We start from the raw sequence: 72,089 nt of genomic DNA on the forward strand, positions 1-72,089 counted from the left end.
TATGGAGATAAATCCTTGAAGGGTTTCAGAAGCATATGAAGGCACGCGGCCGAGAGGCAGTAAATTGGAGCACCAGTGGGGCTATGTGGTAGGGGCACGCAGAAGCAAACGAATGTGTATGGGTACGCACGCACGAAATATCCATTTCGATTCACGCGGCAGAATTGCGTGGGCGCACGAGGCTAGTATGGTATGTATCGTGTTTGAATTCGACCATATTCAAGGGCTGACTTGTTTGAACACAATGTATTTTCCCGCTATTGAATATGGTGTATAGCTGAGAATCCCGCGCAATTCCGTCCCTTGCATGACTTATGGAATCACGCTCTCTGGGCATATAATAATGCTTGTATGAATGTATGCTCCGAAGACTGAATACAATTGTACATTCATCCTACTTCGTGTTCTTCCTTTCTACACTTATTCCCTTTACTTTAGTTATTATATGTCAGTCAACTGAATGATAATTTGGGTCAGTCTTTCTTGGTCGTTGATTTTTGTTGTGCTAGGCGAGTGTAGCATCTCATTGCCCAGGCTCATCTGCACCCGGTTAGAAAAAAATCAAAATAAATATTGGAGAATTGAAAAAAAATTGTGTGGTAGATAATTTGATGTGTGAGGTCCACCCCAATTTTCAGATAATCTGAACATCTGAGTACCTCTCAACCAAAAGACAAATCGGTTTAGAATAGTGTGTGAACAGTAAACTTCAAAAAATCGGGTCAAAACGGTGCCGAGAGCTGCTCAGATGTTCAAATGATTTGAAAATTGGAGCGAACTTCACGCAACAAATTATCTATCACACCAAAAATGGATTATTTTTTTTGAATTTTTCGAGTATTTGTTTTGATGTTTTTCGTCAGCACGGGAGCAGCTGAGCCTGGGCTCAGAAGTGGATTATCGGTGCTATGCTTGCTTTTTTCGACGCCCTATATTTGAGGGTCAATTAATTTGCTACTGGGCCGAAGTCCATTAACTATGCAATCCAGCCCTCCTCTCTATCCCTTTATTTCTTCTATATTTTTTCTGTTTTTATGTCTTTTTGCTTCTTCTTTTCCTTTTGTTTTGTTATTTGGTTTTTATTTTTGTTCTATGGGTATTTTTGGATGTTGGGTGAGTATAAATGTATACACATAAACACTATGCAATCAGTGCAAAAATTGCACTATATATGATTATTGTTTGCATACTACAAAAGTACATTTTTAGAGCAAAGTTATGTGCACGTTTTAAAAACAAACTTTTGTGTTATCTTTGTTCTTTAAAGGGTAATACTAATGCTACAAATTCTTTGTGCCTTGTTTTGAAGAAAAAAATAGTTATTATTTCATTTTCTTTCTTCTTCAAGGGATAAAACCAATGCCACTACTTCACGCCAGCTTAGGGTTTTTTTTTGGCGAAAATTCCACTATTATATGTTTATTCTTCAATATTTTTGAAAAAGCATTTTGTGAATATTGTGTGCAATTTTTGCCGTTGGTTGTTTAAAATTTTTATTTTATTTCTTTTAAAGGTAATATCAATGCCTCTAATTTATTCTTCCTTAGCAAATCTTTTATTATTATTTTTTAGTTATTAATTTAATTTATTTCTTCTAAAAGATTAATACCAATATCGCTAATTCATTCTTCCTTATAAAACCTCATTATTTTTATTTTTTATGTATTATTTCATCTTTATTTTTCTTAAAGACTAATACCAAAGCCACTAATTCATCCTTTCAAGAAAAAATTGGACTTTTGATTGTTTTTATTTTATTTTATTTCTTTCTTCTTTAGTGATAATACCAATGCCACAATTCATTTCTTCTTAGGAAAATTCTTTTTGTGCAAATTCAACTATTATATTTTTATTCTTGCATATTATAAAAACATGCAATTTTAGTGTGAATTGTTTGCAAATTAGCTCCTTATTTGTTTTATTATTTTTCATTTTCTTCCTTCTTAAAGGGTAAACCAATGACACTAATACATTTTTCTTAGAAAACTTCATTATTTGGATTTTGTTTAAGTTTTTATTTCATCTTAGGGAAATTCAATTTTCTTTCTTCTTTAAGGGTACTATCAATGCCACTAATTCATTCCTTCTTAGGAAATTACTTTTTTTGTGAAACTTCACTATTATATGCTTACTCTTACATATTATAAAAATAGCGCAACTTCTTTGCAAACCATGTGCAAGTTGTGTCTTTTTTTTTTGCTATTCTTTTTCCTTAAAGGGTATTACCGATGCCACTTATTCATTCTTCCTTAGAGAAATTCATTATTTTGATTTTATTTTAGTTTTTTCATTTCTTTCTTAAAAGGTAATACTAATGGTACAAATTCATTCCTTCTTAGGAAGCTTATTTTTTGAGAAAATGCCACAATTATATGTGTATTCTTTCATATTATAAAAAATCGCAGTTTCTGCGTAATTGTGTGTAAATCTTATTATTATCTTCTTTCTTCTTAAAGGGTAATTCCATTTCTAGTAATTTACTATTTCTTAAAAAACTTTATTATTTTGATTTGGAGAAGTAGAGACGCCAAGACTTATGGAATCACGCTCTTCAAGGATATATAATGCTTGTATAAATGTATGCTCCAAAGACTCGATACAATTTTACATTCATCCCAGTTCATGTTCTTCCTTTCTACACTGTTCCCTTAGAGAATTACCGATAGGTGCATAGGGCACCTAGAGGTCGTCAAAGTTAATTTTACAACACCCAAAACTGTTCCAAAGAACTCCAACTTCAATAGATGCCCTAAAAACAAATTATTTTTGGAAAGCATATTGCATAGATCAATTCAAACAAACATCCGAACATTACATAGATTTAAACCTTAAACACAAATTTTCATCATACTACTTGATCAAACATAAAAGATCACTACTACTCTATACTTGTCTTAGGGCATCTCCAAGGCGGACCTGCAAAACGCTCGCACCTGTCCGGACTGGCGAAGCCATCCAACGCGGGCCTGTATAGGTCCGCGAGACGGTTCGGACGCGTTTTCTTCCGCAAACTGGAGACAAAAGTGGGGGGTGCGGGAGTCCGGATAGCAGACACGTAGGACTCCAACAACCCCGGCCCACCCAAAACCCTTCTCGGTCCTCGCGCCTCCATCCTTCCCATTTTCTCTTCTTCCTTCTTTCTCTCTTGCCTTAGCCGCCGCTCCACCACCCCGACCGCCACGCCGCACCCCTGCGGGAACTCTACGTGTCCGTCACCTCCAGCGCTCCAGAAGGACTCCACCCTGCTTCTCCTCCATTGCCGCTCAAACCCTGTCCTCCGACCGCCCCGCCAGGTACCGTCCGCTGTTGATATACTCACCATGGCTGACAACGGTTCGATGGATTGTCGGAGCTAAAAAAGTCTTCCCTTCTTCTCTCTAGCAATGGATTCTGATTTGGAGTAAATATACGGGCAGTATGTTGAGTCGTCTGACGGCTCGTCGTACGAGGAGGAGTACTACAATGAGACGGCGATGATGTATGCAGTCCTTGAAGATGCGGAGCGTGCGGAGTAATGTGTTCTCAATTTCAAGGGCTCGATCAAGGGTCATCGAGTGCTCAACCCGCAACAGGGCAGATGGCATTTGACACTGATGGTTGAATACTTTGCCCCCGATGCACTCTTCGCTGGCCATCTACGCTAGCGTTTTCGGATGCGCAAGACTGTCTTCGATCGTTTGTTCCATGGCGTCCTATCCTATGATGACTACTTCATCCTGAAGAAAGACGTTGTGGGGACGATTGGGTTCTCTGGTTACCATAAGTGCACGGCCACACTCCGGATGCTTGCACATGGCATGGCCGCTGATTCATGGGACGAGTACCTACGTATGTCTGAGAGAACATTCGGAGATGCCATGGTCAGTTTTGCAACTGTAGTGGTCGGGGTGTTTAGACCACGGTACCTGAGAGAACCAACTGTGGCAGACACGGAGAGGCTGTTGGCAATCTCAGAAGCAAGAGGGTGGCCAGGTTTGCTTGGGTCTCTTGACTGCATGCATTGGAAATGGGAGAACTGCCCGAAGGCTTTACAAGGGCAATATCGGGGTCATGTTAAGAAGCCCACCATAATTCTTGAAGCAGTTGCACCACAAGATCTTTGGATTTGGCACGCTTTCTTTGGCATGCCCGGGTCTCACAGCGGCATCAATGTGCTGCAGCGATCACCATTGTTTGCAAGGCTGACTAAAGGAAAAGCTCATCCTTACCAAACTGTCAATGGACATGAGTACAACATGAGCTACTATCTGGTTGACGGTATCTATCCTCCGTGGGCTACCTTTGTCAGCACCATCCCTAACCCAGTTGGCTAGAAAAAGGCTCACTTTGCCAAAAAAACAAGAAGTAGCTAAAAAGGATGTCTAAGGGGCATTTGGAGTTTTGTGGGCCCGTTTTGTAGTTGTTCGTGGACCTGCTAAACAATGGCATCTGGATACTTTGTGGGAGGTGATGAAATGTTGTGTGATCATGCACCACATAATCGTCGAGGATGAGGGTGACGATGCTGCCGCAGCTCTAGAATTTGAGAACATGGGTGATCCTATCCAACTTCTAGACCAGAATCGGGCCACATTTGAAGAGTTTATTCGAATGCATCAACAAATTCAGCATCGACCAACTCACAAGCGACTGAAGGAAGATCTGATTGAGCATCAGTGAGCGGTGAACAGGGAAAATAATGTTGGGATGTAATATTTGAATATTTTTAAATTTGAACTACTGCTGCATGTGGCTATTTGAACGTCCGTACACTTTGTATGCGGCTATTTGTTCATGCGGACTTAAAAATATAATGAGAAATGCCGGATGTATGCGGCCATGGTTGGATGGCGGCCTCCCGCATCCATGTCCATGGACTGGCCCCCTGTTCGCAGACGGGTGCGTGAGGAAATTTACGGGTTGCCGTTGGAGATGCCCTTACACATAGTTGATGTTGACTGAGTTCCAATACACAAGGGTCTCCTCTTGATCGAAGGTGAACCCCTCCGACGACGACAACTAGAACGTCAATGAAAGGTTAATCACCCTCGATGTCCATCGACCGGCCAAACCGCCATGATGTCCGCCATCTTGAACGTGAAAAGCCACCCTCCGTCTAGGTGAATAAGTCATCTTAGGTTGTGCACCGTGACCAAGGAGGAGGAGAAAACGAGAGAACTTAATGTTTATTTGCTAATTAATAGTATTGCATGCAATGAACTAACCACTGCATGTCGTGTTTGGTAATCTCAAGTCATTAAAGGTATGCACACCCCACATCTCTTATTGGTTGATATGTCAAGAAACAAGAAACGAGGTAGAAGTTAATGCACCACACCTAAGTGTTTTGGGATTATTTGATTTTCGTAAGATGACTTACAACCTAGACGGAGGGAGTAGCACGGTTTTCGCACTGGAAATAGGCGCTGAAGTGGTCGTAGGCACACGCATGCACCCCTTGAATGCGGCGGCGGCGTGCTGATTCAGCTGATTTGGTGGCAAGGACGGCGTGGCAGTGGTGCGGCTGACGCACAGAGGTGGGATGCGGCTGCAACTTTGTTTTACTCCAGCCACACAGGTGTTGCATATTAGCAACACTTGGTGCCCCATTTTGATGGTGTTGCAAATTTGATGTTTTTTTACATATAGGACACCTATTGGAGCACTATTTTGACCCAAAAAGTGGTCATGCCTTATTATGCAAAATCTATTGGATATGCCCTTAAGTTGGCCATAAGAATTTCTTACCTCGTATGCTAAAGTAAACTAAAAATGCTACTATCTATAAGAACTTGTTTACTTTTGGTTATAAGATGGTGCCTGCATATTAAAAATTATTTTCCACTCCCCACTAATCTAGTCTACCTCACACAAATTCACTTATAGAAAAAATTCCCCATATTAGAAGGGCGAAGGCTTCCCCAAATCTGTCTTTGATTCAAAGATTTTCTTATGGGTTTCGAAGGATAAAAAATCTTAAGGAAACTCTCAAGTTGGGATATTTGATTTGTGGGATTCAACACTATAAGAATTTTGGGGGAATAGTTAATCTTGTCGGGGTCATATCAAGTCTTAGCCATCATCTACATGGCAAATTGTTAAAGCCAAACCATTTCAACAAAGTCCAAGAAACTAAGTCAAGTCAACAAGGAAAAGATATACGAGAGATGAAAAAACAAAGTCAGGGAAGATATACTTTGAAAACTAATCAAATAGTTTGGTCTCACAGAAAGATGTGGTTTACTAAAATACCATTGCAAAGAAAAGATTATATAAGGCGTTTTGGCACATGGGAGCACGCGCTACTTTTTAAAATGTGTTTTAAACATATTTTGAAATGTCAAAAAATTCGAAACAAAAACTTGGCGCGTACATCTCGATATTGTACATGCTCACAAAGTCGTTTAGCAAAAACCGACAACTTATGTGTCGCGTGTGAAAAAGACAAAATTCGGTGTTAAAAATGTTTTTCACAAGACAACGTTTCGTCTTTTTTGCACAAACCATAAAAAATGTCGGTTTTCTCCGAAACTTGACGTTCACACATATAATGTTGAGATGTATGCGACAAATTTTTGTTTGAAATTTTTTCACACTTTAAAATATTTTTTCGCGTGCAGGAGCGTGCGCTCCCGGGAGCACCAACGGATTTCCGATATATGGTTAGTTTTTCAAAATAGTGTTTTAACAGAGATAATCTCTTCAAAAGAAACTGGAAAGGCGAAGATACAAAATGCAATTTTTTTGAATAGGAAGAAACGGTGGAGCATCTTCTATGAAGTTTTTAGTAGCAAAATTTCTTTGGGACGTTGCGAAAAGCGTGACTAATATTTGTAACATTCTCAGCAAAGTGTGACTGATGGCAACGTGAATACAGGCGGAGAAGACGCTACGTACGAGTGTGTGACTCTGTGTGGGGGATAAAAAATGAACTTGTACGCAAACGTTTTCTCTAGTTTTCGCTCGACAGGAACGAGCTTTTTTGTTTTTTTTTTCTGCGATCGGGGGCCTGTGCGGTTGCATCGTTCGCACATGCTTCTCGACGGGCCTGGATGCATAGATGACAGACGCTTGACTGGTGGGTTTGCAATATTCTTTGGATCCAACTTAATATCATGTTGTGAAAAGAAGCAGGGTGCCATATCCAGGTCAAGTACAGAAGCTGAGTACAAGGCACTTGCAAATGCTACGGCACAAATTGTTTGGGTGCAATCAATGTTGAGGGAACTTGGTGTGAAGAGCACCAAAGCTCCATGCATATGGTGTGATAACCATGGTGCTACCTATCTATCTGCTAATCCTATATATGTTTCATGCAAGAACAAAGCATATTAAAATAGATTTCCACTTTGTCAGAGAAAGAGTTGCAAATCGGCAGTTGGAAATTCGTTTTGTGCATTCAAGAGATCAGGTTGCAAATGGCTTCACAAAATCATTAACTACAAGAACTTTTGAAGAAATCAAGCGTAATCTCAACTTGACAAAGTTGTGATTAAGGGAGGGTGTTAAGCAACACACCCACACATGGTCGTGACAGGTTGATTACTTGGACTCCAAGGGCAGCCGAACATAGGCCCTGTTTGGTTCAGCTTTTATCGACAGATTCCGCTACCGCGCAGCAGAATCTGAACCAAAGGGAGAACCCAGCAGAATCCGATTCTACAAATCCGCTGCCAAAATCTGAACCAAAAGCGGAAGCAGCCCAGGACGTGTTTTTCAAAATCTGATTCCGCTGCGGGCCAAAATCTGAAAAAGTTGTATCAGCTGGTTTGCCAAATGACCTACATCTTTTTTACATCAGATTTTCCACAGTTGTTTTTCCACAGCAGATTTTTCACAGCCGCTTTTAGAAATCCACAGCCGAACCAAACAGGGCACTAGATAGTTTAGGTTGTTAGTATATGATCTCTCTCTCGTTATCCCTTGGTACACAAGTTGTAATCCTAACTATGTACGCGATTTGTGGAGTTGCGCCTCAGTATATTAACACGAAGCCGTCTACCAGAACAGGTACGACGTTCATGCTGGTTTTCACAGTGTTTGCCCTGTCGTTATCTGCACAGACTAGTGTTTCTTTCAACTTGTTACATAAAGAATGCTCCAGCTTGTTTATCTATTTCAGAGATTAGCGAACTGGTTTGGATCCAAATAGGTCATGAGCATGAGATTAATCTTGTTTGCGTAGACTAATGATTATGAAGTCGAGTACTCCACACTTACATGTAATATCAGTACATAATTTTGAGAATCATGTAATATTCATATTCTTGAGTGCTGGTATGGCAGTGACCTAGATGTGGATATGAATTCAGAATGACACTGATCTTACTTTAGAGTTGGGACTTGGGGTCATAGTATTGGCCAAAAGGGTTTGCAACCCTCATTTGCGGCACGAATAAGAATGTCCTAAACTAACTTGTGTTTGATGTTGTTTGATGCTATTTTTGTCGAGTAAGTCTCGCTCCGGAGTTCATTGCATTGTTTGGAACCTTACTTTTTCTTCTTCATTATGTAAGCATGCTTTGAGATTTGAGACATGCCTAGTAATGAAGAAAACTTTAGGAACAATCTGTACTCAAATTTGAGATTGCAGTTTGACAGAAAAAAATATGTATTTTTCATTTGACCACACATGCATAAATTAGTTGAAGACTTGCTGGAAATAAGATGTCTCAATCGTGTCTCTATATTCTCTCAAGAAATAATAATCATAAAAAGAAGTAAATATCTGCTTAACTCAACAAGTTTCGAAGTGCGCAAGATTCATCTACTGGAAATCCATGATGAAAAAGTAAATATCTGCTTAACTCAACAAGTTTCTGGGCCCTCCAATTTATTAGGAGGGGCTTATAACCTTCTGTGGTGTTAATTCATCCACTGGAAATCCATGATGAAAAAGTAAACATCTGCTTACCTCAACCAAGTTTCTCCCTTCCAATTGTGGAGGGGCTTATGACCTTTTGTGGTGTTAACCATCTCCTACAGTTGTATCTGTTTTTCATCTTGAAACACTAGTACAATTATGTTGCAAGGAACTCATAGACACGAAAAAATCTCCAAATTATCCCCCTCCCCCTCCACAGTTTGAGATTGATAAAACAACCATTACGTAAGACCTTTGGTTGTCTGTTCGGTCGCTAAACTAGAAATCCAATTGATTTTTATCTGATGTTAAACGGTTCTGGAGGCAGAATTGTGCGCATGCATGGAAGGGCTATCCTCAGCAATTCAGAGATCAGACCTGCCTATATCCATTGAGATGGATTCTACCACGGCAGTGTCTTTAATTTCAAGTGGAGAGCTTGATAGCTAAGTGTATGCATCGGTGGTGAAGGTATTTGCATTACTCATGTCTCTCGCACACAACATAAGGCTAGTGATAGCTTAGCTTCTTTTGGTAGGGTTCATGGTAGGATCATGACTTGGATTGCCTCAGGTCCGAACGAGGTTTTGGAGGTAGTGCGTGATGATTGTAAAGATTTCTCCCGCAGAAAAAAAAAACAGAATGTTAACGGCTCTGAAGAACGTCCTTGTTATTATCTTTAGAAGTTTAATTAATCTTGAGTAATCCACACTGGAATGTAATATTAACATCCATTTTTGAGAATCATGTAATGTAAGTATTCTTGGGTGTGGGCATAGCAGTGATCTGGATGTGGATGTGATGCGGAAGTGTTACTTAAGAGTCTGCCTCGATCTCTTTTGTTTTCTGCTATCTTTTGTCTATAAGACTCTGCTCTGGAAAGAGTTCATTGCATTGCTTGGTGGCTTATATTTTCTTCTGAATTGTGTATGTAAGAAGCTCTGAGATTGGAGCAATATATGCATGCCTCGTAATAATGAAGAAAACTTTGCATAGGAACAATCTTTACTCAAACTTGAGATTGCAGTTTGACAGAGAAAATATGTGTTTCGCATTTGGCCACACATCACATGCATACATTAGTTGCAGAGTTGCAGTAACTAAGGTGTCTCAGTCTCTCAAATCATGTTTCTATTTTCTCTCAAGATATTACATACACCCACACACATGTATGATAATCATAAAAAGAATTCGAAGTTCAGAAGTGTAGTTTTCGCAGAATGTCCCCCGCCCAGCACAACCTTATCACGGCCAGTCACGAGCTACCTTCTCACGCGCCGCTAAATCTCCAGCCCCTGCGCCGCACTGTTGACCATGTCTATGCCAGCCTCGAGGCGGGCATGCACGCGCTCATCCTCGCGCAGCTCCGGCGTAAAGGCGCGCCCCCACCCGTTGCACCACTCGACGGCCTCTCTGGTGGCGGGTTTCGCGGCCAGCAGCCAGTGACGGAGCGCGTGCCGCCACCTGCCGAAGAACTCGGCCTCCAGGAGCCGCGCCATGTCCTCCGCCCGCACGAGCGGCGCCCACTTCATGATCACCTCCAAGAACGCGTCGTCATTCTGCTTCGGCGGCGTGATCCGGAGGCTCCGCAGGCGCTGTTCCAGGTGCCGCACGACGCCGATCCCGTCGACGAACTCCTCCCAGCTCGCCCGGCCGAACAGGGCCTTCCAGGGCGCCACCAGGTTAAGGTTGGACTTGGAGAGCAAGGCGTGGCCGGCGTCGTCCCATTCCCGCAGCGCCCTCTCAAGCTTGTGTCTCACGGTGACGCATAGGCTCTCCAGCAGTGGACCGGCGAGCGGCATCCACTGGCGAAGCAGGAGGTGACAGCAGTCGGCCCGCCAGGCATCCCGCGGGTCCCATGACTCCACTTCGGCGGTCAGCTCCGGCATGACGACCTCTACGAGGATGCGCTGCACGGCGGAAGGAGGCAGTGTGTCCTTCCACTGCGCCAGGAAGCGGCGCACCCGCTCGGAGTCCGTGGTCTTCCACTCCAAGGCCTGGACAGCCGGAACCACCGTGTCTTTGACGAGCTCCACGTACGGCGACATGGCCGACCCGTCGTCCAGTGTGTTCCTTAGGACGACGAACACGTCCAGCCACATGGCTGGGTCCCAAAGAGGCTGCCACCTTTGGAGCACCGGGCCAATGAGCCGCGCCACGAGCACGCCCGCCGTGTTCGCGAGGCAGTACGTCTGCAGCGATCACCGTTGTTTGCAAGGCTGACTGAAGGAAAAGCTCATCCTTACCAAACTGTCAATGGACATGAGTACAACATGAGCTACTATCTGGTTTACGGTATCTATCCTCCGTGGGATACCTTTGTCAGCACCATCCCTAACCCAGTTGGCTAGAAAAAGGCTCACTTTGCCGAAAAACAAGAAGTATCTAAAAAGGATGTCTAAGGGGCATTTGGAGTTTTGCGGGCCCGTTTTGTAGTTGTTCGTGGACCTGCTAAACAATGGGATCTGGATACTTTGTGGGAGGTGATGAAATGTTGTGTGATCATGCACAACATAATCGTCGAGGATGAGGGTGACGATGCTGCCGCAACTCTAGAATTTGAGAACATGGGTGATCCTATCCAACTTCCAGACCAGAATCGGGCCACATTTGAAGAGTTTATTCAAATTCATCAACAAATTCAGCATCGACCAACTCACAAGCGGCTGAGGGAAGATCTGATTGAGCGTCAGTGAGCGGTGAACAGGGAAAATAATGTTGGGATGTAATATTTGAATATTTTAAATTTGAACTACTGCTGCATGTGGCTATTTGAACATCCGTACACTTTGTATGCGGCTATTTGTTCATGCGGACTTAAAAATATAATGAGAAATGCCGGATGTATGCGGCCATGGTTGGATGGCGGCCTCCCGCATCCATGTCCATGGACTGGCCCCCTGTTCGCAGACGGGTGCGTGAGGAAATTTACGAGTTGCCGTTGGAGATGCCCTTACACATATATAGTTGATGTTGACTGAGTTCCAATACACGAGGGTCTCCTCTTGATCGAAGGTGAACTCCTCCGACGACGACAACTAGAACGTCAATGAAAGGTTAATCACCCTCGATGTCCATCGACCGGCCAAACCGCCATGATGTCCGTCATCTTGAACATGAAGAGCCACCTTCCGTCTAGGTGAATAAGTCATCTTAGGTTGTGCACCGTGACCAAGGAGGAGGAGAAAACGAGAGAACTTAATGTTTATTTGCTAATTAATAGTATTGCATGCAATGAACTAACCACTGCATGACGTCGTGTTTGGTAGTCTCAAGTCATTAAAGGTATGCACACCCCACATCTCTTATTGGTTGATATGTCAAGAAACAAGAAACGAGGTAGAAGTTAATGCACCGCACCTAAGTGTTTTGGGATTATTTGATTTTCATAAGATGACTTACAACCTAGACGGAGGGAGTAGCATGGTTTTCGCACTGGAAATAGGCACTGAAGTGGTTGTAGGCACACGCATGCACCCCTTGAATGCGGCGGCGGCGTGCTGATTCAGCTGATTTGGTGGCAAGGACGGCATGGCAGTGGTGCGGCTGACGCACAGAGGTGGGATGCGGCTGCAAATTTGTTTTACTCCAGCCACACAGGTATTGCATATTAGCAACACTTGGTGCCCCATTTTGATGGTGTTGCAAATTTGAAGTTTTTTTTACATATAGGACACCTATTGGAGCACTATTTTGACCCAAAAAGTGGTCATGCCTTATTATGCAAAATCTATTGGATATGCCCTTAAGTTGGCCATAAGAATATCTTACCTCGTATGCTAAAGTAAACTAAAAATGCTACTATCTATAAGAACTTGTTTACTTTTGGTTATAAGATGGTGCCCGCATATTAAAAATTATTTTCCACTCCCCACTAATCTAGTCTACCTCACACAAATTCACTTATAGAAAAAATTCCCCATATTAGAAGGGCGAAGGCTTCCCCAAATCTGTCTTTGATTCAAAGATTTCTTATGGGTTTCGAAGGATAAAAAATCTTAAGGAAACTCTCAAGTTGGGATAGTTGGTTTGTGGGATTCAACACTATAAGAATTTTGGGGGAATAGTTAATCTTGTCGGGGTCATATCAAGTCTTAGCCATCATCTACATGGCAAATTGCTAAAGCCAAACCATTTCAACAAAGTCCAAGAAACTAAGTCAAGTCAACAAGGAAAAGATATACGAGAGATGAAAAAACAAAGTCAGGGAAGATATACTTTGAAAACTAATCAAATAGTTTGGTCTCACAGAAAGATGTGGTTTACTAAAATACCATTGCAAAGAAAAGATTATATATGGCGTTTTGGCACATGGGAGCACGCGCTACTTTTTAAAATGTGTTTTAAACATATTTTGAAATGTCAAAAAATTCAAAACAAAAACTTGGCGCGTACATCTCGATATTGTACATGCTCACAAAGTCGTTTAGCAAAAACCGACAACTTATGTGTCGCGTGTGAAAAAGACAAAATTCGGTGTTAAAAAATGTTTTTCACAAGACAACGTTTCGTCTTTTTTGCACAAACCATAAAAAATGTCGGTTTTCTCCGAAACTTGACGTTCACACATATAATGTTGAGATGTATGCGACAAATTTTTGTTTGAAATTTTTTCACACTTTAAAATATTTTTTCGCGTGCAGGAGCGTGCGCTCCCGGGAGCACCAACGGATTTCCGATATATGGTTAGTTTTTCAGAATAGTGTTTTAACAGAGATAATCTCTTCAAAAGAAACTGGAAAGGCGAAGATACAAAATGCAATTTTTCTGAATAGGAAGAAACGGTGGAGCATCTTCTATGAAGTTTTTAGTAGCAAAATTTCTTTGGGACGTTACGAAAAGCGTGACTGATATTTGTAACATTCTCAGCAAAGTAGAGGACTTCAGTGGGTGGGTAGAGAGTTTTCCAAAGAATCAGAGACAAATGGTATATGGGTGTGGCGGCAGTTATCTAGTCTTGGTGGAAAGCCACGAATGATGCTACTTTTAATCATGTTTATAGGCATGATCCTAGTACTCTTTTTTTTCGAATAGCTTATTGGATATCCAATTGGTCCAAGGTGCAGAAAAACGAAGAATAGTTGATACTTCGAGCCGTAGCGGTGCTGCTAATTAAAATTACCACATGTTTCTGTTATAAAAAGAAGAGGATGGGATCACGCGAAGGATAGGAATTGGCTAGAATCTTCGATGGGGTATCTTTGGAGTAGAAGCTATGTTATTGACGTTGTCCATGTAAGTTGTCTTCAGGAACTTAGCGGCTGGGAGATGTGATCATCTGTTGAAAGTTGCCCAGGATGGAGCATGTTTGCATTTCATTTGTAGAAAAAGTTATGATCTTTGTTTTCTCTTGCTTTACTTACTACTAGGGACTCATGCTTGATGACCCGGGGTATAGAGTTTGGCACATGCATCGCCGTAGGTGATATGTCTCCAACATATTTATACTTTTTATTGTTCCATGCTATTATAGTATCAATCTTGGATATTTTATATGCAATTTTATATCATTTTTGGGACTAACTTATTAACCCAATGCCAAGTGTCAGTTGTTGTTTTCTGCCTGTTAATGGTTTTCCAGGAAATCGGTACCAAACGAAGTCCAAATGTCATGAAATGTTTTGACTTTTTTTCCTAGACAAGAGAGACACTGGAAGCTTCGGAAGGAGCCCAGAAGGCAAACGAGTAGACGGCAAGGCACTAGGGCCCGCCCAGGGGGCGCGCCCTAGTACCTTGTGGGCCCCTCGTGGCTCCGTCTGACCTAATTCCACCTCTATAAATTCTCTAAAATCGGGAAACCAACAGAGAGCCACCTAAAATACTTTTTCCGCCGCAAGTTTATGTTCTTCCGCGATCCCATCTGAGGCCTTTTTGGCACTCTGCCAGAGGGGAATCGATCACGGAGTGCTTCTACATCAACCTTGTTGTCCTTCCGATGTTGTGTGAGTAGTTTACCATAGACCTACAGGTTCATAGGTAGTAACTAGATGGCTTCTTCTCTCTCTTTGATCTTCAATACAATGTTTTCCTCGATGTTCTTGGAGTTCTATCTGATGTAATCTTCTTTTTCGGTGTGTTTGTTGGGATCCGATGAATTGTGGGTTTATGATCAAATTATTCATGATAAATATTTGAGTCTTTTCTGAATTCTTATAAACATGGTTATTATAAATTTGTATTTCTCTCTGATCTATCCGTTTGGTTTGGCCGACTATATTGATTTATCTTGCAATGGGAGAGGTGCTTTGTAATGGGCCAATCTTGCGGTGATCTATATCCCAGTGATAGAAGGGGACAAGACACGTATTTTTATTGCCATTAAGGGGAAAACGACGGGGTTCATTCATATTGGTTGGCTTTACTTTGTCTGCATCATGTCATCTTGCTTAAGGCGTTACTCCGTTCTTTATGAACTTAATACTCTAGATGCATGCTGGATAGCGGTTGATGTGTCGAGTAATAGTAGTAGATGCAGGCAGGAGTCGGTCTACTTGTATCAGACGTGATGCGTATATACATGATCATTGCCTTGAATATCGTCATAACTATGCGCTTTTCTATCAATTGCCCAACGGTATTTGTTTACCCACCATATGCTTTTTGTTCGAGAGAGAAATCTGTAGTGAAAACTATGGCCCCCGAGTCTACCTTTATCATATATAAAATCCAAAAAATACCTTGTTGCAATTGATTTACCGTTCTTTTATTTTGTGTTTTATTTTATCTATCTATCACTACGAGATTTGATCCTTGCAATTAACCGCCAAGGGATTGACAACCCTTGTTTGCATTGGGTGCAAGTATTTACTTTTGTGTGTGTAGGTGCTGCTAACGAGGTTTTGCATGGTTCTCCTACTAGATTGATAACCTTGGTTCTTAACTAAGGAAAATACTTATCTCTATTGTACTGCATCATCCTCTCCTCTTCGGGGAAATCCAAACATAGCTCACAAGTAGCAGGAAGAATTTTTGGTGTCGTTGCCGGGGAGACATCACCAAAACCTATCAAGTACGTGCATGCAAACTATCGTCTACTTGGTTTAAAATTTCTTTGCCATTTGCCTCTCATTTTCATCTCCCCCGCTTCTGAAACATTTTTTACAAAAAAACACAAAAATATTTTCCGTTTGCCTTTTTGTTCGTTTGCTTGTTTGTTTGCTTGACTTACCGTTATGGTTGGTTCTTCTCCTGATATGCCTTCCCCTCCTTACCTAGGAAAAGGTTCCGGAATTATAAATATTAAGCAATTAAGCGATGAATCTTTAAAAGAAGCTTGGGATAGATTGTTAGAAATACAAATGAGAGCTAAGCCCAAAAGTCACATCCCATTACTCCTTAGGAGCTTTTATGTTGGTCTATCTCTTGCTCATATACGTGTCTTAGATTCTATGTTTGAAAATGATTTCCTTGGGAATAATGCTTTCGACACCTATGAAAAGATGAAAAGCATATTTGGACAACCAAAGGTAGAAACTATTGAACCCACCATTCTAGTAAGCTATCGTAAAACCGTGTTAATAAAATAAACTAAAACTAGTATGGAATACAATTTTGGTGGGATATTTAATCTTGCTTCTAAAATAAATGGCAATGTGGTGTCGCAAAATAGGAGATTTGATGCCTTGGAACAAAGGGTTGATGCCCTTTGTGTTTTGAAAGAAATAAGAACTCTTAGCACCAAGCTTGTTCAATTAGTTCATATTATTGATAATGGCAAAGAGGGTGAAATAGAGAATTCTACGTCTCTTAAAACTAAAGATGACAACACTTGAAACTATGCATTACGCCTAGCTAGGGGCGTAAAACAATAGCGCTTGTTGGGAGGAAACCCAATAGTTATCTTTATGTTTCTTGTTTCTTTTCTGTTTTTGAGTGTGCACACAATTATGCTACTTTTATGGTTGTGTTTTTGTGTTTTAATTAGTGTTTGTGCCAAGTAAAGCCTTTGGGATGATTTGGTTGATAGTTGACACGATTCTGTGAAAAAACAGAAACTTTTGCACCTAATTCCACCTCTCTAAATTCTCTAAAATCGGGAAACCAATAGAGAGTGACCCAAAATACTTTTTCTACCACCGCAAGTTTCTGTTCTTCTGCGATCGCATCTGGAGGCCTTTTCTGGCACTCCGCCGGAGGGGGAATCGGTCACGGAGGGCTTCTACATCAACCTTGCTACCCTTACGATGATGTGTGAGTAGTTTACCACAGACCTACGGGTCCATAGCTAGTAGATGGCTTCTTCTCTCTCTTTGATCTTCAATACAATGTTCTCCTCGATGTTCTTGGAGTTCTATCTGATGTAATATTCTTTTGTGATGTGTTTGTTAGATCTGATGAATTGTGGGTTTATGATCAAATTATTCATGATAAATATTTGATCTTTTCTGAATTCTTATATGCATGATTATTATAGCTTTGTATTTCTCTCCGATCTATCCGTTTGGTTTGGCCAACTAGATTGATTTATCTTGTAATGGGAGAGGTGTGTTGTAATGGGTTCAATCTTGCGGTGATCTATATCCCAGTGACAGAAGGGGACAAGCCATGTATTAGTATTGTTGACATTAAGGGGAAATGATGGGGTCTATTCATATTGGTTGGATTTACTTTGTCTACATCATGTCATCTTGCTTAAGGTGTTACTCCGTTATTTATGAACTTAATACTCTAGATGCATGCTGGATAGTGGTCGATGTGTGGAGTAATAGTAGTAGATGCAGGCAGGAGTCGGTCTACTTGTCTCGGACGTGATGCCTATGTACATGATCATTGCCTTGAATATCGTCATAACTATGCACTTTTCTATCAATTGCCCAACAGTAATTTATTAACCCACTGTATGTTTTTTGTTAGAGAGAGAGGCCTCTAGTGAAACCTATGGCCCCCAGGTCTACCTTTATAATATATAAAATCCAAAATACCTTTCTGCAATTTATTTACCGTTCTTTTATTTTGTGTTTTATTTTATCTATCTATCACTACGAGATTTGGTCCTTGCAATTAACCGCCAAGGGATTGACAACCCCTTGTTTGCGTTGGGTGCAAGTATTTGCTTTTGTGTGTGTAGGTGCTGCTAACGAGGTTTTGCACGGTTCTCCTACTGAATTGATAATCTTGGTTCTTAACTAAGGGAAATACTTATATGTACTATAGTGCATCATCCCGATCTCCTCTTCGGGGAAATCCCAATGCAGCTCACAAGTAGTAGTAGGGTGTCAGTGTTTTGTTCTTGTGCAAATTTGGAACCCTTTTTATATGGGTCATGACTAGTTGTCTTACCGATTTCTTTCTTATGAATCAAATCGGGGGCGACACACCCGTTAATTCAGAAAAAAGGAATAAACCCAACAAGAATAAACCAAACTAGGTGGAGGGATGATTGGCCTAGTCTATGATAGACTGCTAATTATGATGGTCTTATATAACACAAATTACCTAACGGACCGCTCCTACATACCACATCAAGAGTAGTTCTGGTCATTTGCGTAGGCAGATTTAACGTATCTGCACCCTGGGCACGTACAGCTTGGTGTCAGCGTGTTCCTAAACTCCAGTAACGTGAGCTCCTTTTTTTAGCGTAATCATGGTCTTTATTCAAGGAACATTCATGGGTATAATGGAAGGGTTTCAGGGCTCAAGGAGCCAAATAAAATGACCACTCTGAAGTGACATAGAGCTTGCAACTAATTATAGATGTCGGAATTAGAAGCATTCTTCTTTCTTGGATCTCCCTAAGCATGGGGCTATAGATACGACGAGTGCCCTAATTGATTCCATTGATAACCATTGATGTGTCGCATGTGATACCACATATAAAACTTATGGGCTTGCAAATCCTTCGCCAATGTTAGCGCCTCTTTAGGATCACATGTAGGTCTAGAAGGGGGTGGTCAGACTACTTGACCAAATAAAGACTTAGCCTTTTCCAATTTTAGTTCTTGGCAAGTTTTAACAATTCTAGCAAGTCTAAGATAGTAGGCAGCGGAAAGTAAATACTTTTCATATGAAGGCAAGGAGGGGTTGGAGAAAGCAAACGCAATGAAGACATGGTGAATTTCTTGTGGTTCCGGTAGGTGGTGCTATCGTACATCCACGTTGATGGAAACTTCAACCCACGGAGGGTAATGGCTCCGCGAGTCCATGAAGGGCTCCACCCACAAATGTTCCACGAAGAATCAACCTTGTTTATGCCATCATGGTATACACCAGAAGGACTAGTCTCACTCAGGGTAGATCTTCACGAAGTAGGCGGTCTCCTTGTCCTTACAAACTCCTTGGTTCAACTCCACATCTTGGAGGCCCCTGCGTGACATCTAACCAATCTAGGAGACACCACTCTTCCAAAGGTAATAGATGTTGTTGATGATGATGAACTCCTTGCTCTTGTGCTTCAAAAGATAGTGTCTGATAAGTCTCCAACATATCTATAATTTTAGATTTTTTCATGCCAATATTCTACAACCTCCATATACTTTTGGCAACATTTTATATTATTTTTGGGACTAACATATTGATCCAGTGCCCAGTGCCAGTTCTTGTTTTTTGCATGTTTTTTGTTTCGCAGAAAATCCATATCAAACAAAGTCCAGACGCGATAAAATTTTATGGAGAATTATTTTGGAATATATGTGATTTTTAGGAAGAAGAATCAATGCAAGACGGTCCCTGATGTAGCCACAAGGCAACAGGGCGCGGCTAGGGGGGGTTGCCGCGCCATGTTGCCTTGTGAATCCATTGTAAGGTGGTTGCAGCCCTTCTTTCGCCGCAAGAAATATAATTTCCAAATAAAAATCCCCTCAAAATTTAAGCCCAATTACGAATCTCCGGGAATATAAAAAACGGTGAAGGGGTCCGAAATAGAAGGGAAACAAAAGAGAAACAGAGAGAGATCCAATCTCAGAGGGGCTCCTGCCCTCCAGGAGCCATGGCGGCCATGGACCAGAGGGGAAACTCTCCCATCTAGGAGGGGAGGCCAAGGAAGAAGAAGAAGGAGGGGGCTCTCCGCCTCTCTCCCGATGGCACCGGAGCACCTCCAGGGGAACCATCGTGACGACGATCTACACCAACAACTTCGCCACCGTCAACACCAACTCTCTCCCCTCTATGCAGTGGCGTAACACCTCTTCTCCCTGTTGTAATCTCTAGTTAAACATGGTGCTTAATGCTACATATTATTATCCAATGATGTGTTTCCATCCTATGATGTTTGAGTAGATTCATTTTGTCCTATGGGTTGATTGATGATCGTGATTGGTTTGAGTTGTATGTTTTATTTTGGTGTTGTTCTATGGTGCCCTCCATGTCGCGCAAGCATGTGGGATTACCACTGTAGGGTATTGTAATAAGTTCATAATCCGCTTATAGTGAGTGGCGAGAGTGACAGAAGCTTATACCCGAGTAAGGGGGTTGTTGCATATGGGAGTAAAGAGGACTTGCTACTTAATGCTATGGCCAAAAAGAGCCTAAAAACATAAAAATGGGAGAAAAGAGAGAAGGGGCAAGTTACTGTCCTTTTACCACACTTTTGCTTCAGAGTAGCACCATGTTTTCCATATAGAGAGTCTCCTGTGTTGTCACTTCCATATAATAGTGGGAATTTCTGATTGTAGAACTTGGCTTGTGTATTCCAATGATGGGCTTCCTCAAAAGCCCGAGGTCTTCTTTAGCAAGCAAGTTGGATGCACGCCCACTTAGTTTTCATGTTGAGCTTTCATACACTTATAACTCTTGGTGCATCCGTTGCATGGCAATCCCTACTCCTCGCATTGACATCAATTGATGGGTCTCTCCATAGCCCATTAATTAGCCGCGTCGATGTGAGACTATCTTCCTATTTTGACTTCCTCTTATTAATCTCTATCACCGCATTCCATTCCACCCAAAGTGCTATGTCCATGGCTTACGCTCATGTATTGCGTGGCATTGAAAAAGCTGAAGCGTGTTAAGAAGATGAAGCATGACAAGTTTATATGATTTCGTATGGATAGCGTTCTTTAGCCTTTTTATTCTGAAAGAGATGGTTGTTTGTTGGTATGCCTGAGTATTGATGTATGTATATCAAATGATAGACTATTGCTTTGAATCACTCGTATATTAATATTCATGCCATGATTAGATTATATGATCAAGATTATGTTAGGTAACATTCTACATCAAAAATTATCTTTTTTATCATTTACCTACTCGAGGACGAGCAGGAATTAAACTTGGGGATGCTAGTACGTCTCCGTCGTATCTATAATTTATGATTGTTTCATGCCAATATTCTACAACTTTCATATACTTATGGCAACATTTTATATTATTTTTGGGACTAACATATTGATCCAGTGCCCAGTGCTAGTTCCTCTTTTTTGCATGTTTTTTGTTTTGCATATAATCCGTATCAAACGAAGTCCAAACGCTATGAAATTTTACGGAGAATTATTTTGGAATATATGTGATTTTTGGGAAGAAGAATTAACGCAAGACGGTGCCCGAGGTGGCCACAAGGCAACAGGGCGCGGCTAGGGGGTGGATGCACCGTGTTGCCTTGTGACTCCCTCGTAAGGTGGTTGGAGCCCTTCTTTCGCAGCAAGGAAGATAATTTTCGGATAAAAATCCACTCAAACTTTCAGCCCAATCGGAGTTACGGATCTTTGGGAATATAAAAAATGGTGAAGGGGTCCGAAACAGAAGCGAAACAGAAGAGAAACGGAGAGAGAGATCCAATATCGGAGGGGCTCCTTCCCTTCGGGAGCCATAGCGGCCATGGACCAAAGGGGAAACTCTCCTCCCATCTAGGGGTCAAGGAAGAAGAAGTAGGGTGGCTCTCTCCCCCTCTCTCCGCCGCCGGGGGAACCATCCTGACGGCGATCTACACCAACACTTCACAGCCGTCAACACCTACTCTCTCTGCCTCTATGCAGCGGTGTAACACCTCTTCTCCCCACTGTAATCTCTACTTAAATAAGGTGCTTAATGCTACATATTATTATCCAATTATGTGTTGCCATCCTATGATGTTTGAGTAGATTCGTTTTGTCCTATAGGTTGATTGATGACCGTGATTGTTTTGAGTTGTATGTTTTATTTTGGTGTTGTCCTATGGTGCCCTCCATGTCACGCAAGCGTGTGGGATTACCGCTGTAGTGTATGCAATATGTTCATAATTCTCTTATAGTGGGTGGCGAGAGTGACAGAAGCTTATACCCGAGTAAGGGGGTTGATGCATATGGGAGTAAAGAGGGCTTGTTACTTAATGCTATGGTTGGGTTTTACCTTAATGATCTTTAGTAGTTGCGGATGCTTGCTAGAGTTCCAATCATAAGTGCATATGATCCAAGTACGACAAGTATGTTAGCTCATGCATCTCCCTCATATAAAATTGCAATAGTGATTACCGGTCTAGTTATCAATTGCCTAGGGACAAATCCTTCTCTTGTGTTACAAAAAGATTTCTACTAAACCGCTAACTTTTATTATCTTGCAAATTACTCGCAGTTTTATTCTCGCTAAGTACTTCTAGTTTTATTCTTACAACCCTATCCCTTTACACCTACAAAGTACTTTTATTCTTTTTCAAGGTAAAGCGAACTTTAAGTGTGCGTAGAGTTGTATCGGCGATCGATAGAACTTGACGGGAATATTAAGTATACCTTTAGCTTCTCGTTGGTTTCGAAACTCTTACTTATCAAGAAAAGGCTACAATTGAGCCCTATACCTGTGGATTATCAGTGTCCTCAACACTCAATCACTCTCACACAGATTTGGCTATGTGCTAGGAGAAGGATTGGAGTGGAAAGCAACTTGGGGAGGCTAGAAATGAAGGATCAAAGGTTGGAGTGGAATCCCCTTGATTTCAACACAAGTGTAGGTGGTTCTCTCTCAGAAATTGGATATAGGAAGTGGTAGTTTTGTCCTGGTTGCTCTATGATAGTTGGTGGAATGGGTGGGGGTATATATAGGCAGCACCAAAACTCTAAGTGTTACACAATTTTATGAACAACTTGGTGGTGCCGGGTGAGAACACTCGGTGAGACCAACTAGTTCAAAACGTGTGAACTTTAAGTTTTTTAGTGAGACTAGCTGGAACAGCTCGGTGAGACCGATGGGTGATGACCTAATCACTTTCCACACTTTGGTGGACCAATCAAAACCACTCAGAATTTTTGAGATGAAACCGGTAGGCAACAGAAGGTTGGTAAGTGCTCTTCGGTGAGACCGAGTTGTTATGGTTTAGGCAGTGGCATGCGCGGGCCAAGTGCGTGAACATGTGGCGCATGGTGCGTATGACCCGTCATGGCACACGGCAAGGCACATGTGGTAGACTAGACGCGCATACGTGTGCCAGTAGGGAATGTTCTTGTTGGGCCGACGAGGACGTCGGTTCCTTTGAGTGGGGGTGTATGTGCCATCCCGGCTTAATAGGAATGATAGACTACTCATATTAACAAGGTCCACCTTATTTCCCAAAGCCCATCCAAAGGAGACCACAAAGTTAAGCGTGCTTGGCTTGTAGAAATTTGAGGATGGGTGATTGACTTGGAAGTTGATCCCGGATGCGCATGAGTGAGGACTAAGTGCGCAGGAAAAACTAGTGTTGGTCTATGGAGCCAGTCTAGATCATAGGTGGCAGCCAGGCACAACAACCAGGAACTGGAGGGTGAACTGATGGGTTTGGTTGGGGCATTACAAACCCACACCTAAATAGGGAATTGTAGCTCTGCATGGATGCACATGACACATCCTAAGATCATCGCCAGGCCATGATAATATTTTCATGCATTGCCTTGCGTCTCATGGACCAAATCACCAACAACATTAAAATAATTAACATGAAGTCTTTGTGCAATGTGGTCTCCAAAATATGTAATATAAATTTGTAGCCATTCGAGCAACTGCTCATAGACATCTGATATGTCACCTGATTGCATGCAAGGGCCCATACACATCTAGTCATGGTGCATTTGATGAGGGAATGGTGCCATGAATCCACCATGACACACAACACGCGGGCATAATTTGACATGTTCCTATGATGTAGCACATCCCTAGGAGATTGATGGGCTAGACGCTAGGAAAATACTTGTACCTTTGAAGGCACCTTTATCTTCCACAACCGAGACAAGGAATCTTTTTTACCCTGAAAATAACACGATAAGCTCCTACTATTGATTTTCATTAAACTGCGTCGAATGTTTGCGTGAGTATCTACATGGTACAGAGACCAAAGGAAAATAAAAAACACTTTACTCTTTACACCAAGAGGGGAGGAATAAAAGTATCTAAGAACTCAAAGCAGGTAGGGTTACCCCTAAGCTTCGAGGATCTCCAAGTCAGACTTGACCATTCTCAACCAATCTTGCAAACATGGCTTGATACGTCTCCAACATATCTATAATTTATGAAGTATTCATGCCATGTTTACAACAATTTTATATGGTTTTGGTATGATTTGCATGGAACTAACCCGGACTGATGCTGTTTTCAGCAGAACTACCATGGTGTTGTTTTTTGTGCAGAAATGAAAGTTCTCCAAATGAGCTGAAACTTTTTGACGATTTTTTTTGGAACAAAAGAGACCCTCGAAGCTTCGTGGAAGGACCAGAAGGTGAAGGAGTAGGGCACAAGACACTGGGGCATGCCTGGTGGGCCCGGCTTGCCCCGGTGGGTTGTGCTCACCTCGAGGCCCATCTTCGCGTGAAACTGACGCCCAAAATCATATAAATAGAGAAACCATTAGAGATAACCCTAGATCAGAAGTTCCGCCGCTGCAAGCCTCTGTAGCCACGAGAAACCAATCTAGACCCCGTTCCGGCACCCTACCGGAGGGGGGAATCATCACCGGTGGCCATCTTCATCATCCCGACGGCCACCATGATGAGGAGGGAGTACTCCACCCTTGGGGTTGAGGGTTTGTACCAGTAGCTATGTGTTTAATCTCTCTCTCTCTCTCTCATGTTCTTGATGGCACGATCTTGATGCATCGGGGGATTTGTTAATATACTTGGATCATATGGTGTTTTCCCCTCTCTATCTTGTTGTGAATTGAGTTTTCCCTTTGAGATTTTGTTTTATCGGATTGAATACTTTTATGGATTTGAGAACACTTGATGTATGTCTTGCCATGAATACCCGTGGTGACAATGGGGTATCATATTGATTCACTTGATATGTGTTTTGGCACTCAACTCGCGGATTCCTGAGGTGACATTGGGGTAATCTATGCATAGGGGTTGATGCATGTTCTCGTCTTTTGTTTCTCCGGTAGAAATCTTGGGGCACTCTTTGAGGTTCTTTGTGTTGGATTGAGTATTATGAATCTGAATTTGCTTTGGTGTTATTTTAGTATGAACTCTTGATAGATCGATCGGAAAGAATAACTTAGTGTTATTTTAGTACGAACTCTTGATAGATCGATCGGAAAGAATAACTTGGTGTTATTTTAGTATGATATCTTGGATAGATCGATCGGAAAGAATAGCTACAAACAATTTCTTCTTATGTTACTTTGGAGTGATTCTTCATCGCACGTGAGGGATGGTTATATGATCCAATTATATTAGCATTATTGATAGATTGCACTAGCGAAAGTACGGACCCTAGGCCTCATTTTCAAGCATTGCAATACCGTTTGTGCTCCGTTTTATCAATTGCTACCTTGCTGTTTTTTTATTGTTACTATTACAAAAATCAATATCTACTGTCCATATTACATTTGTATCACCATCTCTTCGCCGAACTAGTGCACCTATACAAATTACCATTGTATTTGGTGTGTTGGGGACACAAGAGACTTTTTATTATTTGGTTGTAGGGTTGTTTGAGAGAGACCATCTTCATCCTACACTTCCCACGGATTGATAAACCTTAGGTCATCCACTTGAGGGAAAATTGCTACTGTCCTACAAAACTCTATGCTTGGAGGCCCAGCACGAGTCTACAAGAATAAAGTTGCGTAGTAGACATCGAGCTCTTTTCTGGCGCCGTTGCCAGGAAGGTTAGGTAAGCGGCACTCACATCCCGTTAACGAAGCTCTTTTCTGGCGCCGTTGCCGGGGAGGTTAGGTAAGCGGCACTCACATCCCGTCAACGAAGCTCTTTTCTGGCGCCGTTACCGGGGAGGTGAGTGCATGAAGGTATATCTTTAGATCTTACAATTGAATCTTTTAGTTTCTTGTTTTATCACTAGTTTGGTTTATAAAAGAAAACTACAAAAAATGGAATTGAGGTTGCATCATATTATTCATCTTTATAATGTATTTCGTGAAAATGATTGAAAGGAAAATTGTGCTCAATTGATAGAAGAAGAATTCAATAGAATGTTTGGTATAAATGATGAGCATGATTGCAATGTTGTTAGTATGAATTCTTTGAATATCCATGATGCTAATGATATGCAAAGCCATAAGCTTGGGGATGCTATGTTTGATGAAGATGATATTTTTAGTCCCCCAAGATTTGACGTGCAAATTTTTTATAATGATTGCATGCCTCCTATTTATGATGATTATAATGATGAAAGTGGATTTGGAGAGGTCGTGACTTTATTTAGTGATGAATCCGCCATTTTGGATGAGGCTTCAATTGACTATGATAACAAAGTTGCTATCTATGATGATCATGGTGCTGACATGTATGCTATAAAGAATAATGATAACCATGAAATCTGTCATCATGATTTTAATTTTCTCTCTCATGATAGTTATTTTGTTGAGTTTCCTCCCACTACTATTAATGAGAAGAAATTTGCTTATGTGGAGAGTAACAAAATTTCTATGCTTATGTATGATGAAAAGAATGCTTTATGTGATATTTATATTGTGGAATTCATTCATGATGCTACTGAACCTTATTATGAGAGAGGAACATATGCTTGTAGGTATTGCAATAATATCAAGTTTCCTCTCTATGTGTTGAAAATCTTGAAGTTGCACTTGTTTTGCCTTCCTATGCTAGTTGATTCTTGCTCCCAAAAGTTATTTGCTCACAAAATCCCTATGCATAGGAAGTGGGTTAGACTTAAATGTGCTATTCATATGCTTCATTATGCTCTCTTCGCGTTTCAATTCTTTACTTTTATGCGAGCATCGTTGAAATCATCATGCCTAGCTAAAAAGGCATTAAAGAAAAGCGCTTGTTGGGAGACAACCCAACACTTTTACCTACTGTTTTTATGTGTTCACATGATTATGCTACTGTAGTAATCATGTTTTATAGCCTTTGTTTCAATAAAGTGCCAAGTAAAACCTTTGGGATAGTGTGGATGATAGTTGACTTGATTCTGTGCAAAAACAGAAACTTTTGCGCTCAGTCCAGGAATTTTAATAATTCACTGGAACGTGCTTTTGATCTGAATTTTTTGCAGGTGATAGATATACAAATTCCCTACATTGTCCTACTTGTTTAGAATTTTTGGAGTAGCAGAAGTATGTTTGGAGTACAGATTACTACAGACTGTTCCGTTTTTGACAGATTCTGTTTTCAATGCATAGTTTGCTTGCCTAGTTTCTATGGCTTATATTGCTCAATATAAACTGTGGAAATGATATGGTACAGTAGGCATTGTGTGAGAAAAATTATGAATCTTGTCTTTGGGAGTACCAAAAGTGAGTGGTTTGCTCTTTATCATACTAAACTATCTCACGAAGTTTTGTTAAGTTTTGTGTGATTGAAGTTTTCAAGTTTTGGGTGAGATATCGATATGAGGAGAATAAGGAGTGACAAGAACCTAAGCTTGGGGATTCCCAAGGCACCCCAAGGTAATATTCAAGGAAGATCCAAGCAACTAAGCTTGGGGATGCCCCGGAAGGCATCCCCTCTTTCGTCTTCAACATTATCGGTAACCTCACTTGGAGCTATGTTTTCATTCGTCACATGATAGGTGTTTTGCTTGGAGCATCAAATTATTTTGTTAGGATTTGCTTGCTGTTATTTAAAATAATGTTTTGCATCTTTTATTTCAATAAAAGTGGCAATGATAGCCTTTGCCATGCTTATTTGGCACTCTTTGAGGTTCTTTGTGTTGGATTGAGTATTATGAATCTGAATTTGCTTTGGTGTTATTTTAGTATGAACTCTTGATAGATCGATCAGAAAGAATAACTTAGTGTTATTTTAGTACGAACTCTTGATAGATTGATCGGAAAGAATAACTTGGTGTTATTTTAGTACGATCTCTTGGATAGATCGATCGGAAAGAATAGCTACAAACAATGTCTTCTTATGTTCTCCGTTAGATAAGAACTTTGGAGTGATTCTTCATCGCACGTGAGGGGTGGTTATATGATCCAATTATATTAGCATTGTTGAGAGATTGCACTAGCGAAAGTACGGACCCTAGGCCTCATTTTCAAGCATTGCAATACCGTTTGTGCTCCGTTTAATCAATTGCTACCTTGCTGTTTTTTATTGTTATTATTACAAAAATCAATATCTACTATCCATATTACACTTGTATCACCATCTCTTCGCCGAACTAGTGCACCTATACAAATTACCATTGTATTTGGTGTGTTGGGGACACAAGAGACTTTTTATTATTTGGTTGCAGGGTTGTTTGAGAGAGACCATCTTCATCCTACACCTCCCACGGATTGATAAACCTTATGTCATCCACTTGAGGGAAAATTGCTACTGTCCTACAAAACTCTGCGCTTGGAGGCCCAACACGAGTCTACAAGAATAAAGTTGCGTAGTAGACATCATGGCTCCACACCATAAAAGTAGTATTTGTTCCTTTGTTTCCAGATGTTCCATGCAGCTAGAATAGTGGTCTCCTTAAACATAGGTGATGTCAAGCTCTAGCAGCATGATCAAACATAGTCTATAGATCCAACGATGTGTTCCATATGATATTTAAAATATCCCAGCATGCAATGTTAAGACTTAGTTTGGCAGCAGAGTCTTTAAAAACCGTGGTAATTGAAAACCACAGTATTTCAATGTGTGGGCAAGGGATACTACAGTTTCTTAAAACAAAGTTTTTTTCTCAGTTTAACAGGTGTTTGGTTGTTGCTGCTTTACCACAGTATTGACTGATTAGTAAGCGTGGATGACATACAAATTAGTGTCTGCTAAGCAGAAGGTGTGCATGATTTATCAAGGTGCCATCAATCAGATCGAAAGTAATACAGTACAATCATTTGTGTATGCATGTGCTTAAATCCAGACCAAAAACTCGTGTTTGTATGTGCGTCACAGGATCAATCAACTACTCCCTCCGTCCCATAATATAAAGTGTCAAAAATGCTCTTATATTATGGGACGAAGGGGGTAGCTGTCTAATCTACCCGAGTGTGCTCCATACCTTTCTTCCCTGGTGGTGAGGTTGGTCGCAGGTGCCAATGGCCGGAAGATGGACCCGAGAGATCTATGAAACACAATCTAACGTATCATTTTTTGTGGTGCACAATATAATCTACCCGAAACTTCTAATAATCAGGAGATGTATTGCAACTCATTTACCATATAACATATTTTTTCAGACTTCGGAGGTAGCGAGCAGCTCTCTCCACGACGTTCTCTCGTTCTATTGAGAAAAAAGAGGTCGGGCCCTCATTTTTAGATACAACAAAAATACCACAGTTTTAGGAATACAGTGGTTTATAGAACTTCAGTCTTTTTGGACACCAGACACATCAAAGTATTTAAAACTGTGGGTGTCTAGAAAAACTATAGTATTTTTCAAAAACTTCAAAATACTTTGCTGCCAAACGTAGCCTAAAGTGGCAAGTGAAGAATAGATGTTTATAGGTCGCTAAAGTATCATAGGGGCAAAGTGAGCATGAATAGTCCTCCTCAATATCAAAGTGCCTTCTATAGAGCAAATCATGTAGTATTCGTGGGTTTTCGTGGTTAGAGCTGGATATCCCCTCAGTCTAATATTCTTGGATTTTCATGGTTGAGATTAACATCATGTAGTATGACTGCACAGAAAACTGCAATCTTCTGCTAATCGATCAAATAGTGGGTATGGGGAACTATTGTACCAACACGATTGGTTGGTGTTGTCAATATCAAAGACACTATAAACCTGACTGGAAGGGTAGGCCAGCCTGAGGATCTTCGAACACAAAGCTATTGAATGTGAATATCCCATATTCTATGACCGAGATAGAGCCCTAATTGTAGCTTTCACCGCACCTTAGCACCCAAGCAATGAAATCTTTCAACGACTAGGAAGGAGTCACCTGATGGCGATTCTAGTGGATCAACAATCTTCTATAAGCAAGCTTGGTTCTCCAAACATTTGTAGGATGTGGATTGATCATGACGAGAGCGCAATTATCTGTCATGTAATGCTCTTCCAGCATAATAAAACATGGGGGGTTCATAACCCTCTCCAATTTCAATTGTCTTCCACTTAAGGAGGTAAATTCCTTACAAATTAAAGGATAAAGATGTCAACGCGGAGGTGAATATGGAACTATTTTTTTCTATATTTTCTTTATCAAATTTGGATTGCAGATAAAGTAAGTTCTCTAAATAGTCAAGTATGTTATACAACCTATATGACAAGACAAAATTGGCTACACAAGGTAAGTAAGCAAAACTAGCAGAGACTTACATAAAGTAACGGAAAGGGAATGAGATAACCACAATTTAGAGAAGAAGGATATATCTTGAAGCACGTTCTCTTGGGGAAGTGCTAATCTTCTTTGGAGAGGTGCGGGCCAGAACAAATACGCACAAATGCCACAAAGATTCACCTTCTTCTCTTTTGAGGATCTCACATAAAGTAGGAGCTCAATCACTAGTGGTTGTCCTTGAAATGACCACCAAACCTTCACAAACTTGTTGGGGAACGCAGTAATTTCAAAAAAAATTCCTACGATCACGCAAGATCTATCTAGGAGATGCATAGCAACAAGAGAGTGTGTCCACGTACCCTCGTAGACCGAAAGCGGAAGCTTAAGTAACGCGGTTGATGTAGTCGAACTTCTTTGCGATCCAACCGATCCAAGTACCGAACGTACAGCACCTCCGCGTTCAGCACACGTTCATCTCGATGACGTCCCTCGTGCTCTTGATCCAGTTGAGGACGAGGGTGAGTTCCATCAGCACGACGGCATGGCGACGGTGATGATGATGTTACCGGCACAGGGCTTCGCCTAAGCACTACGGCAATATGATCGAGGTGTGTAACTGTGGAGGGGGGCACCGCACACGGCTAAAAGATCAACTTCTGTGTTCTATGGTGCCCCCCTGCCCTCGTATATAAAGGAGGGAGGGGGAGGCCGGCAGGCCAAGCTAGGCGTGCCGGGAGAAGGGGAATCCTACTAGGACTCCAAGTATGGAGTCCTAGTAGGTTTCCACCTAAAGGAGAAGGGGGGAGGAAGGGAGAGGGGGGCCGCGCACCCAACCCCTTGTCCAGTTCGGACTGGGCTTGGGGGGGGGCACGCCACCTCCTGGCTGCTGCCTCTCCTTCCCACTAAGGCCCATCAACTCCCCGGGGGGTTCCGGTAACCCCTCCGGCACTCCGTTTTTACCAGAAACCATCCGAAACACTTCCGATGTCTGAATAACATGGTCCAATATATCAATCTTTATGTCTCGACCATTTCGAGACTCCTCGTCACGTCCGTGATCTCATCTGGGACTCCCAACAAACTTCGGTCATCAAAACACATAAGTCATAATACAAATCGTCATCGAACGTTAAGCGTGCGGACCCTACGGGTTCGAGAACTATGTAGACATGACCGAGACACATCTCCGGTCAATAACCAATAGCGGGACCTAGATGCTCATATTGGCTCCTACATATTCTACGAAGATCTTTATCGGTCAAACCGCATAACAACATACGTTGTTCCCTTTGTCATCGGTATGTTACTTGCCCGAGATTCGACCGTCGGTATCATCATACCTAGTTCAATCTCGTTACCGGCAAGTCTCTTTACTCGTTCTGTAATACTTCATCCTGCAACTAACTCATTAATCACATTGCTTGCAAGGCTTATAGTGATGAGCATTACCGAGAGGGCCTAGAGATACCTCTTCGAAACACGGAGTGACAAATCCTAATCTCGATCTATGCCAACCCAACAAATACCTTTGGAGACACTTGTAGAGCATCTTTATAATCACCCATTTACGTTGTGACGTTTGATAGCACACAAAGTGTTCCTCCGGTATTCGGGAGTTGCATAATCTCATAGTCTGAGGAACATGTATAAGTCGTGAGGAAAGCAGTAGCAATGAAACTGTAATGATCATAATGCTAGGCTAACGAATGGGTCTTGTCCATCACATCATTCTCCTAATGATGTGATCCCGTTCATCAAATGACAACACATGTCTATGGTTAGGAAACATAACCATCTTTGATAAACAAGCTAATCAAGTAGAGGCATACTAGGGACACTTATGTTTTGTCTATGTATTCACACATGTACTAAGTTTCCGGTTAATACAATTCTAGAATGAATAATAAACATTTATCATGAAATAAGGAAATAAATAATAACTTTATTATTGCCTCTAGGGCATATTTACTTCAAAACTTCTATAAAACAATCCACAACTTGGATGCTTCCATAAGGACTCCAACCTTCTAGGAGTCCCCACAACTCCAAGAATAACAAGATCCAGTAAGTATTCAAAGGGGATTCAACTTTTGTTTTGGTGAAAGTATAGATCAGGATCTCCTATAGCTATCGCTAAAGTAACTAAGGCACTAGGTAGGGAGAGCTCAAGATTTTTGGGCTTAGCAACAATTGTGGAAAGAGTGTGTAGTCGTCCCCTTCCTCCTGGGGAAGAAAGTAGTGTTTTATAGATGGCCTAGAAATCCACCTGTTATCCTTCAAGAATACATAGCATGGAAGCTCCAGGCTACGGCGACTGCGGGGTAGGCTCCGGTCAACTTCTGAGCCAGAATAGAAACTCTCCGAGCTGGTTTGGCTGCCTACCGGACGTTCCGGTACCTGTGATACTAAGGTAGTCCGGGCAGCTTTCATCGTAGGTTCCGGGCCAGGCAAAAACATATTTGATAGGCCGGAAGCCATAGTGGAGGTTTCGGGGAATCTAGAAACGTTTTGGATACGGTGAAATAGACCGGAAGCCTGTCATCTACAGCTATGGAGACTCCGATTCACACCCAAAGCAAATAGTTGCGGATTTTAAGGGCTCTCTCAAGCCTTTGGTTTATGAGTTTTATGGGTGCAACCATTTGTATATGTGAAGTTGAATCTCATTACTCATCCAAAGCACCCCCCCCCCCTCTTTGTAGTACTGCTACTAACTAAAAAGTGATAGCCCACTTTTTCGTCCTTTTTTCAATTCAATTGTGCGAAGGCATTGTGTAAATACTAAAACACGTGGTTAGGTCACTACCCATCATGTCATTAACACCAAAACCAACTAAGGGGCAAATATGACCTTCTAACCGCACAGGCCACACGCACAGCCGTGGGTCACGTTTGTTACAGCGTGACCGCGTCTCGAACAACCTAAGCCACTGTTGCGCTCGAGGTCACACTGTGTCGTTTGTAGTCATCGCAGTCGTGCAATTCACCATAGTTGCGAGCAAACCAAGGCCGAGGAACCATGTCCACATGGGGCCGTCTCTTTGACTTTCGAAGTCCTCCATGTGAGGGGGAGATGAGGGCCTCACCCCTGCCTTCATCGATGTCACACAACTTGATCACAACCACCTCTTGCGACAGAGAGGATAGAATGAAGGGGAAAGGGAGGGGTGGCAACTCAGAACGGGCTACGGTTCAAGAAGGGGTTAGTGTGAGGGGCTAGCGTCACATAGACATTGTGAATACTGCAAAGGATTTTTGTTCTTTTTTCTCGAGATACATCTTTGAGTTTCTAATCATGATTATTTTAATTACATTCTTGGGATGCAATCTAGTAACTAATGTAGAGGTAAAATTATGTGCATAATTTTCTAAAAATCTTCAATAGGTTTGTGTTTCATCGTATTCTGTGTAGTACTAAATATTATTGTGGTGATAACAATAAAAGGTGTTTTTGTGTGAAGAGGCTAACATGACAGATGGACCTGCCCGTAGGGCAAGGTAGGGTGCGGCTATGTCTCACTTTGTTTGGACGGTAGATTGGCTCGCCTACAAGGAGCCGGTTAGTGGGTCGGTCCAATAGCCATTAGTCAGGCTGACGTCATGCTGATGTCAGGCACGTTGTTTTCTTTTGTTTATATTTTGAAAAATAGTAAATATATACATTTGAAAACTATTTATTTTTAAGTCTATTCAGTAAACACTTAAATAATGTCCATGTTGTGTAAAAAAATATGATTAACTTTTAGAAAATGTTTGTACCATATAAAAAATGTATGTGATATTTCAAATTATTCACGCGTTTTCAAAAAAGTGTGTGTGCCATTTTTTAAAATTGTATACAGTGTGTGTGTAATTCAGACCAAATATTTTGTACCTTTGAAGAAAAAATGTGCATTACCTTTTAAAAAATCTGGTGTTTCGAAAATATGTTTGCAAAATTATAAAAAATGTTTATACAATATAAAATATCTTTTGCATAGTTTAAAACAATATTTTTATCCTTCAAAAAAATGTGTCAATCTATATTTGAAAATGTTTAACTTGTATTCAAAAAATGTTAAAAACCAACATGTTTTAGATTTATATAGAAATGTACAATGTGTATTAAAAAAATAGACATCAGAATATATATTTGAAAAATGTTAACCATTTATTTAAAAAAATATTATATATTTATACAAAATATTTCCGATGTGTAAAAACTTAAGAGATGTGTTAAGAAACCAAAGAAAAGCAACAAAAAAAACTAGTGAAAACCGAAGAAAGAAACATAAGGAAACAGAAAAAAGATGAAGATAAATAATAACTCAAAAACAGCAGAGAAAACCGAAAACCCCAATAAATAAGTCACACAGAAAAATAAACAAGACGGCTTTTACGGGGCCGGCCCTCTAGCCCCGGTACCAAAGGCGAGCCGGAAGTATGCCTTGCGTTAGGCGATACATAGTTCTAGCGAAGTTAGGCAGCCGACCTAGTTTAATATATATAAATTTTTTAAAATCGTAAATACATCATTTTATTTAAAACCTTGGTTATGTACTATTTGCTAATCGTAAATACATTATTTTATTTAAAATCGTAAATATATTTTGAAAAATAGTAAATATATACATTTGAAAACTATTTATTTTTAAGTCTATTCAGTAAACACTTAAATAATGTCCATGTTGTGTAAAAAAATATGATTAACTTTTAGAAAATGTTTGTACCATATAAAAAATGTATGTGATATTTCAAATTATTCACGCGTTTTCAAAAAAGTGTGTGTGCCATTTTTTAAAATTGTATACAGTGTGTGTGTAATTCAGACCAAATATTTTGTACCTTTGAAGAAAAAATGTGCATTACCTTTTAAAAAACCTGGTGTTTCGAAAATATGTTTGAAAAATTATAAAAAATGTTTATACAATATAAAATATCTTTTGCATAGTTTAAAACAATATTTTTGTCCTTCAAAAAAATGTGTCAATCTATATTTGAAAATGTTTAACTTGTATTCAAAAAATGTTAAAAACCAACATGTTTTAGATTTATATAGAAATGTACAATGTGTATTAAAAAAATAGACATCAGAATATATATTTGAAAAATGTTAACCATTTATTTAAAAAAATATTATATATTTATACAAAATATTTCCGATGTGTAAAAACTTAAGAGATGTGTTAAGAAACCAAAGAAAAGCAACAAAAAAACTAGTGAAAACCGAAGAAAGAAACATAAGGAAACAGAAAAAAGATGAAGATAAATAATAACTCAAAAACAGCAGAGAAAACCGAAAACCCCAATAAATAAGTCACACAGAAAAATAAACAAGACGGCTTTTACGGGGCCGGCCCTCTAGCCCCGGTACCAAAGGCGAGCCGGAAGTATGCCTTGCGTTAGGCGATACATAGTTCTAGCGAAGTTAGGCAGCCGACCTAGTTTAATATATATAAATTTTTTAAAATCGCAAATACATCATTTTATTTAAAACCTTGGTTATGTACTATTTGCTAGTCGTGGCTACCAGCTGCCTGTGTTCGCTCGAAAAATCGCAAGAAAGATGAAAAGGACTATCTACATGGGCCGCCCAGCCACGCAATATGGGCCAAAACAGCGCTCCAGTTCCCAATGAACAGCGAGCGGGCGCGACGGGGACCGGGACCTCCTATATGTCGGTTGCCTGGTGGGAATCGAACTGGCAATCAGCCGCAAGCACGCACACGCTGCTAGCCAGTCCGACCTGCTGACTTTAGTATAACATTTACAGCGCGGTCTTTAAAGAAGAGAACAGCAGCGGCAAAACTTAAAGAACAACTCGCAAAAGTTTTCCCAAAATGTGTTTTAGTGAGATCAAACACATGACCTCCGATGAGAGCACCATGTCACTAGCAGTGTAGTTCAAACATTTGTTGTGTAACATTACCAGCTCAACGATCTTTAAAAAAATCAAAATGTGATTTTCTTTTTACCAAAATTATTCCTTAAAAAACCAACATTTTTAGAAAAAAGAAAAAAATTATAAAGATACGAATATTCTTTGGGAAATCTCAAATATATTTTGCAACAAAGGAACAATATTTCACACAAGAACTTTCTTGAAACAACGAACAACTTTTTAAATAATATGCAAACATATTTATAAAAGGAACAATTTTGAAAAACACAAACATTTTATGAAATTCCCGAACATTTAAATTATGAAAATATGACATTTCTGAAATTGTGAACAAATTTTGAAAACGAGAATATTTGTTTAAATTTAAGAATGTTTTTCAAATTGTGCCTAAATTTTGAAAACAAGAACATTTTTTAAAATTTCAGAATGTTATTCGAAATTGTGCCTAAATTTTGAAAATGTGAACATTTTAAAAATTCCTGAACATTTTATGAAACATGATATTTATAAAATTGTGAACAAATTATGAAAAGAAAAACATTTTTTAAATGGATGAACGTTTTTTGAAACTATGGGCAAATTTCGAAAACAAGAACATTTTTGAAATTCCTGAACATTTTCTGATACACAGACATTTTTTGAAATTGAACAAATTTTGAAAAAGGAGCTATTTTTGAAATTTTGAACAATATTTGAACCTTTTGAACAAAAGAAACAGGGAAAAAGGAAAAAGGAAAGAATAAAAGAAACAGGAAAACAAAAATAAAAAAGAAACAGAAAAAAAAAGAAACCAAAAAAAGCTAATGGAAAATAGAGAAACCGCTTCAGGAACCTTCTAGAAGGTTCTCAAAACCGATAAAAACCGTTGGAACAACATTCCTAAAACCGGAACATGCAAGACTTACCTAGGCACATCCGCCAATGCTGCTGCCACCGGAACCAGCGGCAGCAACTAGTTGACGAGCGTTCCTTTGGGAGCCTCACAACGATTAGCGCCACTTGAAGCGCTCTCAGCCGTCCGCCACGTGTTGCGCTCTGGCGCTCCCTTCGGATTTTTTTTCGCACGTGTTTTCAGCTGTTTAAACAGGGTTTTTTTTGGGTTTTTTGGCGTTTTGGTTTTTCACCGGTCTTCCTTAGCTTTCAAAACAAAAAAACATCGAAAAAACAATTTGCGCAAAAAATGTGTTTTCTTTTTTTTCTTGCGAGAGGCACGGTTTTGCTTCGCGGGAGGCACGACCGTGCCTCTCAGAAATGGAAAATAAAAATGAGTTTTTGGTATATTTTTTTCTTTCGCTGGAGGCACGGTTTTGCTTCCGCGAGATGCACGGTTTTGCTTTCGCGGGAGGCACGACCGTGCCTCTCAGAAACAGACAAAAACGCATTTTCTGTTTTTTTTTCACGAGAGGCACAGTTGTGCTTTCGCGAGAAGCACGGCCATATCTCTCAGAAATGAAAAAAGAAATGCGTTTTCTGTTTTTTTTTTCTTCTACACGAGGCACGGTTCTGCTTCCGCTAGAGGCACGGTTGTGATTTCACGAGAGGCACGGCCATGCCTCTTTTGGAAAGGGAAATAATCATGCCTATATTTGAGGGTCAATTAATTTGCTACTGGGCCGAAGTCCATTAACTATGCAATCCAGCCCTCCTCTCTATCCCTTTATTTCTTCTATATTTTTTCTGTTTTTATGTCTTTTTGCTTCTTCTTTTCCTTTTGTTTTGTTATTTGGTTTTTATTTTTGTTCTATGGGTATTTTTGGGTGTTGGGTGAGTATAAATGTATACACATAAACACTATGCAATCAGTGCAAAAATTGCACTATATATGATTATTGTTTGCATACTACAAAAGTACATTTTTAGAGCAAAGTTATGTGCACGTTTTAAAAACAAACTTTTGTGTTATCTTTGTTCTTTAAAGGGTAATACTAATGCTACAAATTCTTTGTGCCTTGTTTTGAAGAAAAAAATAGTTATTATTTCATTTTCTTTCTTCTTCAAGGGATAAAACCAATGCCACTACTTCACGCCAGCTTAGGATTTGTTTTTTGGCGAAAATTCCACTATTATATGTTTGTTCTTCAATATTTTTGAAAACGCATTTTGTGAATATTGTGTGCAATTTTTTTCGTTAGTTGTTTAAATTTTTTATTTTATTTCTTTTAAAGGTAATATCAATGCCTCTAATTTATTCTTCCTTAGCAAATCTTTTATTATTATTTTTTAGTTATTAATTTAATTTATTTCTTCTAAAAGATTAATACCAATATCGCTAATTCATTCTTCCTTATAAAACCTCATTATTTTTATTTTTTATGTATTATTTCATCTTTATTTTTCTTAAAGACTAATACCAAAGCCACTAATTCATCCTTTCAAGAAAAAATTGGACTTTTGATTGTTTTTATTTTATTTTATTTCTTTCTTCTTTAGTGATAATACCAATGCCACAATTCATTTCTTCTTAGGAAAATTCTTTTTGTGCAAATTCAACTATTATATTTTTATTCTTGCATATTATAAAAACATGCAATTTTAGTGTGAATTGTTTGCAAATTAGCTCCTTATTTGTTTTATTATTTTTCATTTTCTTCCTTCTTAAAGGGTAAACCAATGACACTAATACATTTTTCTTAGAAAACTTCATTATTTGGATTTTGTTTAAGTTTTTATTTCATCTTAGGGAAATTCAATTTTCTTTCTTCTTTAAGGGTACTATCAATGCCACTAATTCATTCCTTCTTAGGAAATTACTTTTTTTGTGAAACTTCACTATTATATGCTTACTCTTACATATTATAAAAATAGCGCAACTTCTTTGCAAACCATGTGCAAGTTGTGTCTTTTTTTTTTGCTATTCTTTTTCCTTAAAGGGTATTACCGATGCCACTTATTCATTCTTCCTTAGAGAAATTCATTATTTTGATTTTATTTTAGTTTTTTCATTTCTTTCTTAAAAGGTAATACTAATGGTACAAATTCATTCCTTCTTAGGAAGCTTATTTTTTGAGAAAATGCCACAATTATATGTGTATTCTTTCATATTATAAAAAATCGCAGTTTCTGCGTAATTGTGTGTAAATCTTATTATTATCTTCTTTCTTCTTAAAGGGTAATTCCATTTCTAGTAATTTACTATTTCTTAAAAAACTTTATTATTTTGATTTGGAGAAGTAGAGACGCCAAGACTTATGGAATCACGCTCTTCAAGGATATATAATGCTTGTATAAATGTATGCTCCAAAGACTCGATACAATTTTACATTCATCCCAGTTCATGTTCTTCCTTTCTACACTGTTCCCTTAGAGAATTACCGATAGGTGCATAGGGCACCTAAAGGTCGTCAAAGTTAATTTTACAACACCCAAAACTGTTCCAAAGAACTCCAACTTCAATAGATGCCCTAAAAACAAATTATTTTTGGAAAGCATATTGCATAGATCAATTCAAACAAACATCCGAACATTACATAGATTTAAACCTTAAACACAAAATTTCATCATACTACTTGATCAAACATAAAAGATCACTACTACTCTATACTTGTCTTAGGGCATCTCCAAGGCGGACCTGCAAAACGCTCGCACCTGTCCGGACTGGCGAAGCCATCCAACGCGGGCCTGTATAGGTCCGCGAGACGGTTCGGACGCGTTTTCTTCCGCAAACTGGAGACAAAAGTGGGGGGTGCGGGAGTCCGGATAGCAGACACGTAGGACTCCAACAACCCCGGCCCACCCAAAACCCTTCTCGGTCCTCGCGCCTCCATCCTTCCCATTTTCTCTTCTTCCTTCTTTCTCTCTTGCCTTAGCCGCCGCTCCACCACCCCGACCGCCACGCCGCACCCCTGCGGGAACTCTACGTGTCCGTCACCTCCAGCGCTCCAGAAGGACTCCACCCTGCTTCTCCTCCATTGCCGCTCAAACCCTGTCCTCCGACCGCCCCGCCAGGTACCGTCCGCTGTTGATATACTCACCATGGCTGACAACGGTTCGATGGATTGTCGGAGCTAAAAAAGTCTTCCTTTCTTCTCTCTAGCAATGGATTCTGATTTGGAGTAAATATACGGGCAGTATGTTGAGTCGTCTGACGGCTCGTCGTACGAGGAGGAGTACTACAATGAGACGGCGATGATGTATGCAGTCCTTGAAGATGCGGAGCGTGCGGAGTAATGTGTTCTCAATTTCAAGGGCTCGATCAAGGGTCATCGAGTGCTCAACCCGCAACAGGGCACATGGCATTTGACACTGATGGTTGAATACTTTGCCCCCGATGCACTCTTCGCTGGCCATCTACGCTAGCGTTTTCGGATGCGCAAGACTGTCTTCGATCGTTTGTTCCATGGCGTCCTATCCTATGATGACTACTTCATCCTGAAGAAAGACGTTGTGGGGACGATTGGGTTCTCTGGTTACCATAAGTGCACGGCCACACTCCGGATGCTTGCACATGGCATGGCCGCTGATTCATGGGACGAGTACCTACGTATGTCTGAGAGAACATTCGGAGATGCCATGGTCAGTTTTGCAACTGTAGTGGTCGGGGTGTTTAGACCACGGTACCTGAGAGAACCAACTGTGGCAGACACGGAGAGGCTGTTGGCAATCTCAGAAGCAAGAGGGTGGCCAGGTTTGCTTGGGTCTCTTGACTGCATGCATTGGAAATGGGAGAACTGCCCGAAGGCTTTACAAGGGCAATATCGGGGTCATGTTAAGAAGCCCACCATAATTCTTGAAGCAGTTGCACCACAAGATCTTTGGATTTGGCACGCTTTCTTTGGCATGCCCGGGTCTCACAGCGGCATCAATGTGCTGCAGCGATCACCATTGTTTGCAAGGCTGACTAAAGGAAAAGCTCATCCTTACCAAACTGTCAATGGACATGAGTACAACATGAGCTACTATCTGGTTGACGGTATCTATCCTCCGTGGGCTACCTTTGTCAGCACCATCCCTAACCCAGTTGGCTAGAAAAAGGCTCACTTTGCCAAAAAACAAGAAGTAGCTAAAAAGGATGTCTAAGGGGCATTTGGAGTTTTGTGGGCCCGTTTTGTAGTTGTTCGTGGACCTGCTAAACAATGGCATCTGGATACTTTGTGGGAGGTGATGAAATGTTGTGTGATCATGCACCACATAATCGTCGAGGATGAGGGTGACGATGCTGCCGCAGCTCTAGAATTTGAGAACATGGGTGATCCTATCCAACTTCTAGACCAGAATCGGGCCACATTTGAAGAGTTTATTCGAATGCATCAACAAATTCAGCATCGACCAACTCACAAGCGACTGAAGGAAGATCTGATTGAGCATCAGTGAGCGGTGAACAGGGAAAATAATGTTGGGATGTAATATTTGAATATTTTTAAATTTGAACTACTGCTGCATGTGGCTATTTGAACGTCCGTACACTTTGTATGCGGCTATTTGTTCATGCGGACTTAAAAATATAATGAGAAATGCCGGATGTATGCGGCCATGGTTGGATGGCGGCCTCCCGCATCCATGTCCATGGACTGGCCCCCTGTTCGCAGACGGGTGCGTGAGGAAATTTACGGGTTACCGTTGGAGATGCCCTTACACATAGTTGATGTTGACTGAGTTCCAATACACAAGGGTCTCCTCTTGATCGAAGGTGAACCCCTCCGACGACGACAACTAGAACGTCAATGAAAGGTTAATCACCCTCGATGTCCATCGACCGGCCAAACCGCCATGATGTCCGCCATCTTGAACGTGAAAAGCCACCCTCCGTCTAGGTGAATAAGTCATCTTAGGTTGTGCACCGTGACCAAGGAGGAGGAGAAAACGAGAGAACTTAATGTTTATTTGCTAATTAATAGTATTGCATGCAATGAACTAACCACTGCATGTCGTGTTTGGTAATCTCAAGTCATTAAAGGTATGCACACCCCACATCTCTTATTGGTTGATATGTCAAGAAACAAGAAACGAGGTAGAAGTTAATGCACCACACCTAAGTGTTTTGGGATTATTTGATTTTCGTAAGATGACTTACAACCTAGACGGAGGGAGTAGCACGGTTTTCGCACTGGAAATAGGCGCTGAAGTGGTCGTAGGCACACGCATGCACCCCTTGAATGCGGCGGCGGCGTGCTGATTCAGCTGATTTGGTGGCAAGGACGGCGTGGCAGTGGTGCGGCTGACGCACAGAGGTGGGATGCGGCTGCAACTTTGTTTTACTCCAGCCACACAGGTGTTGCATATTAGCAACACTTGGTGCCCCATTTTGATGGTGTTGCAAATTTGATGTTTTTTTACATATAGGACACCTATTGGAGCACTATTTTGACCCCAAAAGTGGTCATGCCTTATTATGCAAAATCTATTGGATATGCCCTTAAGTTGGCCATAAGAATTTCTTACCTCGTATGCTAAAGTAAACTAAAAATGCTACTATCTATAAGAACTTGTTTACTTTTGGTTATAAGATGGTGCGTGCATATTAAAAATTATTTTCCACTCCCCACTAATCTAGTCTACCTCACACAAATTCACTTATAGAAAAAATTCCCCATATTAGAAGGGCGAAGGCTTCCCCAAATCTGTCTTTGATTCAAAGATTTTCTTATGGGTTTCGAAGGATAAAAAATCTTAAGGAAACTCTCAAGTTGGGATATTTGATTTGTGGGATTCAACACTATAAGAATTTTGGGGGAATAGTTAATCTTGTCGGGGTCATATCAAGTCTTAGCCATCATCTACATGGCAAATTGTTAAAGCCAAACCATTTCAACAAAGTCCAAGAAACTAAGTCAAGTCAACAAGGAAAAGATATACGAGAGATGAAAAAACAAAGTCAGGGAAGATATACTTTGAAAACTAATCAAATAGTTTGGTCTCACAGAAAGATACCATTGCAAAGAAAAGATTATATAAGGCGTTTTGGCACATGGGAGCACGCGCTACTTTTTAAAATGTGTTTTAAACATATTTTGAAATGTCAAAAAATTCGAAACAAAAACTTGGCGCGTACATCTCGATATTGTACATGCTCACAAAGTCGTTTAGCAAAAACCGACAACTTATGTGTCGCGTGTGAAAAAGACAAAATTCGGTGTTAAAAATGTTTTTCACAAGACAACGTTTCGTCTTTTTTGCACAAACCATAAAAAATGTCGGTTTTCTCCGAAACTTGACGTTCACACATATAATGTTGAGATGTATGCGACAAATTTTTGTTTGAAATTTTTTCACACTTTAAAATATTTTTTCGCGTGCAGGAGCGTGCGCTCCCGGGAGCACCAACGGATTTCCGATATATGGTTAGTTTTTCAGAATAGTGTTTTAACAGAGATAATCTCTTCAAAAGAAACTGGAAAGGCGAAGATACAAAATGCAATTTTTCTGAATAGGAAGAAACGGTGGAGCATCTTCTATGAAGTTTTTAGTAGCAAAATTTCTTTGGGACGTTACGAAAAGCGTGACTAATATTTGTAACATTCTCAGCAAAGTGTGACTGATGGCAACGTGAATACAGGCGGAGAAGACGCTACGTACGAGTGTGTGACTCTGTGTGGGGGATAAAAAATGAACTTGTACGCAAACGTTTTCTCTAGTTTTCGCTCGACAGGAACGAGCTTTTTTGTTTTTTTTTTCTGCGATCGGGGGCCCCATAATTTTGGGGGCCCTGTGCGGTTGCATCGTTCGCACATGCTTCTCGACGGGCCTGGATGCATAGATGACAGACGCTTGACTGGTGGGTTTGCAATATTCTTTGGATCCAACTTAATATCATGTTGTGAAAAGAAGCAGGGTGCCATATCCAGGTCAAGTACAGAAGCTGAGTACAAGGCACTTGCAAATGCTACGGCAGAAATTGTTTGGGTGCAATCAATGTTGAGGGAACTTGGTGTGAAGAGCACCAAAGCTCCATGCATATGGTGTGATAACCATGGTGCTACCTATCTATCTGCTAATCCTATATATGTTTCATGCAAGAACAAAGCATATTAAAATAGATTTCCACTTTGTCAGAGAAAGAGTTGCAAATCGGCAGTTGGAAATTCGTTTTGTGCATTCAAGAGATCAGGTTGCAAATGGCTTCACAAAATCATTAACTACAAGAACTTTTGAAGAAATCAAGCGTAATCTCAACTTGACAAAGTTGTGATTAAGGGAGGGTGTTAAGCAACACACCCACACATGGTCGTGACAGGTTGATTACTTGGACTCCAAGGGCAGCCGAACATAGGCCCTGTTTGGTTCAGCTTTTATCGACAGATTCCGCTACCGCGCAGCAGAATCTGAACCAAAGGGAGAACCCAGCAGAATCCGATTCTACAAATCCGCTGCCAAAATCTGAACCAAAAGCGGAAGCAGCCCAGGACGTGTTTTTCAAAATCTGATTCCGCTGCGGGCCAAAATCTGAAAAAGTTGTATCAGCTGGTTTGCCAAATGACCTACATCTTTTTTACATCAGATTTTCCACAGTTGTTTTTCCACAGCAGATTTTTCACAGCCGCTTTTAGAAATCCACAGCCGAACCAAACAGGGCACTAGATAGTTTAGGTTGTTAGTATATGATCTCTCTCTCGTTATCCCTTGGTACACAAGTTGTAATCCTAACTATGTACGCGATTTGTGGAGTTGCGCCTCAGTATATTAACACGAAGCCGTCTACCAGAACAGGTACGACGTTCATGCTGGTTTTCACAGTGTTTGCCCTGTCGTTATCTGCACAGACTAGTGTTTCTTTCAACTTGTTACATAAAGAATGCTCCAGCTTGTTTATCTATTTCAGAGATTAGCGAACTGGTTTGGATCCAAATAGGTCATGAGCATGAGATTAATCTTGTTTGCGTAGACTAATGATTATGAAGTCGAGTACTCCACACTTACATGTAATATCAGTACATAATTTTGAGAATCATGTAATATTCATATTCTTGAGTGCTGGTATGGCAGTGACCTAGATGTGGATATGAATTCAGAATGACACTGATCTTACTTTAGACTTGGGACTTGGGGTCATAGTATTGGCCAAAAGGGTTTGCAACCCTCATTTGCGGCACGAATAAGAATGTCCTAAACTAACTTGTGTTTGATGTTGTTTGATGCTATTTTTGTCGAGTAAGTCTCGCTCCGGAGTTCATTGCATTGTTTGGAACCTTACTTTTTCTTCTTCATTATGTAAGCATGCTTTGAGATTTGAGACATGCCTAGTAATGAAGAAAACTTTAGGAACAATCTGTACTCAAATTTGAGATTGCAGTTTGACAGAAAAAAATATGTATTTTTCATTTGACCACACATGCATAAATTAGTTGAAGACTTGCTGGAAATAAGATGTCTCAATCGTGTCTCTATATTCTCTCAAGAAATAATAATCATAAAAAGAAGTAAATATCTGCTTAACTCAACAAGTTTCGAAGTGCGCAAGATTCATCTACTGGAAATCCATGATGAAAAAGTAAATATCTGCTTAACTCAACAAGTTTCTGGGCCCTCCAATTTATTAGGAGGGGCTTATAACCTTCTGTGGTGTTAATTCATCCACTGGAAATCCATGATGAAAAAGTAAACATCTGCTTACCTCAACCAAGTTTCTCCCTTCCAATTGTGGAGGGGCTTATGACCTTTTGTGGTGTTAACCATCTCCTACAGTTGTATCTGTTTTTCATCTTGAAACACTAGTACAATTATGTTGCAAGGAACTCATAGACACGAAAAAATCTCCAAATTATCCCCCTCCCCCTCCACAGTTTGAGATTGATAAAACAACCATTACGTAAGACCTTTGGTTGTCTGTTCGGTCGCTAAACTAGAAATCCAATTGATTTTTATCTGATGTTAAACGGTTCTGGAGGCAGAATTGTGCGCATGCATGGAAGGGCTATCCTCAGCAATTCAGAGATCAGACCTGCCTATATCCATTGAGATGGATTCTACCACGGCAGTGTCTTTAATTTCAAGTGGAGAGCTTGATAGCTAAGTGTATGCATCGGTGGTGAAGGTATTTGTATTACTCATGTCTCTCGCACACAACATAAGGCTAGTGATAGCTTAGCTTCTTTTGGTAGGGTTCATGGTAGGATCATGACTTGGATTGCCTCAGGTCCGAACGAGGTTTTGGAGGTAGTGCGTGATGATTGTAAAGATTTCTCCCGCAGAAAAAAAAAACAGAATGTTAACGGCTCTGAAGAACGTCCTTGTTATTATCTTTAGAAGTTTAATTAATCTTGAGTAATCCACACTGGAATGTAATATTAACATCCATTTTTGAGAATCATGTAATGTAAGTATTCTTGGGTGTGGGCATAGCAGTGATCTGGATGTGGATGTGATGCGGAAGTGTTACTTAAGAGTCTGCCTCGATCTCTTTTGTTTTCTGCTATCTTTTGTCTATAAGACTATGCTCTGGAAAGAGTTCATTGCATTGCTTGGTGGCTTATATTTTCTTCTGAACTGTGTATGTAAGAAGCTCTGAGATTGGAGCAATATATGCATGCCTCGTAATAATGAAGAAAACTTTGCATAGGAACAATCTTTACTCAAACTTGAGATTGCAGTTTGACAGAGAAAATATGTGTTTCGCATTTGGCCACACATCACATGCATACATTAGTTGCAGAGTTGCAGTAACTAAGGTGTCTCAGTCTCTCAAATCATGTTTCTATTTTCTCTCAAGATATTACATACACCCACACACATGTATGATAATCATAAAAAGAATTCGAAGTTCAGAAGTGTAGTTTTCGCAGAATGTCCCCCGCCCAGCACAACCTTATCACGGCCAGTCACGAGCTACCTTCTCACGCGCCGCTAAATCTCCAGCCCCTGCGCCGCACTGTTGACCATGTCTATGCCAGCCTCGAGGCGGGCATGCACGCGCTCATCCTCGCGCAGCTCCGGCGTAAAGGCGCGCCCCCACCCGTTGCACCACTCGACGGCCTCTCTGGTGGCGGGTTTCGCGGCCAGCAGCCAGTGACGGAGCGCGTGCCGCCACCTGCCGAAGAACTCGGCCTCCAGGAGCCGCGCCATGTCCTCCGCCCGCACGAGCGGCGCCCACTTCATGATCACCTCCAAGAACGCGTCGTCATTCTGCTTCGGCGGCGTGATCCGGAGGCTCCGCAGGCGCTGTTCCAGGTGCCGCACGACGCCGATCCCGTCGACGAACTCCTCCCAGCTCGCCCGGCCGAACAGGGCCTTCCAGGGCGCCACCAGGTTAAGGTTGGACTTGGAGAGCAAGGCGTGGCCGGCGTCGTCCCATTCCCGCAGCGCCCTCTCAAGCTTGTGTCTCACGGTGACGCATAGGCTCTCCAGCAGTGGACCGGCGAGCGGCATCCACTGGCGAAGCAGGAGGTGACAGCAGTCGGCCCGCCAGGCATCCCGCGGGTCCCATGACTCCACTTCGGCGGTCAGCTCCGGCATGACGACCTCTACGAGGATGCGCTGCACGGCGGAAGGAGGCAGTGTGTCCTTCCATTGCGCCAGGAAGCGGCGCACCCGCTCGGAGTCCGTGGTCTTCCACTCCAAGGCCTGGACAGCCGGAACCACCGTGTCTTTGACGAGCTCCACGTACGGCGACATGGCCGACCCGTCGTCCAGTGTGTTCCTTAGGACGACGAACACGTCCAGCCACATGGCTGGGTCCCAAAGAGGCTGCCACCTTTGGAGCACCGGGCCAATGAGCCACGCCACGAGCATGCCCGCCGTGTTCGCGAGGCAGTACGTCTGTAGCGATCACCGTTGTTTGCAAGGCTGACTGAAGGAAAAGCTCATCCTTACCAAACTGTCAATGGACATGAGTACAACATGAGCTACTATCTGGTTTACGGTATCTATCCTCCGTGGGATACCTTTGTCAGCACCATCCCTAACCCAGTTGGCTAGAAAAAGGCTCACTTTGCCGAAAAACAAGAAGTATCTAAAAAGGATGTCTAAGGGGCATTTGGAGTTTTGCGGGCCCGTTTTGTAGTTGTTCGTGGACCTGCTAAACAATGGGATCTGGATACTTTGTGGGAGGTGATGAAATGTTGTGTGATCATGCACAACATAATCGTCGAGGATGAGGGTGACGATGCTGCCGCAACTCTAGAATTTGAGAACATGGGTGATCCTATCCAACTTCCAGACCAGAATCGGGCCACATTTGAAGAGTTTATTCAAATTCATCAACAAATTCAGCATCGACCAACTCACAAGCGGCTGAGGGAAGATCTGATTGAGCGTCAGTGAGCGGTGAACAGGGAAAATAATGTTGGGATGTAATATTTGAATATTTTTAAATTTGAACTACTGCTGCATGTGGCTATTTGAACATCCGTACACTTTGTATGCGGCTATTTGTTCATGCGGACTTAAAAATATAATGAGAAATGCCGGATGTATGCGGCCATGGTTGGATGGCGGCCTCCCGCATCCATGTCCATGGACTGGCCCCCTGTTCGCAGACGGGTGCGTGAGGAAATTTACGAGTTGCCGTTGGAGATGCCCTTACACATATATAGTTGATGTTGACTGAGTTCCAATACACGAGGGTCTCCTCTTGATCGAAGGTGAACTCCTCCGACGACGACAACTAGAACGTCAATGAAAGGTTAATCACCCTCGATGTCCATCGACCGGCCAAACCGCCATGATGTCCGTCATCTTGAACATGAAGAGCCACCTTCCGTCTAGGTGAATAAGTCATCTTAGGTTGTGCACCGTGACCAAGGAGGAGGAGAAAACGAGAGAACTTAATGTTTATTTGCGAATTAATAGTATTGCATGCAATGAACTAACCACTGCATGACGTCGTGTTTGGTAGTCTCAAGTCATTAAAGGTATGCACACCCCACATCTCTTATTGGTTGATATGTCAAGAAACAAGAAACGAGGTAGAAGTTAATGCACCGCACCTAAGTGTTTTGGGATTATTTGATTTTCATAAGATGACTTACAACCTAGACGGAGGGAGTAGCATGGTTTTCGCACTGGAAATAGGCACTGAAGTGGTTGTAGGCACACGCATGCACCCCTTGAATGCGGCGGCGGCGTGCTGATTCAGCTGATTTGGTGGCAAGGACGGCATGGCAGTGGTGCGGCTGACGCACAGAGGTGGGATGCGGCTGCAAATTTGTTTTACTCCAGCCACACAGGTATTGCATATTAGCAACACTTGGTGCCCCATTTTGATGGTGTTGCAAATTTGAAGTTTTTTTTACATATAGGACACCTATTGGAGCACTATTTTGACCCAAAAAGTGGTCATGCCTTATTATGCAAAATCTATTGGATATGCCCTTAAGTTGGCCATAAGAATATCTTACCTCGTATGCTAAAGTAAACTAAAAATGCTACTATCTATAAGAACTTGTTTACTTTTGGTTATAAGATGGTGCCCGCATATTAAAAATTATTTTCCACTCCCCACTAATCTAGTCTACCTCACACAAATTCACTTATAGAAAAAATTCCCCATATTAGAAGGGCGAAGGCTTCCCCAAATCTGTCTTTGATTCAAAGATTTCTTATGGGTTTCGAAGGATAAAAAATCTTAAGGAAACTCTCAAGTTGGGATAGTTGATTTGTGGGATTCAACACTATAAGAATTTTGGGGGAATAGTTAATCTTGTCGGGGTCATATCAAGTCTTAGCCATCATCTACATGGCAAATTGCTAAAGCCAAACCATTTCAACAAAGTCCAAGAAACTAAGTCAAGTCAACAAGGAAAAGATATACGAGAGATGAAAAAACAAAGTCAGGGAAGATATACTTTGAAAACTAATCAAATAGTTTGGTCTCACAGAAAGATGTGGTTTACTAAAATACCATTGCAAAGAAAAGATTATATATGGCGTTTTGGCACATGGGAGCACGCGCTACTTTTTAAAATGTGTTTTAAACATATTTTGAAATGTCAAAAAATTCGAAACAAAAACTTGGCGCGTACATCTCGATATTGTACATGCTCACAAAGTCGTTTAGCAAAAACCGACAACTTATGTGTCGCGTGTGAAAAAGACAAAATTCGGTGTTAAAAAATGTTTTTCACAAGACAACGTTTCGTCTTTTTTGCACAAACCATAAAAAATGTCGGTTTTCTCCGAAACTTGACGTTCACACATATAATGTTGAGATGTATGCGACAAATTTTTGTTTGAAATTTTTTCACACTTTAAAATATTTTTTCGCGTGCAGGAGCGTGCGCTCCCGGGAGCACCAACGGATTTCCGATATATGGTTAGTTTTTCAGAATAGTGTTTTAACAGAGATAATCTCTTCAAAAGAAACTGGAAAGGCGAAGATACAAAATGCAATTTTTCTGAATAGGAAGAAACGGTGGAGCATCTTCTATGAAGTTTTTAGTAGCAAAATTTCTTTGGGACGTTACGAAAAGCGTGACTGATATTTGTAACATTCTCAGCAAAGTAGAGGACTTCAGTGGGTGGGTAGAGAGTTTTCCAAAGAATCAGAGACAAATGGTATATGGGTGTGGCGGCAGTTATCTAGTCTTGGTGGAAAGCCACGAATGATGCTACTTTTAATCATGTTTATAGGCATGATCCTAGTACTCTTTTTTTTCGAATAGCTTATTGGATATCCAATTGGTCCAAGGTGCAGAAAAACGAAGAATAGTTGATACTTCGAGCCGTAGCGGTGCTGCTAATTAAAATTACCACATGTTTCTGTTATAAAAAGAAGAGGATGGGATCACGCGAAGGATAGGAATTGGCTAGAATCTTCGATGGGGTATCTTTGGAGTAGAAGCTATGTTATTGACGTTGTCCATGTAAGTTGTCTTCAGGAACTTAGCGGCTGGGAGATGTGATCATCTGTTGAAAGTTGCCCAGGATGGAGCATGTTTGCATTTCATTTGTAGAAAAAGTTATGATCTTTGTTTTCTCTTGCTTTACTTACTACTAGGGACTCATGCTTGATGACCCGGGGTATAGAGTTTGGCACATGCATCGCCGTAGGTGATATGTCTCCAACATATTTATACTTTTTATTGTTCCATGCTATTATAGTATCAATCTTGGATATTTTATATGCAATTTTATATCATTTTTGGGACTAACTTATTAACCCAATGCCAAGTGTCAGTTGTTGTTTTCTGCCTGTTAATGGTTTTCCAGGAAATCGGTACCAAACGAAGTCCAAATGTCATGAAATGTTTTGACTTTTTTTCCTAGACAAGAGAGACACTGGAAGCTTCGGAAGGAGCCCAGAAGGCAAACGAGTAAACGGCAAGGCACTAGGGCCCGCCCAGGGGGCGCGCCCTAGTACCTTGTGGGCCCCTCGTGGCTCCGTCTGACCTAATTCCACCTCTATAAATTCTCTAAAATCGGGAAACCAACAGAGAGCCACCTAAAATACTTTTTCCGCCGCAAGTTTATGTTCTTCCGCGATCCCATCTGAGGCCTTTTTGGCACTCTGCCAGAGGGGAATCGATCACGGAGTGCTTCTACATCAACCTTGTTGTCCTTCCGATGTTGTGTGAGTAGTTTACCATAGACCTACAGGTTCATAGGTAGTAACTAGATGGCTTCTTCTCTCTCTTTGATCTTCAATACAATGTTTTCCTCGATGTTCTTGGAGTTCTATCTGATGTAATCTTCTTTTTCGGTGTGTTTGTTGGGATCCGATGAATTGTGGGTTTATGATCAAATTATTCATGATAAATATTTGAGTCTTTTCTGAATTCTTATAAACATGGTTATTATAAATTTGTATTTCTCTCTGATCTATCCGTTTGGTTTGGCCGACTATATTGATTTATGTTGCAATGGGAGAGGTGCTTTGTAATGGGCCAATCTTGCGGTGATCTATATCCCAGTGATAGAAGGGGACAAGACACGTATTTTTATTGCCATTAAGGGGAAAACGACGGGGTTCATTCATATTGGTTGGCTTTACTTTGTCTGCATCATGTCATCTTGCTTAAGGCGTTACTCCGTTCTTTATGAACTTAATACTCTAGATGCATGCTGGATAGCGGTTGATGTGTCGAGTAATAGTAGTAGATGCAGGCAGGAGTCGGTCTACTTGTATCAGACGTGATGCGTATATACATGATCATTGCCTTGAATATCGTCATAACTATGCGTTTTTCTATCAATTGCCCAACGGTATTTGTTTACCCACCATATGCTTTTTGTTCGAGAGAGAAATCTGTAGTGAAAACTATGGCCCCCGAGTCTACCTTTATCATATATAAAATCCAAAAAATACCTTGTTGCAATTGATTTACCGTTCTTTTATTTTGTGTTTTATTTTATCTATCTATCACTACGAGATTTGATCCTTGCAATTAACCGCCAAGGGATTGACAACCCTTGTTTGCATTGGGTGCAAGTATTTACTTTTGTGTGTGTAGGTGCTGCTAACGAGGTTTTGCATGGTTCTCCTACTAGATTGATAACCTTGGTTCTTAACTAAGGAAAATACTTATCTCTATTGTACTGCATCATCCTCTCCTCTTCGGGGAAATCCAAACATAGCTCACAAGTAGCAGGAAGAATTTTTGGTGTCGTTGCCGGGGAGACATCACCAAAACCTATCAAGTACGTGCATGCAAACTATCGTCTACTTGGTTTAAAATTTCTTTGCCATTTGCCTCTCATTTTCATCTCCCCCGCTTCTGAAACATTTTTTACAAAAAAACACAAAAATATTTTCCGTTTGCCTTTTTGTTCGTTTGCTTGTTTGTTTGCTTGACTTACCGTTATGGTTGGTTCTTCTCCTGATATGCCTTCCCCTCCTTACCTAGGAAAAGGTTCCGGAATTATAAATATTAAGCAATTAAGCGATGAATCTTTAAAAGAAGCTTGGGATAGATTGTTAGAAATACAAATGAGAGCTAAGCCCAAAAGTCACATCCCATTACTCCTTAGGAGCTTTTATGTTGGTCTATCTCTTGCTCATATACGTGTCTTAGATTCTATGTTTGAAAATGATTTCCTTGGGAATAATGCTTTCGACACCTATGAAAAGATGAAAAGCATATTTCGACAACCAAAGGTAGAAACTATTGAACCCACCATTCTAGTAAGCTATCGTAAAACCGTGTTAATAAAATAAACTAAAACTAGTATGGAATACAATTTTGGTGGGATATTTAATCTTGCTTCTAAAATAAATGGCAATGTGGTGTCGCAAAATAGGAGATTTGATGCCTTGGAACAAAGGGTTGATGCCCTTTGTGTTTTGAAAGAAATAAGAACTCTTAGCACCAAGCTTGTTCAATTAGTTCATATTATTGATAATGGCAAAGAGGGTGAAATAGAGAATTCTACGTCTCTTAAAACTAAAGATGACAACACTTGAAACTATGCATTACGCCTAGCTAGGGGCGTAAAACAATAGCGCTTGTTGGGAGGAAACCCAATAGTTATCTTTATGTTTCTTGTTTCTTTTCTGTTTTTGAGTGTGCACACAATTATGCTACTTTTATGGTTGTGTTTTTGTGTTTTAATTAGTGTTTGTGCCAAGTAAAGCCTTTGGGATGATTTGGTTGATAGTTGACACGATTCTGTGAAAAAACAGAAACTTCTGCACCTAATTCCACCTCTCTAAATTCTCTAAAATCGGGAAACCAATAGAGAGTGACCCAAAATACTTTTTCTACCACCGCAAGTTTCTGTTCTTCTGCGATCGCATCTGGAGGCCTTTTCTGGCACTCCGCCGGAGGGGGAATCGGTCACGGAGGGCTTCTACATCAACCTTGCTACCCTTACGATGATGTGTGAGTAGTTTACCACAGACCTACGGGTCCATAGCTAGTAGATGGCTTCTTCTCTCTCTTTGATCTTCAATACAATGTTCTCCTCGATGTTCTTGGAGTTCTATCTGATGTAATATTCTTTTGTGATGTGTTTGTTAGATCTGATGAATTGTGGGTTTATGATCAAATTATTCATGATAAATATTTGATCTTTTCTGAATTCTTATATGCATGATTATTATAGCTTTGTATTTCTCTCCGATCTATCCGTTTGGTTTGGCCAACTAGATTGATTTATCTTGTAATGGGAGAGGTGTGTTGTAATGGGTTCAATCTTGCGGTGATCTATATCCCAGTGACAGAAGGGGACAAGCCATGTATTAGTATTGTTGACATTAAGGGGAAATGATGGGGTCTATTCATATTGGTTGGATTTACTTTGTCTACATCATGTCATCTTGCTTAAGGTGTTACTCCGTTATTTATGAACTTAATACTCTAGATGCATGCTGGATAGTGGTCGATGTGTGGAGTAATAGTAGTAGATGCAGGCAGGAGTCGGTCTACTTGTCTCGGACGTGATGCCTATGTACATGATCATTGCCTTGAATATCGTCATAACTATGCACTTTTCTATCAATTGCCCAACAGTAATTTATTAACCCACTGTATGTTTTTTGTTAGAGAGAGAAGCCTCTAGTGAAACCTATGGCCCCCAGGTCTACCTTTATAATATATAAAATCCAAAATACCTTTCTGCAATTTATTTACCGTTCTTTTATTTTGTGTTTTATTTTATCTATCTATCACTACGAGATTTGGTCCTTGCAATTAACCGCCAAGGGATTGACAACCCCTTGTTTGCGTTGGGTGCAAGTATTTGCTTTTGTGTGTGTAGGTGCTGCTAACGAGGTTTTGCACGGTTCTCCTACTGAATTGATAATCTTGGTTCTTAACTAAGGGAAATACTTATATGTACTATAGTGCATCATCCCGATCTCCTCTTCGGGGAAATCCCAATGCAGCTCACAAGTAGTAGTAGGGTGTCAGTGTTTTGTTCTTGTGCAAATTTGGAACCCTTTTTATATGGGTCATGACTAGTTGTCTTACCGATTTCTTTCTTATGAATCAAATCGGGGGCGACACACCCGTTAATTCAGAAAAAAGGAATAAACCCAACAAGAATAAACCAAACTAGGTGGAGGGATGATTGGCCTAGTCTATGATAGACTGCTAATTATGATGGTCTTATATAACACAAATTACCTAATGGACCGCTCCTACATACCACATCAAGAGTAGTTCTGGTCATTTGCGTAGGCAGATTTAACGTATCTGCACCCTGGGCACGTACAGCTTGGTGTCAGCGTGTTCCTAAACTCCAGTAACGTGAGCTCCTTTTTTTAGCGTAATCATGGTCTTTATTCAAGGAACATTCATGGGTATAATGGAAGGGTTTCAGGGCTCAAGGAGCCAAATAAAATGACCACTCTGAAGTGACATAGAGCTTGCAACTAATTATAGATGTCGGAATTAGAAGCATTCTTCTTTCTTGGATCTCCCTAAGCATGGGGCTATAGATACGACGAGTGCCCTAATTGATTCCATTGATAACCATTGATGTGTCGCATGTGATACCACATATAAAACTTATGGGCTTGCAAATCCTTCGCCAATGTTAGCGCCTCTTTAGGATCACATGTAGGTCTAGAAGGGGGTGGTCAGACTACTTGACCAAATAAAGACTTAGCCTTTTCCAATTTTAGTTCTTGGCAAGTTTTAACAATTCTAGCAAGTCTAAGATAGTAGGCAGCGGAAAGTAAATACTTTTCATATGAAGGCAAGGAGGGGTTGGAGAAAGCAAACGCAATGAAGACATGGTGAATTTCTTGTGGTTCCGGTAGGTGGTGCTATCGTACATCCACGTTGATGGAAACTTCAACCCACGGAGGGTAATGGCTCCGCGAGTCCATGAAGGGCTCCACCCACAAATGTTCCACGAAGAATCAACCTTGTTTATGCCATCATGGTATACACCAGAAGGACTAGTCTCACTCAGGGTAGATCTTCACGAAGTAGGCGGTCTCCTTGTCCTTACAAACTCCTTGGTTCAACTCCACATCTTGGAGGCCCCTGCATGACATCTAACCAATCTAGGAGACACCACTCTTCCAAAGGTAATAGATGTTGTTGATGATGATGAACTCCTTGCTCTTGTGCTTCAAAAGATAGTGTCTGATAAGTCTCCAACATATCTATAATTTTAGATTTTTTCATGCCAATATTCTACAACCTCCATATACTTTTGGCAACATTTTATATTATTTTTGGGACTAACATATTGATCCAGTGCCCAGTGCCAGTTCTTGTTTTTTGCATGTTTTTTGTTTCGCAGAAAATCCATATCAAACAAAGTCCAAACGCGATAAAATTTTATGGAGAATTATTTTGGAATATATGTGATTTTTGGGAAGAAGAATCAATATATATGAATCTGAATTTGCTTTGGTGTTATTTTAGTATGAACTCTTGATAGATCGATCAGAAAGAATAACTTAGTGTTATTTTAGTACGAACTCTTGATAGATTGATCGGAAAGAATAACTTGGTGTTATTTTAGTACGATCTCTTGGATAGATCGATCGGAAAGAATAGCTACAAACAATGTCTTCTTATGTTCTCCATTAGATAAGAACTTTGGAGTGATTCTTCATCGCACGTGAGGGGTGGTTATATGATCCAATTATATTAGCATTGTTGAGAGATTGCACTAGCGAAAGTACGGACCCTAGGCCTCATTTTCAAGCATTGCAATACCGTTTGTGCTCCGTTTAATCAATTGCTACCTTGCTGTTTTTTATTGTTATTATTACAAAAATCAATATCTACTATCCATATTACACTTGTATCACCATCTCTTCGCCGAACTAGTGCACCTATACAAATTACCATTGTATTTGGTGTGTTGGGGACACAAGAGACTTTTTATTATTTGGTTGCAGGGTTGTTTGAGAGAGACCATCTTCATCCTACACCTCCCACGGATTGATAAACCTTATGTCATCCACTTGAGGGAAAATTGCTACTGTCCTACAAAACTCTGCGCTTGGAGGCCCAACACGAGTCTACAAGAATAAAGTTGCGTAGTAGACATCATGGCTCCACACCATAAAAGTAGTATTTGTTCCTTTGTTTCCAGATGTTCCATGCAGCTAGAATAGTGGTCTCCTTAAACATAGGTGATGTCAAGCTCTAGCAGCATGATCAAACATAGTCTATAGATCCAACGATGTGTTCCATATGATATTTAAAATATCCCAGCATGCAATGTTAAGACTTAGTTTGGCAGCAGAGTCTTTAAAAACCGTGGTAATTGAAAACCACAGTATTTCAATGTGTGGGCAAGGGATACTACAGTTTCTTAAAACAAAGTTTTTTTCTCAGTTTAACAGGTGTTTGGTTGTTGCTGCTTTACCACAGTATTGACTGATTAGTAAGCGTGGATGACATACAAATTAGCGTCTGCTAAGCAGAAGGTGTGCATGATTTATCAAGGTGCCATCAATCAGATCGAAAGTAATACAGTACAATCATTTGTGTATGCATGTGCTTAAATCCAGACCAAAAACTCGTGTTTGTATGTGCGTCACAGGATCAATCAACTACTCCCTCCGTCCCATAATATAAAGTGTCAAAAATGCTCTTATATTATGGGACGAAGGGGGTAGCTGTCTAATCTACCCGAGTGTGCTCCATACCTTTCTTCCCTGGTGGTGAGGTTGGTCGCAGGTGCCAATGGCCGGAAGATGGACCCGAGAGATCTATGAAACACAATCTAACGTATCATTTTTTGTGGTGCACAATATAATCTACCCGAAACTTCTAATAATCAGGAGATGTATTGCAACTCATTTACCATATAACATATTTTTTTCAGACTTCGGAGGTAGCGAGCAGCTCTCTCCACGACGTTCTCTCGTTCTATTGAGAAAAAAGAGGTCGGGCCCTCATTTTTAGATACAACAAAAATACCACAGTTTTAGGAATACAGTGGTTTATAGAACTTCAGTCTTTTTGGACACCAGACACATCAAAGTATTTAAAACTGTGGGTGTCTAGAAAAACTATAGTATTTTTCAAAAACTTCAAAATACTTTGCTGCCAAACGTAGCCTAAAGTGGCAAGTGAAGAATAGATGTTTATAGGTCGCTAAAGTATCATAGGGGCAAAGTGAGCATGAATAGTCCTCCTCAATATCAAAGTGCCTTCTATAGAGCAAATCATGTAGTATTCGTGGGTTTTCGTGGTTAGAGCTGGATATCCCCTCAGTCTAATATTCTTGGATTTTCATGGTTGAGATTAACATCATGTAGTATGACTGCACAGAAAACTGCAATCTTCTGCTAATCGATCAAATAGTGGGTATGGGGAACTATTGTACCAACACGATTGGTTGGTGTTGTCAATATCAAAGACACTATAAACCTGACTGGAAGGGTAGGCCAGCCTGAGGATCTTCGAACACAAAGCTATTGAATGTGAATATCCCATATTCTATGACCGAGATAGAGCCCTAATTGTAGCTTTCACCGCACCTTAGCACCCAAGCAATGAAATCTTTCAACGACTAGGAAGGAGTCACCTGATGGCGATTCTAGTGGATCAACAATCTTCTATAAGCAAGCTTGGTTCTCCAAACATTTGTAGGATGTGGATTGATCATGACGAGAGCGCAATTATCTGTCATGTAATGCTCTTCCAGCATAATAAAACATGGGGGGTTCATAACCCTCTCCAATTTCAATTGTCTTCCACTTAAGGAGGTAAATTCCTTACAAATTAAAGGATAAAGATGTCAACGCGGAGGTGAATATGGAACTATTTTTTTCTATATTTTCTTTATCAAATTTGAATTGCAGATAAAGTAAGTTCTCTAAATAGTCAAGTATGTTATACAACCTATATGACAAGACAAAATTGGCTACACAAGGTAAGTAAGCAAAACTAGCAGAGACTTACATAAAGTAACGGAAAGGGAATGAGATAACCACAATTTAGAGAAGAAGGACATATCTTGAAGCACGTTCTCTTGGGGAAGTGCTAATCTTCTTTGGAGAGGTGCGGGCCAGAACAAATACGCACAAATGCCACAAAGATTCACCTTCTTCTCTTTTGAGGATCTCACATAAAGTAGGAGCTCAATCACTAGTGGTTGTCCTTGAAATGACCACCAAACCTTCACAAACTTGTTGGGGAACGCAGTAATTTCAAAAAAATTCCTACGATCACGCAAGATCTATCTAGGAGATGCATAGCAACAAGAGAGTGTGTCCACGTACCCTCGTAGACCGAAAGCGGAAGCTTAAGTAACGCGGTTGATGTAGTCGAACTTCTTTGCGATCCAACCGATCCAAGTACCGAACGTACAGCACCTCCGCGTTCAGCACACGTTCATCTCGATGACGTCCCTCGTGCTCTTGATCCAGTTGAGGACGAGGGTGAGTTCCATCAGCACGACGGCATGGCGACGGTGATGATGATGTTACCGGCACAGGGCTTCGCCTAAGCACTACGGCAATATGATCGAGGTGTGTAACTGTGGAGGGGGGCACCGCACACGGCTAAAAGATCAACTTCTGTGTTCTATGGTGCCCCCCTGCCCTCGTATATAAAGGAGGGAGGGGGAGGCCGGCAGGCCAAGCTAGGCGTGCCGGGAGAAGGGGAATCCTACTAGGACTCCAAGTATGGAGTCCTAGTAGGTTTCCACCTAAAGGAGAAGGGGGGAGGAAGGGAGAGGGGGGCCGCGCACCCAACCCCTTGTCCAGTTCGGACTGGGCTTGGGGGGGGGCACGCCACCTCCTGGCTGCTGCCTCTCCTTCCCACTAAGGCCCATCAACTCCCCGGGGGGTTCCGGTAAGCCCTCCGGCACTCCGTTTTTACCAGAAACCATCCGAAACACTTCCGATGTCTGAATAACATGGTCCAATATATCAATCTTTATGTCTCGACCATTTCGAGACTCCTCGTCACGTCCGTGATCTCATCTGGGACTCCCAACAAACTTCGGTCATCAAAACACATAAGTCATAATACAAATCGTCATCGAACGTTAAGCGTGCGGACCCTACGGGTTCGAGAACTATGTAGACATGACCGAGACACATCTCCGGTCAATAACCAACAGCAGGACCTAGATGCTCATATTGGCTCCTACATATTCTACGAAGATCTTTATCGGTCAAACCGCATAACAACATACGTTGTTCCCTTTGTCATCGGTATGTTACTTGCCCGAGATTCGACCGTCGGTATCATCATACCTAGTTCAATCTCGTTACCGGCAAGTCTCTTTACTCGTTCTGTAATACTTCATCCCGCAACTAACTCATTAATCACATTGCTTGCAAGGCTTATAGTGATGAGCATTACCGAGAGGGCCTAGAGATACCTCTTCGAAACACGGAGTGACAAATCCTAATCTCGATCTATGCCAACCCAACAAATACCTTTGGAGACACTTGTAGAGCATCTTTATAATCACCCATTTACGTTGTGACGTTTGATAGCACACAAAGTGTTCCTCCGGTATTCGGGAGTTGCATAATCTCATAGTCTGAGGAACATGTATAAGTCGTGAGGAAAGCAGTAGCAATGAAACTGTAATGATCATAATGCTAGGCTAACGAATGGGTCTTGTCCATCACATCATTCTCCTAATGATGTGATCCCGTTCATCAAATGACAACACATGTCTATGGTTAGGAAACATAACCATCTTTGATAAACAAGCTAATCAAGTAGAGGCATACTAGGGACACTTATGTTTTGTCTATGTATTCACACATGTACTAAGTTTCCGGTTAATACAATTCTAGAATGAATAATAAACATTTATCATGAAATAAGGAAATAAATAATAACTTTATTATTGCCTCTAGGGCATATTTACTTCAAAACTTCTATAAAACAATCCACAACTTGGATGCTTCCATAAGGACTCCAACCTTCTAGGAGTCCCCACAACTCCAAGAATAACAAGATCCAGTAAGTATTCAAAGGGGATTCAACTTTTGTTTTGGTGAAAGTATAGATCAGGATCTCCTATAGCTATCGCTAAAGTAACTAAGGCACTAGGTAGGGAGAGCTCAAGATTTTTGGGCTTAGCAACAATTGTGGAAAGAGTGTGTAGTCGTCCCCTTCCTCCTGGGGAAGAAAGTAGTGTTTTATAGATGGCCTAGAAATCCACCTGTTATCCTTCAAGAATACATAGCATGGAAGCTCCAGGCTACGGCGACTGCGAGGTAGGCTCCGGTCAACTTCTGAGCCAGAATAGAAACTCTCCGAGCTGGTTTGGCTGCCTACCGGACGTTCCGGTACCTGTGATACTAAGGTAGTCCGGGCAGCTTTCATCGTAGGTTCCGGGCCAGGCAAAAACATATTTGATAGGCCGGAAGCCATAGTGGAGGTTTCGGGGAATCTAGAAACGTTTTGGATACGGTGAAATAGACCGGAAGCCTGTCATCTACAGCTATGGAGACTCCGATTCACACCCAAAGCAAATAGTTGCGGATTTTAAGGGCTCTCTCAAGCCTTTGGTTTATGAGTTTTATGGGTGCAACCATTTGTATATGTGAAGTTGAATCTCATTACTCATCCAAAGCACCCCCCCCCTCTTTGTAGTACTGCTACTAACTAAAAAGTGATAGCCCACTTTTTCGTCCTTTTTTCAATTCAATTGTGCGAAGGCATTGTGTAAATACTAAAACACGTGGTTAGGTCACTACCCATCATGTCATTAACACCAAAACCAACTAAGGGGCAAATATGACCTTCTAACCGCACAGGCCACACGCACAGCCGTGGGTCACGTTTGTTACAGCGTGACCGCGTCTCGAACAACCTAAGCCACTGTTGCGCTCGAGGTCACACTGTGTCGTTTGTAGTCATCGCAGTCGTGCAATTCACCATAGTTGCGAGCAAACCAAGGCCGAGGAACCATGTCCACATGGGGCCGTCTCTTTGACTTTCGAAGTCCTCCATGTGAGGGGGAGATGAGGGCCTCACCCCTGCCTTCATCGATGTCACACAACTTGATCACAACCACCTCTTGCGACAGAGAGGATAGAATGAAGGGGAAAGGGAGGGGTGGCAACTCAGAACGGGCTACGGTTCAAGAAGGGGTTAGTGTGAGGGGCTAGCGTCACATAGACATTGTGAATACTGCAAAGGATTTTTGTTCTTTTTTCTCGAGATACATCTTTGAGTTTCTAATCATGATTATTTTAATTACATTCTTGGGATGCAATCTAGTAACTAATGTAGAGGTAAAATTATGTGCATAATTTTCTAAAAATCTTCAATAGGTTTGTGTTTCATCGTATTCTGTGTAGTACTAAATATTATTGTGGTGATAACAATAAAAGGTGTTTTTGTGTGAAGAGGCTAACATGACAGATGGACCTGCCCGTAGGGCAAGGTAGGGTGCGGCTATGTCTCACTTTGTTTGGACGGTAGATTGGCTCGCCTACAAGGAGCCGGTTAGTGGGTCGGTCCAATAGCCATTAGTCAGGCTGACGTCATGCTGATGTCAGGCACGTTGTTTTCTTTTGTTTATATTTTGAAAAATAGTAAATATATACATTTGAAAACTATTTATTTTTAAGTCTATTCAGTAAACACTTAAATAATGTCCATGTTGTGTAAAAAAATATGATTAACTTTTAGAAAATGTTTGTACCATATAAAAAATGTATGTGATATTTCAAATTATTCACGCGTTTTCAAAAAAGTGTGTGTGCCATTTTTTAAAATTGTATACAGTGTGTGTGTAATTCAGACCAAATATTTTGTACCTTTGAAGAAAAAATGTGCATTACCTTTTAAAAAATCTGGTGTTTCGAAAATATGTTTGCAAAATTATAAAAAATGTTTATACAATATAAAATATCTTTTGCATAGTTTAAAACAATATTTTTATCCTTCAAAAAAATGTGTCAATCTATATTTGAAAATGTTTAACTTGTATTCAAAAAATGTTAAAAACCAACATGTTTTAGATTTATATAGAAATGTACAATGTGTATTAAAAAAATAGACATCAGAATATATATTTGAAAAATGTTAACCATTTATTTAAAAAAATATTATATATTTATACAAAATATTTCCGATGTGTAAAAACTTAAGAGATGTGTTAAGAAACCAAAGAAAAGCAACAAAAAAAACTAGTGAAAACCGAAGAAAGAAACATAAGGAAACAGAAAAAAGATGAAGATAAATAATAACTCAAAAACAGCAGAGAAAACCGAAAACCCCAATAAATAAGTCACACAGAAAAATAAACAAGACGGCTTTTACGGGGCCGGCCCTCTAGCCCCGGTACCAAAGGCGAGCCGGAAGTATGCCTTGCGTTAGGCGATACATAGTTCTAGCGAAGTTAGGCAGCCGACCTAGTTTAATATATATAAATTTTTTAAAATCGTAAATACATCATTTTATTTAAAACCTTGGTTATGTACTATTTGCTAATCGTAAATACATTATTTTATTTAAAATCGTAAATATATTTTGAAAAATAGTAAATATATACATTTGAAAACTATTTATTTTTAAGTCTATTCAGTAAACACTTAAATAATGTCCATGTTGTGTAAAAAAATATGATTAACTTTTAGAAAATGTTTGTACCATATAAAAAATGTATGTGATATTTCAAATTATTCACGCGTTTTCAAAAAAGTGTGTGTGCCATTTTTTAAAATTGTATACAGTGTGTGTGTAATTCAGACCAAATATTTTGTACCTTTGAAGAAAAAATGTGCATTACCTTTTAAAAAACCTGGTGTTTCGAAAATATGTTTGAAAAATTATAAAAAATGTTTATACAATATAAAATATCTTTTGCATAGTTTAAAACAATATTTTTGTCCTTCAAAAAAATGTGTCAATCTATATTTGAAAATGTTTAACTTGTATTCAAAAAATGTTAAAAACCAACATGTTTTAGATTTATATAGAAATGTACAATGTGTATTAAAAAAATAGACATCAGAATATATATTTGAAAAATGTTAACCATTTATTTAAAAAAATATTATATATTTATACAAAATATTTCCGATGTGTAAAAACTTAAGAGATGTGTTAAGAAACCAAAGAAAAGCAACAAAAAAACTAGTGAAAACCGAAGAAAGAAACATAAGGAAACAGAAAAAAGATGAAGATAAATAATAACTCAAAAACAGCAGAGAAAACCGAAAACCCCAATAAATAAGTCACACAGAAAAATAAACAAGACGGCTTTTACGGGGCCGGCCCTCTAGCCCCGGTACCAAAGGCGAGCCGGAAGTATGCCTTGCGTTAGGCGATACATAGTTCTAGCGAAGTTAGGCAGCCGACCTAGTTTAATATATATAAATTTTTTAAAATCGTAAATACATCATTTTATTTAAAACCTTGGTTATGTACTATTTGCTAGTCGTGGCTACCAGCTGCCTGTGTTCGCTCGAAAAATCGCAAGAAAGATGAAAAGGACTATCTACATGGGCCGCCCAGCCACGCAATATGGGCCAAAACAGCGCTCCAGTTCCCAATGAACAGCGAGCGGGCGCGACGGGGACCGGGACCTCCTATATGTCGGTTGCCTGGTGGGAATCGAACTGGCAATCAGCCGCAAGCACGCACACGCTGCTAGCCAGTCCGACCTGCTGACTTTAGTATAACATTTACAGCGCGGTCTTTAAAGAAGAGAACAGCAGCGGCAAAACTTAAAGAACAACTCGCAAAAGTTTTCCCAAAATGTGTTTTAGTGAGATCAAACACATGACCTCCGATGAGAGCACCATGTCACTAGCAGTGTAGTTCAAACATTTGTTGTGTAACATTACCAGCTCAACGATCTTTAAAAAAATCAAAATGTGATTTTCTTTTTACCAAAATTATTCCTTAAAAAACCAACATTTTTAGAAAAAAGAAAAAAATTATAAAGATACGAATATTCTTTGGGAAATCTCAAATATATTTTGCAACAAAGGAACAATATTTCACACAAGAACTTTCTTGAAACAACGAACAACTTTTTAAATAATATGTAAACATATTTATAAAAGGAACAATTTTGAAAAACACAAACATTTTATGAAATTCCCGAACATTTAAATTATGAAAATATGACATTTCTGAAATTGTGAACAAATTTTGAAAACGAGAATATTTGTTTAAATTTAAGAATGTTTTTCAAATTGTGCCTAAATTTTGAAAACAAGAACATTTTTTAAAATTTCAGAATGTTATTCGAAATTGTGCCTAAATTTTGAAAATGTGAACATTTTAAAAATTCCTGAACATTTTATGAAACATGATATTTATAAAATTGTGAACAAATTATGAAAAGAAAAACATTTTTTAAATGGATGAACGTTTTTTGAAACTATGGGCAAATTTCGAAAACAAGAACATTTTTGAAATTCCTGAACATTTTCTGATACACAGACATTTTTTGAAATTGAACAAATTTTGAAAAAGGAGCTATTTTTGAAATTTTGAACAATATTTGAACCTTTTGAACAAAAGAAACAGGGAAAAAGGAAAAAGGAAAGAATAAAAGAAACAGGAAAACAAAAATAAAAAAGAAACAGAAAAAAAAAGAAACCAAAAAAAGCTAATGGAAAATAGAGAAACCGCTTCAGGAACCTTCTAGAAGGTTCTCAAAACCGATAAAAACCGTTGGAACAACATTCCTAAAACCGGAACATGCAAGACTTACCTAGGCACATCCGCCAATGCTGCTGCCACCGGAACCAGCGGCAGCAACTAGTTGACGAGCGTTCCTTTGGGAGCCTCACAACGATTAGCGCCACTTGAAGCGCTCTCAGCCGTCCGCCACGTGTTGCGCTCTGGCGCTCCCTTCGGATTTTTTTTCGCACGTGTTTTCAGCTGTTTAAACAGGGTTTTTTTTGGGTTTTTTGGCGTTTTGGTTTTTCACCGGTCTTCCTTAGCTTTCAAAACAAAAAAACATCGAAAAAACAATTTGCGCAAAAAATGTGTTTTCTTTTTTTTCTTGCGAGAGGCACGGTTTTGCTTCGCGGGAGGCACGACCGTGCCTCTCAGAAATGGAAAATAAAAATGAGTTTTTGGTATATTTTTTTCTTTCGCTGGAGGCACGGTTTTGCTTCCGCGAGATGCACGGTTTTGCTTTCGCGGGAGGCACGACCGTGCCTCTCAGAAACAGACAAAAACGCATTTTCTGTTTTTTTTTCACGAGAGGCACAGTTGTGCTTTCGCGAGAAGCACGGCCATATCTCTCAGAAATGAAAAAAGAAATGCGTTTTCTGTTTTTTTTTTCTTCTACACGAGGCACGGTTCTGCTTCCGCTAGAGGCACGGTTGTGATTTCACGAGAGGCACGGCCATGCCTCTTTTGGAAAGGGAAATAATCATGCCTATATTTGAGGGTCAATTAATTTGCTACTGGGCCGAAGTCCATTAACTATGCAATCCAGCCCTCCTCTCTATCCCTTTATTTCTTCTATATTTCTTCTGTTTTTATGTCTTTTTGCTTCTTCTTTTCCTTTTGTTTTGTTATTTGGTTTTTATTTTTGTTCTATGGGTATTTTTGGATGTTGGGTGAGTATAAATGTATACACATAAACACTATGCAATCAGTGCAAAAATTGCACTATATATGATTATTGTTTGCATACTACAAAAGTACATTTTTAGAGCAAAGTTATGTGCACGTTTTAAAAACAAACTTTTGTGTTATCTTTGTTCTTTAAAGGGTAATACTAATGCTACAAATTCTTTGTGCCTTGTTTTGAAGAAAAAAATAGTTATTATTTCATTTTCTTTCTTCTTCAAGGGATAAAACCAATGCCACTACTTCACGCCAGCTTAGGATTTGTTTTTTGGCGAAAATTCCACTATTATATGTTTGTTCTTCAATATTTTTGAAAACGCATTTTGTGAATATTGTGTGCAATTTTTTTCGTTAGTTGTTTAAATTTTTTATTTTATTTCTTTTAAAGGTAATATCAATGCCTCTAATTTATTCTTCCTTAGCAAATCTTTTATTATTATTTTTTAGTTATTAATTTAATTTATTTCTTCTAAAAGATTAATACCAATATCGCTAATTCATTCTTCCTTATAAAACCTCATTATTTTTATTTTTTATGTATTATTTCATCTTTATTTTTCTTAAAGACTAATACCAAAGCCACTAATTCATCCTTTCAAGAAAAAATTGGACTTTTGATTGTTTTTATTTTATTTTATTTCTTTCTTCTTTAGTGATAATACCAATGCCACAATTCATTTCTTCTTAGGAAAATTCTTTTTGTGCAAATTCAACTATTATATTTTTATTCTTGCATATTATAAAAACATGCAATTTTAGTGTGAATTGTTTGCAAATTAGCTCCTTATTTGTTTTATTATTTTTCATTTTCTTCCTTCTTAAAGGGTAAACCAATGACACTAATACATTTTTCTTAGAAAACTTCATTATTTGGATTTTGTTTAAGTTTTTATTTCATCTTAGGGAAATTCAATTTTCTTTCTTCTTTAAGGGTACTATCAATGCCACTAATTCATTCCTTCTTAGGAAATTACTTTTTTTGTGAAACTTCACTATTATATGCTTACTCTTACATATTATAAAAATAGCGCAACTTCTTTGCAAACCATGTGCAAGTTGTGTCTTTTTTTTTTGCTATTCTTTTTCCTTAAAGGGTATTACCGATGCCACTTATTCATTCTTCCTTAGAGAAATTCATTATTTTGATTTTATTTTAGTTTTTTCATTTCTTTCTTAAAAGGTAATACTAATGGTACAAATTCATTCCTTCTTAGGAAGCTTATTTTTTGAGAAAATGCCACAATTATATGTGTATTCTTTCATATTATAAAAAATCGCAGTTTCTGCGTAATTGTGTGTAAATCTTATTATTATCTTCTTTCTTCTTAAAGGGTAATTCCATTTCTAGTAATTTACTATTTCTTAAAAAACTTTATTATTTTGATTTGGAGAAGTAGAGACGCCAAGACTTATGGAATCACGCTCTTCAAGGATATATAATGCTTGTATAAATGTATGCTCCAAAGACTCGATACAATTTTACATTCATCCCAGTTCATGTTCTTCCTTTCTACACTGTTCCCTTAGAGAATTACCGATAGGTGCATAGGGCACCTAGAGGTCGTCAAAGTTAATTTTACAACACCCAAAACTGTTCCAAAGAACTCCAACTTCAATAGATGCCCTAAAAACAAATTATTTTTGGAAAGCATATTGCATAGATCAATTCAAACAAACATCCGAACATTACATAGATTTAAACCTTAAACACAAAATTTCATCATACTACTTGATCAAACATAAAAGATCACTACTACTCTATACTTGTCTTAGGGCATCTCCAAGGCGGACCTGCAAAACGCTCGCACCTGTCCGGACTGGCGAAGCCATCCAACGCGGGCCTGTATAGGTCCGCGAGACGGTTCGGACGCGTTTTCTTCCGCAAACTGGAGACAAAAGTGGGGGGTGCGGGAGTCCGGATAGCAGACACGTAGGACTCCAACAACCCCGGCCCACCCAAAACCCTTCTCGGTCCTCGCGCCTCCATCCTTCCCATTTTCTCTTCTTCCTTCTTTCTCTCTTGCCTTAGCCGCCGCTCCACCACCCCGACCGCCACGCCGCACCCCTGCGGGAACTCTACGTGTCCGTCACCTCCAGCGCTCCAGAAGGACTCCACCCTGCTTCTCCTCCATTGCCGCTCAAACCCTGTCCTCCGACCGCCCCGCCAGGTACCGTCCGCTGTTGATATACTCACCATGGCTGACAACGGTTCGATGGATTGTCGGAGCTAAAAAAGTCTTCCCTTCTTCTCTCTAGCAATGGATTCTGATTTGGAGTAAATATACGGGCAGTATGTTGAGTCGTCTGACGGCTCGTCGTACGAGGAGGAGTACTACAATGAGACGGCGATGATGTATGCAGTCCTTGAAGATGCGGAGCGTGCGGAGTAATGTGTTCTCAATTTCAAGGGCTCGATCAAGGGTCATCGAGTGCTCAACCCGCAACAGGGAACATGGCATTTGACACTGATGGTTGAATACTTTGCCCCCGATGCACTCTTCGCTGGCCATCTACGCTAGCGTTTTCGGATGCGCAAGACTGTCTTCGATCGTTTGTTCCATGGCGTCCTATCCTATGATGACTACTTCATCCTGAAGAAAGACGTTGTGGGGACGATTGGGTTCTCTGGTTACCATAAGTGCACGGCCACACTCCGGATGCTTGCACATGGCATGGCCGCTGATTCATGGGACGAGTACCTACGTATGTCTGAGAGAACATTCGGAGATGCCATGGTCAGTTTTGCAACTGTAGTGGTCGGGGTGTTTAGACCACGGTACCTGAGAGAACCAACTGTGGCAGACACGGAGAGGCTGTTGGCAATCTCAGAAGCAAGAGGGTGGCCAGGTTTGCTTGGGTCTCTTGACTGCATGCATTGGAAATGGGAGAACTGCCCGAAGGCTTTACAAGGGCAATATCGGGGTCATGTTAAGAAGCCCACCATAATTCTTGAAGCAGTTGCACCACAAGATCTTTGGATTTGGCACGCTTTCTTTGGCATGCCCGGGTCTCACAGCGGCATCAATGTGCTGCAGCGATCACCATTGTTTGCAAGGCTGACTAAAGGAAAAGCTCATCCTTACCAAACTGTCAATGGACATGAGTACAACATGAGCTACTATCTGGTTGACGGTATCTATCCTCCGTGGGCTACCTTTGTCAGCACCATCCCTAACCCAGTTGGCTAGAAAAAGGCTCACTTTGCCAAAAAAACAAGAAGTAGCTAAAAAGGATGTCTAAGGGGCATTTGGAGTTTTGTGGGCCCGTTTTGTAGTTGTTCGTGGACCTGCTAAACAATGGCATCTGGATACTTTGTGGGAGGTGATGAAATGTTGTGTGATCATGCACCACATAATCGTCGAGGATGAGGGTGACGATGCTGCCGCAGCTCTAGAATTTGAGAACATGGGTGATCCTATCCAACTTCTAGACCAGAATCGGGCCACATTTGAAGAGTTTATTCGAATGCATCAACAAATTCAGCATCGACCAACTCACAAGCGACTGAAGGAAGATCTGATTGAGCATCAGTGAGCGGTGAACAGGGAAAATAATGTTGGGATGTAATATTTGAATATTTTTAAATTTGAACTACTGCTGCATGTGGCTATTTGAACGTCCGTACACTTTGTATGCGGCTATTTGTTCATGCGGACTTAAAAATATAATGAGAAATGCCGGATGTATGCGGCCATGGTTGGATGGCGGCCTCCCGCATCCATGTCCATGGACTGGCCCCCTGTTCGCAGACGGGTGCGTGAGGAAATTTACGGGTTACCGTTGGAGATGCCCTTACACATAGTTGATGTTGACTGAGTTCCAATACACAAGGGTCTCCTCTTGATCGAAGGTGAACCCCTCCGACGACGACAACTAGAACGTCAATGAAAGGTTAATCACCCTCGATGTCCATCGACCGGCCAAACCGCCATGATGTCCGCCATCTTGAACGTGAAAAGCCACCCTCCGTCTAGGTGAATAAGTCATCTTAGGTTGTGCACCGTGACCAAGGAGGAGGAGAAAACGAGAGAACTTAATGTTTATTTGCTAATTAATAGTATTGCATGCAATGAACTAACCACTGCATGTCGTGTTTGGTAATCTCAAGTCATTAAAGGTATGCACACCCCACATCTCTTATTGGTTGATATGTCAAGAAACAAGAAACGAGGTAGAAGTTAATGCACCACACCTAAGTGTTTTGGGATTATTTGATTTTCGTAAGATGACTTACAACCTAGACGGAGGGAGTAGCACGGTTTTCGCACTGGAAATAGGCGCTGAAGTGGTCGTAGGCACACGCATGCACCCCTTGAATGCGGCGGCGGCGTGCTGATTCAGCTGATTTGGTGGCAAGGACGGCGTGGCAGTGGTGCGGCTGACGCACAGAGGTGGGATGCGGCTGCAACTTTGTTTTACTCCAGCCACACAGGTGTTGCATATTAGCAACACTTGGTGCCCCATTTTGATGGTGTTGCAAATTTGATGTTTTTTTACATATAGGACACCTATTGGAGCACTATTTTGACCCCAAAAGTGGTCATGCCTTATTATGCAAAATCTATTGGATATGCCCTTAAGTTGGCCATAAGAATTTCTTACCTCGTATGCTAAAGTAAACTAAAAATGCTACTATCTATAAGAACTTGTTTACTTTTGGTTATAAGATGGTGCCTGCATATTAAAAATTATTTTCCACTCCCCACTAATCTAGTCTACCTCACACAAATTCACTTATAGAAAAAATTCCCCATATTAGAAGGGCGAAGGCTTCCCCAAATCTGTCTTTGATTCAAAGATTTTCTTATGGGTTTCGAAGGATAAAAAATCTTAAGGAAACTCTCAAGTTGGGATATTTGATTTGTGGGATTCAACACTATAAGAATTTTGGGGGAATAGTTAATCTTGTCGGGGTCATATCAAGTCTTAGCCATCATCTACATGGCAAATTGTTAAAGCCAAACCATTTCAACAAAGTCCAAGAAACTAAGTCAAGTCAACAAGGAAAAGATATACGAGAGATGAAAAAACAAAGTCAGGGAAGATATACTTTGAAAACTAATCAAATAGTTTGGTCTCACAGAAAGATACCATTGCAAAGAAAAGATTATATAAGGCGTTTTGGCACATGGGAGCACGCGCTACTTTTTAAAATGTGTTTTAAACATATTTTGAAATGTCAAAAAATTCGAAACAAAAACTTGGCGCGTACATCTCGATATTGTACATGCTCACAAAGTCGTTTAGCAAAAACCGACAACTTATGTGTCGCGTGTGAAAAAGACAAAATTCGGTGTTAAAAATGTTTTTCACAAGACAACGTTTCGTCTTTTTTGCACAAACCATAAAAAATGTCGGTTTTCTCCGAAACTTGACGTTCACACATATAATGTTGAGATGTATGCGACAAATTTTTGTTTGAAATTTTTTCACACTTTAAAATATTTTTTCGCGTGCAGGAGCGTGCGCTCCCGGGAGCACCAACGGATTTCCGATATATGGTTAGTTTTTCAGAATAGTGTTTTAACAGAGATAATCTCTTCAAAAGAAACT

The 72,089-nt window shown here is 40.4% G+C and overlaps 5 protein-coding genes across 5 annotated transcripts; 3 read left to right on the forward strand and 2 right to left on the reverse strand.

Moving 5' to 3' along the window:
- Positions 1–3,653: 3,653 nt before the first annotated feature.
- LOC109776368 (uncharacterized) lies at positions 3,654–4,659 on the forward strand. Its single transcript, XM_020335005.3, has 2 exons — positions 3,654–4,257; positions 4,400–4,659. The coding sequence occupies exons 1-2, from the start codon at positions 3,654–3,656 to the stop codon at positions 4,657–4,659; spliced, it is 864 nt and encodes a 287-aa protein (XP_020190594.3).
- Positions 4,660–10,122: 5,463 nt separating this feature from the next.
- On the reverse strand, positions 10,123–11,174 carry LOC109760719 (septin and tuftelin-interacting protein 1 homolog 1-like). Its single transcript, XM_020319522.3, has 2 exons — positions 11,160–11,174; positions 10,123–11,034 (listed from the first exon to the last, which is right to left on the reverse strand). The coding sequence occupies exons 1-2, from the start codon at positions 11,172–11,174 to the stop codon at positions 10,123–10,125; spliced, it is 927 nt and encodes a 308-aa protein (XP_020175111.3).
- Positions 11,175–40,539: 29,365 nt separating this feature from the next.
- On the forward strand, positions 40,540–41,544 carry LOC123497225 (uncharacterized). Its single transcript, XM_045233561.2, has 2 exons — positions 40,540–41,143; positions 41,285–41,544. The coding sequence occupies exons 1-2, from the start codon at positions 40,540–40,542 to the stop codon at positions 41,542–41,544; spliced, it is 864 nt and encodes a 287-aa protein (XP_045089496.2).
- Positions 41,545–47,010: 5,466 nt separating this feature from the next.
- Positions 47,011–47,895, reverse strand: LOC141041151 (septin and tuftelin-interacting protein 1 homolog 1-like). Its single transcript, XM_073507265.1, has one exon. It carries the CDS (start codon positions 47,893–47,895, stop codon positions 47,011–47,013), a length of 885 nt encoding a protein of 294 aa, XP_073363366.1.
- Positions 47,896–69,064: 21,169 nt separating this feature from the next.
- LOC141041152 (uncharacterized) lies at positions 69,065–70,070 on the forward strand. Its single transcript, XM_073507266.1, has 2 exons — positions 69,065–69,668; positions 69,811–70,070. Exons 1-2 carry the CDS (start codon positions 69,065–69,067, stop codon positions 70,068–70,070), a joined length of 864 nt encoding a protein of 287 aa, XP_073363367.1.
- Positions 70,071–72,089: the final 2,019 nt, after the last annotated feature.

This window comes from Aegilops tauschii, chromosome 2, assembly GCF_002575655.3.
Source record: "Aegilops tauschii subsp. strangulata cultivar AL8/78 chromosome 2, Aet v6.0, whole genome shotgun sequence".
Taxonomy (NCBI): domain Eukaryota; kingdom Viridiplantae; phylum Streptophyta; class Magnoliopsida; order Poales; family Poaceae; genus Aegilops; species Aegilops tauschii.

Excerpts from the sequence above, each read along its gene's own strand:
- LOC141041152 (XM_073507266.1), top strand. The coding sequence starts at position 69,065 with ATGCGCAAGACTGTCTTCGATCGTTTGTTCCATGGCGTCCTATCCTAT. Across the intron at positions 69,669-69,810 it reads GAGCTACTATCTGGTTGACG|TTGTTCGTGGACCTGCTAAA; the intron begins GTATCTATCCTC and ends CCCGTTTTGTAG.
- LOC123497225 (XM_045233561.2), top strand. The coding sequence starts at position 40,540 with ATGCGCAAGACTGTCTTCGATCGTTTGTTCCATGGCGTCCTATCCTAT. Across the intron at positions 41,144-41,284 it reads GAGCTACTATCTGGTTGACG|TTGTTCGTGGACCTGCTAAA; the intron begins GTATCTATCCTC and ends CCCGTTTTGTAG.
- LOC141041151 (XM_073507265.1), bottom strand. The coding sequence starts at position 47,895 with ATGCTCGTGGCGTGGCTCATTGGCCCGGTGCTCCAAAGGTGGCAGCCT.
- LOC109776368 (XM_020335005.3), top strand. The coding sequence starts at position 3,654 with ATGCGCAAGACTGTCTTCGATCGTTTGTTCCATGGCGTCCTATCCTAT. Across the intron at positions 4,258-4,399 it reads GAGCTACTATCTGGTTGACG|TTGTTCGTGGACCTGCTAAA; the intron begins GTATCTATCCTC and ends CCCGTTTTGTAG.